At 41.5% G+C, this 60948-nt stretch overlaps 2 protein-coding genes across 3 annotated transcripts; one reads left to right on the top strand and one right to left on the bottom strand.

Annotated features, from left to right (window-relative positions):
• Nucleotides 1–8744: 8744 nt before the first annotated feature.
• uvssa (UV-stimulated scaffold protein A) lies at nucleotides 8745–43853 on the top strand. Of its 2 annotated transcripts, none has more exons than XM_086158232.1 (15): nucleotides 8745–8962; nucleotides 9354–9468; nucleotides 11103–11256; nucleotides 12096–12272; nucleotides 13657–13777; nucleotides 15180–15599; nucleotides 16424–16533; nucleotides 17682–17810; nucleotides 28425–28545; nucleotides 35510–35708; nucleotides 35836–35961; nucleotides 36060–36243; nucleotides 36402–36513; nucleotides 41058–41232; nucleotides 43434–43853. In XM_086158232.1, the coding sequence occupies exons 2-15, from the start codon at nucleotides 9359–9361 to the stop codon at nucleotides 43525–43527; spliced, it is 2232 nt and encodes a 743-aa protein (XP_086014358.1). In that variant the 5' UTR covers nucleotides 8745–8962; nucleotides 9354–9358; the 3' UTR covers nucleotides 43528–43853. The 2 variants fall into 2 exon arrangements, with proteins under 2 accessions (XP_086014358.1, XP_086014359.1); XM_086158233.1 differs by having other exon boundaries at nucleotides 8811–8936.
• Nucleotides 43854–45415: 1562 nt separating this feature from the next.
• nkx1-2b (NK1 homeobox 2b) lies at nucleotides 45416–50061 on the bottom strand. Its single transcript, XM_086158822.1, has 3 exons — nucleotides 49638–50061; nucleotides 48168–48459; nucleotides 45416–46528 (listed from the first exon to the last, which is right to left on the bottom strand). Exons 1-3 carry the CDS (start codon nucleotides 49950–49952, stop codon nucleotides 45774–45776), a joined length of 1362 nt encoding a protein of 453 aa, XP_086014948.1. The 5' UTR covers nucleotides 49953–50061; the 3' UTR covers nucleotides 45416–45773.
• Nucleotides 50062–60948: the final 10887 nt, after the last annotated feature.

Raw genomic sequence — 60948 nt, 5'->3', positions numbered from 1 at the left:
CGATTGAAAAGGGGAAACTAAAAAGTAAGATTAAATGTCAAAAAAAAGACTTTTTTTTTTTTTTTGTCCTCTGAGGTCATGTTTTCTTAGTGTGTCCATTTTCTATTCAGCCTTTGACATTTATTGAGCGTGTCTGGGAATTTCTAATCGATGGGGATTTTATAGATCTTGAGGGGGTTAAGAATTAAGAATTCATTTTTCAATTCAGGAACTGACTCACGGTACATGGTTTGTCAGTGGATCCCCCATAGAGAACACGCAGAGGAGCTTCTTGTCGTTGGAAAGACAACCCAGATGCTATTTTGGTGATCCAGAGTAGTTTCCAACACTTATAGGTCAGTAAAGCGAAGCCCGTCTGTGGCAAATATTCAAATGTTATCAGTGTAAGTGAGGTTAACCTCTTCTTCCAGCAAACATGAAGTTGCTGTCGAATAAAAAGGAAGGGATGTTAAAATGAGTAATATTGCACAGTTTGAGGACACCCACTTTGAGTCAGAAGATAAGATAATGGATGTTTTTCAATGTGTCCTCTAAAAGAATTACGTGTTGAACGCCGATGACGTCACTGAGTCACAACTTTTATTCTCAGAATCACGGTCACATTGTGGTCATATTTTCGATGTGACACAAGGATAATTCTATCTATCAAGAGAAATGTGGAGAATGTTAATGTTACACACATCTTTTTTTAAAATCGCACCGCATTTCATAAAACATAAACATGTCTGATTTAGAACGGCTCCTTTTGAGCATCTGATGTAAAAGAAAAAAACTCTCAAATTTAAACTGAGCCTTTATCCTTCAAGTCACTCCAGATGATTGAAAATGTGTTCATTTGCAAACACGATATTCACAAATGAATAAATTCCAGCACTAAACCGATACTTCATTTCAGTTCATTTTGAAATAGGAGCTTGAAACTGCAGATCCTGGTGGTTATTAATACTGTTAGGTGTCATTTCATCGTCAGAAGATGAATGAATAGTTAAAAACAGGTGTTTTATGACCAGCTAACCTTTCCTCAATAAGAAAGTGAGCGGTCGTCGGTGTCTGCACGGTGTGCACGTGGCCCTAAGATGGTATCCCGGCAACCCCGACCGCAGGGGAAGCCGTGCTTTAATAGATCGATGGGTCAATCGTCAGATACAAAATACACTTTGTGAAGTTGAGGGAATCGCGATAGTTTACTTAAGGTTTTAAATGGGATTGTTATGCAACAACACATTGTGCTGTATTTTGCTGAATCGGGGATATTTGTGATGTTCCCCGATTGAGTTTGTCTTCTGGGTCAGGCTCAGTCTCTTCCAGGAAGACCTGAAGCTTCTCAGGCCAGTTGGAAAAGATACTGCTCCAAAAAATAAGAGGACGCTTAAACAACACGATGTAACTCCAAGTCCATCACACTTGTGTGAAATCAAACTTAGGAAGCGACACTGATTCATTTGGACTTGTTTTAAGGACGTGACATCATCGTTGCATCGGCCCGGAGTGTGTTTTAAACTTTCATTTGGAGTCCGGACCTCCATGGGTTTTTACTTTTGTTGTATTTCATAAGAATATTTCATTCATTCAGATCCAGGATGTGTTATTTTAATGTTCCCTTGATTTTGCGGAGCAGTGTATGATTCTGCAATCGTATTGAACGATGAGCTTCCCTGCTTCTTGGATATCCTGGACACCCTCAGCGGGAGCAGTCCACCTTTAACTGGACAGCACAACAAGTAACTCCCTTCTTGGTGGAGGACAGCGGGTTTTACCCGGGTGGTTCCCGAAAACCTTCCAAACAGATGAAACAAAACACGGCCTGGAACTTGCTAAACCCTTCTCAGTAATCCCTGCGTTAAATCTCTACTTTCTGAGCTCCGGAGCCCTTCAACAGAGACCTCTTTCCCCAGCCGTGGTTTGTCCCCAGTCACCGACCAGATACAGTGATCCCTCGCTATAACGCGGTTTACTTTTCGCGGTTTCGCTACTTCACGGATTTGCAACGCGCATTGTGTTCTGCATTCTGATTGGCTAAAAAGTCACTCCGCTTCTTCTCTACCTGTGCGTCAATAACGTTGCAGTTTAATATGTACACGTACGTAAAACAGCTTGACGAATTTACGCGACGTACGTGCAAATTCTCTTGCGATTTCCGGTTTCTTTAAAACCCATAATGTTGACAAAACGCTCTGGAGCGACAAAAGCACCTTGCAGGGCCCAAAAGGCAGCGGAAGATGCTATCTATGGCAGATAAAGTTAAACTTCTGGACATGCTAAGGGAAGCTAAAAGCTATGCGGCTGTAGGTCGGCATGACGGAATGAATGAATCTTCCGTTGGTTCCATAAAGAAGGAAGAAAAAAACATAAGGACGACAGCAGCGATAAGGTGGCGGTGGGCGGAGCTAATCTCTGTAATTTGAAGCCTTCTGTTCACATTGATGATTAAAATTATTATTTGACAGTACAGTACAGAAGTTATTTGTTGAAAAAAACATTTCTAAAGTACAGTACTTTTGTGAAACAAATGATTGAGCCTGTAAAAGGGTTTGTTCTTTCTTTTCAATGTATAACAGAGTATTTAATTGTATAATAATTTAAAAAAAAAATACAGGTTTTTACTTCACGGATTTTGCCGATCACGGGTTCTTTTTGGAACGAAACCCCCGTGAAAAACAAGGTTAAACTGTACAGCAAAGTGACTGAACTCAGACGACCTTTCCTTTGCATAATGTGACGGTCGAGCTCCTCGGCTCACGGCCGCCACCCGTTACCGGCGGTCAGCGAGGACGTAAAAGCAACGGCCCTCACTCTCGCCGTCCCGTTGTGAGACGCTTTGTTAGCGACCGAACATAACACAAGACTACACACCGACAGGGACGGTTAGAAAAACAAGAAAACAGACACTTTACTGAGGTGAACGGCTCATTGTTGAATATCACCGCAGAGAGAGCGTTTGTTTTGGAGTGTAACGTCTATCCTGAGAGAACGCCGGCATCCCAAGGCGGAAATAGAAATAGATGTAGTCATGAAATAACAAAACTGAAAGATACTTTTGATCTCCAAAAAAAAAAAAAAATGCATGTAAACAAAAAAACAAGCCACTTTCTGTCCTTTGGTAGAGAGAAGTTTATTTGAAAAACTCTGAGATCAAGATTAACAATATGTTTGCCATCTTTCGCTGCTCCACTTCTTTTCTCTTCTCATCACCCAACTTTTCATTTTTATTCCAGGAATTCACTTGTCAAACTACCTTCGCTGTCAGGGAAATTGATCAGCTCCTCCACCACGTCCTCCTCTTCGTCTTCATCTTCTTGAGATGTTTGCGCCTCCCCATCCGCTCCCCGTTTCCCTCCCAGTTCCAAATATCCTTTTGCAGTTTGACCGACTGCGCCGCCACTCTTCACGCCTCCTCCTCCCCCTTCAGCTTCGCTTTTGACGGGCCGGACCATCAGGATGCCCTCCTCGAATAACGGGGTCCCGTCGGGTCCGGCGTCCCCTTCCCCCTCCCGGCTCGCGCTCAGAGTTCGTGCACTGGGATTCAGGGTGACCGTGGACCTGCTTGTGCAAAGACCCATATTCAACGATGCTCGCCCAACTATGGCTTTTTCAATGGGACTGTCAGATTCTGTGAACGCTGCGAGTTTGTTCGATCGATGGGTTCTTTCTTTGTAACTTCTAGGAAAAGAAAGACGCTCTCAACAAGCGACAGAACAAAAGTAAATCCCTTGCTCGATTCGCAAATCCGAGGCTGCGTTTGCGTCCAAATCCGAAGCGATCCTCGACCGACCGAAAAGCCTCGGCCGGACCTGCAGCTGCGCGGCTGCCAAAGGTTTGCTAGGAGACAAAAGAAATGAACATTTAATCCACAGACTGTGTCAATAGAAGTAACACTGCTGTTGATTTCATTGATTGCCGGCGTAACACAAAAGAAACAGAAAAAAACGTCTCCCATCCACAACGTCCAAGACAAGACGGGAATCTGGTGTGAAAGGATGAACTGAGCTGTCAGAACCTGCCCCTCCTGCCCCTCCTGCCCCTCCTGCTCCGTCCAGCCCTTCCTCCTGGAGTAGATCTCCTGCAACCTGCAACACGCAGCCAAAGACATTCAAAAATAAAGGTGTTGAAAAATAAAAGAACCAAAACTACCCTGAAAGACAGACTTGCAACTCCAAGATGTTACATTACATTACATTACATTACATTTGGCAGACGCTTTTATCCAAAGCGACTTACAATAGAGGACATAAGGACTGCAAATAACACTTGCAAATACAAGATGCACAGGAAATATACAGAACAGTAAGCTGGGGTTAGTGAGGGTTTTTTTTTGTTTTTTTTTTGGACAGAGACACACAAACGTACACACACACACACACACACTGCATAGCCTAACTTGCTGCCTAACCTGATCTGGGGCATCAGCGCAGTAAAAAGTCCTGAAAGAGAACAGTTTTTACCTGTTTCTTGAAGGTTGAGAGAGATGATGCTCGTCTTGTTGCTTCCGGAAGTTTGTTCCACCACTGAGGTAGTAGAACTGAGAACAGTTTAGCCTGAGATCGCTTAGAGCGAGCAGAAGGTGCTGCTAGTAGGTTTGTATCAGAGGAACGCAGCTCTCTGCCGGGAACATAAGGTCTTATCGTTTGGTTCAGATATGCTGGACCTGTTCCTGAGGTGGTTTTGAAGGCCAGGTCAGGACCTTGTGCTTGATCCTGGCAGCTACTGGATGAACAGAGGTGTAACATGAGCCCTTTTGGGTTGAGTGAAAACCAACCGTGCTGCAGCATTCTGTACCATCTGCAGAGGTTTTATTGCACGAGCAGGTCGTCCAGCGAGGAGGGCATTGCAGTCGTCCAGGCGGGAGATGAACATGGCCTGAACCAATAGCTGTATATCAAGCGATGATATATATATGTACATATATAAGCTACTGCGTAAATATTTCTCCCAGTCTTTGCGGGCTGGAGGTCCTCGCCACAGACGGTTTTAACAGCTCACATTGTTCTTTCCATCTCACCTTCTCCTCTGAGGGTCCTTGACTTCAACCCAGAAAAGCTCCTGGGAAAGAAGAATCAGAATCTGTTGGTGGCAGGCACACCAAAATTGGCAGAAATGAAATAATCATATAGATACTGTGTATACACATTATCAAACTGTAATCTTAAAACATTTTAAAAGGTTGCAATTGTGGAATAAGACCCCTGTTGTTGAAATAATACAAGCAAAACAAGTGAAATAAAAAAAGTGTCTGGAATGGTTACTATTCCCATCTGAACTGTCAATAGTCGTTTCTTTTTGACTCCATGGACAAACACTGATGATGCATTAAACGCAGTTTAAAAAAACTACATGCTTGACAAGCGTTTCCACGATCTCTCCATTCCTTCATCCTCCATCCAGATTTCACTGCAGAACTTCTGCACACCTGCTTTTTCAGTCGTTTGTGTAAAAGGGCTCTTCTACCGGTGAGGGACGTTCTGCCCTAATGCATTCAATGTTTAGAAATAGAAGTTGTGATAAGACACACTTTTGTGGCATCTTTTCCCTTCAGGGTCTCCACAGTGAATCCACCTTCTCCATCTAACCTTGTTCTCTGGATCCTCCTCTCTCACACCAACTACCTTCATATCCTCTCTCATGATGTCCATCCATCTTCTCTTTGATCTTCCTCTAGACCTCCAATTCCAGCATCCGTCCACCAATATATTCCCTCTCCCTCCTCTGTCCATGACCCAACCTTCTCTGATCTTCTCCAAAACATCTAACATGATGGACTCCTTCCTGATCCTCTCCATCCTGGTAGGTCCCAAAGAGAAGCTGAGCATCTTCATCTCTGTGATCTCCAGCTCTGCGTCCTGTCTTTTTGTCAATGTCAGTGTTTGTAGATCATCTCACCAGTGTTTCCTCCACCTTTCCTTTCCTTCTGGCTGATGTTCTTCTATCTCTTTGTACCCCCGTCTCTTCACCTCTTCTCCACACTCTCTGACAGTCAGCCCTTGACCTCGGGTTCAGATTTTCAACAGCCAAAATATACCAAAATATTCCCTCTCCCTCCTCTGTCCATGACCCAACCATCTCTGATCTTCTCTCCAAAACCTCTAACATGATGGACTCCTTCCTGATCCTCTCCATCCTGGTCACTCCCAAAGAGAAGCTCAGCATCTTCATCTCTGCAACCTCTAGTTCTGCCTGCTGTCTTTTGGTCATTTTAACAGTTTCTAGTCCATCCATCATCTCTGGTCTCACCAGTGTCTCCTCCACCTTTCCTTTCATTCTGGCTGATGTTCTTCCATCTCTTGGTACCCCTGACACTTTTCTCCACCCATTCCAACCTTCTTGAACCCGTCTCTTCACCTCTTCTCCACACTCTCCTACGCTCTGGACTGTTGACCCCAAGTATCTGAAATCCTCCAACTTCTTGCTCTTGCTCTCCACTCCCTGTAGCCTCAGCGTTCCACCTGGGTTTGACACCTACGACTTATAGCATGAAACTGGCATACTGGCTCTCCCATATAATTACTACATTGTGCTCTTTTGGTTTTCCGTATGACTCCTTGCTGCAAGTAGAACCATGTCGAACCATTCTACAGTATCTCTTCTCTTGTCTCACAAAAAGCAACTTCCTTCGAGCCGGATCCCAAAAATCTTTCGCTTCGATTGGAAGATGAAAAACAGTGGGACGGCTGTCGAATTAACACAAAGGGTAGTTGAGAATTCATTGTCCACTGCATGCACAATTATTAGGCAAGTTGTATTTTTGAGGATTCATTTTGTGATTATGCAACTACGCTGCTCTTGGTCAATCCGAAATGTTAAACCCTCAAACCTGAACATTTAAGCAGTAAAAGTGAAGTTTTGACTTTCTTAAGAGAATATCTATATGTACACTATTATTAGGCAGAATTATTAGTGTGCAGAATCATTATGCAACTAAATGAAAAAGATTTTTTCATCTTACTTGTTTATCTTTACCCGTCAAAGTAAGAATAAACAAACTCAAAATGCACAAATAAACATTTCTGAAATTAAAAATAAAACAAAAAACACCTCAGTGACCAATATGGCCACCCTTCTTTTCCATCACAGTTTCATGTCTTCCATCACGTCAGTTTCTTGATCTGGCAGCAGGTCTGAGAATTTGTTCGAAGTCCATTTTCAACCCAAAAAGGTCCAACGAGCTGATCTTTAACCCTCATATTATGTTAAGGGTCAATTTGACCCATTGGGTCAATGGGTGAAATGGGTCAAATTGACCCTTAACATAATAAAAGGGGTAATAACACCTGCATCCATCTGCTCCGTCAACTGTCACTCATCTCATCAGTCCACTTTGGTGCTTCATTTGCGTCTTTTTTTCTCGACACGTTTCTTGTGTTTCTTGACTTTTCAGAGTTTGTTAAATCTCTTGTTTGTCCCATTTTTCTGAGGAGAACCTGCGTAATAATCATGAACGCCTTGATATTGGGTGTTGATCTCTTTAGGTTACACAAATACATTTCACCTCATATGCATTAAATCCGATAAGCATTGAAGTTTATGCAGCTTGGAGTTGGAAATTATGGACAAAATGATGGTCTGGTGAAAATAATCACTTGCCTAATAATTGTGCACAGTGTAAATGGAGAATACACAACTAACAACAGAGTTTCTCCTCACCTTGGTGTCTCTTTTTCCTTAATTTTCTACTTTTTTATTCTATTTACTTCTTCTTTCTTTAATATCAATTTAGTTAATGAATTTGCCAAAACAAGCGATGTTGCTCCATTCGCTCTTTCTTGTTTTTGCGGTGTTTTGATCACTTTTTACAATATTTGTTCATATTCTTGTGCACTCCTTATTTTTCACTTGTTACTTAAGACAGTTACTTTTTTTGCATTTCTTATTCTCCCCCCCCCTTTTTTTTTTTAATGTTTATACAATTTTCAACTATTACGTATTGTTGTTATATTTTTCTGGTAACTCCTTCGGGTTAAATAAAGTTTTTCCTATTCTTATTCTTATTCTTATTCTTATTCTTATTCTTATTCTTATTCTTATTCTTATTCTTATTCTTATTCTTATTCTTATTCTTATTCTTATTCTTATTCTTATTCTTATTCTTATTCTTATTCTTATTCTTATTCTTATTCTTATTCTTATTCTTATTCTTATTCTTATTCTTATTCTTATTCTTAACTGATCCTGCTCAGTTCCAGGTATAAAAAAACAAAATTCATTACACCCTTAACCAATTCCCAGCAACCCCAAAATCATACAGAAAACAAGCATCAACACAAATCCCAACATTTATGACTCACTACAATATATATATATATATATACATATTATATTCTTATATATAAAAGTATAATATATAATAGCAAAAGACAGCAAAGTAGGAATTTCAGTGTACATGTTACAATAAACGCTTTGAATCTTGAATATAATATATTCATATTGAATTTAAAACAAGTATAAAATGCAATATATAATGATTCCTATAAAAGAAAATACATAATAGTATATATATGATGATAAATATAAAATAAAAGTTTATAATAATATAATATGGGGCCAACAGGAATGAAAACAGTTAGGGCATGACTTGATGTGAATGGGTGATGTAGTGAGGTTGGGTTGGGGTCAGGGTTATATTAGTATTTTATCTAATATTCTGTTCGTAATATATAAACTATATACAATATAAACGATATATATGATGTAAAGCTGACAATAAATAAAAGCTTTGAATGTTTGAATAGTAACCAGCAGAGGGCAGCCGCGGTTGTCACGTCTCGTATGCTAATAGCAGAAGAAGACAAGGCTCGCTGCTAGCTAACATACATGACACTACAACTGCTTTATTTCATATAAATCTACGTTTTATCGAGAATGGAAAATAAAGCCCCGACATAACAGAGAACTAGCAACGGCAACCATTTCTGGAGTCATATTTGCCAAGCGTCAACCTTTTGGTAAATCGCGGTTGTTTATGTTCCAGGTTAGCCACTTGCTATTATTTATGCTATGCTTTAAATTCGTTATCTGTCCCCGGGTTTAGTTTTGTATTTATTTATATAACGCTTTATTTATACACCACACCGATAAACTTGCTTTCGTTGTTATTTGGTGTTTTTCGAAAAAAAAACCTTGTCAGCCTTCTTATGCTCTCATCTCATGTGAGAAGATATTATTTTATGACATGTTTTATTTGATTTTTGAAGGTGGATTTCTGGTTATTGACCTTCAAGTGACCTTCTCATGAGACAAAATATGTTCATCTATTTTCACTCCTTTATTTTATGACATGTATTATTTGATTTGTGAAGGTGGAAGTTGGTTATTGACCTTCATCAGTAAAAAGTTCATTTGTCTTATCTGGATGGCGGCAGGTTTAATGGAGCTGCAGCAGAGGGACCGGCTGTCAGAGCTGGTAGAAGATCTGACAACATCAGGGGAGCTGCAGCTCAACCAAGACAAGATGAAGGAAGTCAAAAAGATCTGCAAGTAAGTCACACGTAACACAACACAGAGCAAGATAAGACCGTATAGCTACTGGTGCACAAAATGAACCGTGCATCAACATTACTGTGTTCAAAAGAACAAGATTTTCATACAAAAACAAAACCAATGAATACTTGCTGCAAATCAGCGTGACTTCTGCTGTTGCCTTCGAGAGATTGGTTCAGAAACCTTTGCAAGTGACACTTATGTCCAGCGTCCTGGAAAAGGATTGCTCGCAAATATGTGATATTAAGAAAGAAATCACACGACTGGCATCCCGACGGTCACAAGTTGACGACTGAGCTCGCCAAAATCCGAAAGCGACGTAGCGCGATGGCCAGCGATGGCCGAGCGACGGGTGTGTGAACGCAGGTTAAGAACCACTGTTTCGATCGCGCCGTTTAACTTATCGTTGATCAACTGTGAGCAGAAGGCAGCTCATGAGCAGCACCAGGGAGGCAGTTTGGGGTTTAGTAGCTCAGCAAGACGTCGACTGGCTCGGACAGGGGTCGCCGACCTTTTCCTCTCCGAGAGCCATTTGGAGCCATTTTCCAACACTGAAGAATAACCAGGAGCCTCACGACCCTTTGGAAAATTTTTGGAAACACGGCTCGGATCGTTTTCGCTTTTATGCTCTGTATCCAAATGCACTGTGGACAGCAAAGTAGGAATTTCTGTATCCATTCTAAGTGTTTCTTGAACACACTTAGAATGGATAAACAAAATGTGTTGCAATGAACGACTGCAGAGAAAACCAAATGACATTTCTGCATGCAACTAAGCATTTTGAACTCTGAGAAAAAGACGTTTGGTAGAAGGTTACCATAAAGAAAAAGACTCAACGTCTATTGGAGTCCTTTTTGTATTAAGGAAAAAAAAAAAAAGAAATTAAATGATCCACCGGCGGCAAACCAAAAATGGTGTCCTCTTTCTGTGCTGTCATCCTTTTACTGGTGCGTCCAGTCGTTTATTAAGAGCGACAAAAATATTTGAACACGTTTTGTTTAGATGTTGCAAGATCGCCATCATCTTTGAATTCAAAATTCCCTTTTTAAAAATGATCAAACTAAAATAAAATACATTTTCAATACATTTCAGAGAGATTTGTACTTTCAATTAGCGCAGACATAAAATTCCCCAAAAGTAGTTTATGACCTGCTATTGTTTTTGATTTAAAAGAATTCTTGTAAATAAAATGCCCATTGAGACACAACTGTAACCGTCAAAATGGAAGAGAATAGAATTACTGTAAAGTGCAATAACATTTGGTTTCAGCTCTGCAAAATACTCTGTAAAAAATGTAAAGATTAACAAATTAAAACTCCACCATAGGAGTCTGTATAACTTAGAGAAGTATGTCTCTGCTGTACAAAGTACAAATATGAACATAAATATTACTAATTGTTTAGAATAACTAGTGATATGAAATATAAATACAAGTGTGGATATCAAATAAATATTGACATTATGTAGTGTTGTGTATGACTGTTGTGTTTTGCAGACACCACATAAAGATGAGTTAAAACTATAATTTATGAAAATTTAAATACACCATTGGAACTCATGAAAATGGAGAAATTTTGAAAATGAAACCATGCTGATGATGAATAATATTTTCTTCTGTCCGCCATACCCAGAGAGTCCAACGACTGCATCGACCACGTGTACCACTTAGTGATGTCCCAACTCAACCAAGAACACGCCGAAATCCGCTTCTCAGCCTTCCAAATTGCAAGTGAGCTCTTCTCAAGATCCCACCATTTTCGAACCCTCCTGGTGGACAACCTCCAGGTACTTGCAGACAGACAGACAAGTTGATTGACTTATTTACATTTGGACCAGGAGACAAATTGTTACAAAGGCTCAGTTGAATGGGGTTAGAATTAAGTAGAACAGCAGAACCAGTCTACACATATTTACTCTAAAAATGTAGCATAAAAAAAGCGATTGGACGACAAATGGATCATCATGACAGTGTTTAACATTAATTAAAGATTCATCACAAAGCCGCTGTCAGGAAATTAGATAAATCCTCATTCATTCCCAGTCATTAATTACTGGGTTTTGTTTTATGGGAGCAAAAAGACAGCAAGAAGAGAATGCAGAAACATATATATGATATATATACACACACATACACATATGTGTGTGTGTGTGTGTGTGTGTGTGTGTGTGTGTGTGTGTGTGTGTGTATATATATATATGAATATAGATGTATGCGACAGAGATCTTGCCCTGTGTTTTTTGTGCGTTAATGTTTTTTAAACTGGAAGTCCTTTGGTGATACAAACGCCTTCCTGCAGATTATGCAATCTATTTCATGGAGGTCAATTGTCCCGTCTTGGCTTCTATTGTACTCAAACTTCTCATGGAGAGACAACATGTTGTTTAGAGTCAACCGTTTTGCTCGAGTTGGTTCTGCCATGTGATGGCGCTACGGCAACAATCCGAACCAATTAATGGAATTGCGGTATTTTGAGTCATTATGCTTATTTTTTCCATCTAATCAAGCATGCAAAGTAATTACTCTGGTTTAATGAGTTAATTTTGTTAAAATATGTGCCACTAGCCCTTAGTTTCGTACTTATAAGGCTGCATTTTTGTGCCAATATCTATCTTTTCTTCTGCAGGACTTCTTGGAGTTGACCGTAGAGACGGACTCTGAGCAGCCCCTCCCACCTCCCAAGCATGTAGCCAAAAAACTGAAGCTACAAGCCATCCAAACTGTCCAGGCATGGCAGGTGTCTTATGGCGCTGCATACAAGAAGCTGGGGTTGGGCTACCACTTTCTAAAACAGATTAAAAAGGTGAGAGGCGTCAAATCACATTTTGTTGCACATGTAATGAAAGTCAGTAACAGACTTGCTTGAAATTATAAATATTCCCTCAAGATTGAATAGCTTGCAAGCAACCATCAAATTTAAAGCGAGAAGTCATATATAGTTTTTATGAGGCTTTAATTTATAGTTCATATATTGGTAGAAGGATACTGAGGTGGGAACTGTGTGGCACCAGGCTTAGAGGAAGACCAGAGATAAGTAATTCTGGATGGAGTGTAAGAGAAGTGAGAGAAAACGATGCAGAGAAAAGGATTTGATGAAGATGATTTGTTGAGGTGAACCCTGAAGGAAGTAGCCAAAAGAATAAGAAGACGTCTCAGTATGTCTGAAAAAACATAATCTCAGACTCAAAATTTTTGTTGAACACATCAAACTGTGTGGCTATTTTAAAACAAAATCAAGAGCAATCGATCCATAATAAAAAAAAAACAACCCGAATATTTCATATTGTTGCTTTATACCTTTGGATCCTGCAGAACTAGTTGGATCTGGAAAAGATAAAGTTCTAGATTGATGTCGTTGTCTGATTTATTCTCATGAAATGCTGTTGATATCAAGTCGTGCTGAACTTTAACAAGGAGGAAACATTATTGATGTCTTGTTATCACGACAAGGACATGCTATGATATGGCGACAGCAAGTATAGCTACTTTTCTTTTCTAATAATTTCCATTATTATCCGTGTTGCTGCTGCTGCTGCTGTCTGTTTATTCATGGATGTCTTACTGTCTTCTCTCTCTCTATTTATATTTTATATTCATATCTATTTTACTTTTTTGACATTATAACTGTTACGCTGTTGCGTCAAAGGAATTTCCCCTATGGGGACCAACAAAGTTGATCTTATCTTATTAGTTGTCAAAATCTGTTTTCTGGATATTCTGTCTCTCATGAGCGCAGAGGCGCTGTGGTTTGTGCTTCCGGCCCACAGCAAGGAGGTTCCTGGTTCAATTCACAGGTTCTCCCCGTGTTTGTGTGGGTTTTCCTCCCGTAGTGTGAAAACATTGGGTCGACCGAGTAGCCCAGATGTGATTGATTGTTTGTCTCTATAAGGCCTTGTGGTTTTAATCTGTTTTTTTTATTTTTTTTTTTGCAGGGGGTGATTTTATGTTTTTGGAGGTATTTCTGGTTCGATATAATTTGATAGAAATTCTTAAGGAAATGATGAAACGGTACCTCACGATAATAACTAATTTAAAACATGGACACAGCCTAGCACAAATGTATTTACCTTGCAATTTTCAGTTGTCAGCGTTTAATTGTGATGGAGAATTTATTTGCTCAACATGTGGAATCAGCTCACAGAGTCAGCAATTTTCTGAACAGCTGATGGGAACAATGGTTTTTGCAGGTGGACTTTGACGATATTGAGGCTCGGACAATAGCAGAGAGGAGGAGGGAGGAGGAGAGACGGCAGAAGATGGAGAGAATCTACAAGGAGAGGTTGGAAGCAGCCACCAGGGAAATGGAAGGTAATGCTATCACTTTCTGTGTAAGCAATTAGCGGCTTTAATCCGCCAAAGCTTATCGGCTCATGCGACCGCCTCAAGTTGACACAACCTGTCAGTTATTTTTATGAATTTGGATCATAATTGCAAATTTGATTCAATCGTGAAAAACTAGAATATCAGTGGGCAAAAAGTCTGCGCACACATCAATCCTAATAATCCCTCAGGGGACGATCATGCCATAGACGTAGGGCAATATGACTAAAGTAAGGGCCTAGGATAACAAAATAATTGAAAAGGAATTGACCAAATAATGTTATTTCATCATTGAGAACAAGAACACACAGGAAAAGGTATCACTGTCACATGGAGATAAACCCCAGATTGTAATGTCTGCCAGGTGAGAGGGGCAGATATTCGAATGCTGATAACCCATCAATCTGATCAGAACCGATCTTTATTCACAGTCATTAGCATGGATTTGTCTGTGCTTATTGGCTTGAGAAAAAACCCATGATCAAATAAGTCATTATAAGTAGATTCAAGATTCAAAGTGTTTCTTATCACATGCACAGTGTAGAAACGTGAAATTCCTACCCGGCTGTCTGCAGTGCATTTGGATTTGTGCAGCTAGGAAGAGTGTAAACATTATTCTAAACATGATTACAGATATGAATATGGACGGTGCAATCCTACATTTGGTGTGCAACTCACAAAGCACAGGTGGAAGGATGAGTGCCGCTTAAGTGGGCATAATAATATGCACAATATATTTATTTTTTTCCAAAAATGAGACCCCCAAAATGTTTTTAAATATAGGATGTGTACAAGAAAGACAACAACAAAAACAAACCAAACAAATCAAAAGCCAAACGTAAAAAGTCCGATGACATCTGCTGAGACCACCATCTCAGAGTTTATTACAAATTATTATTACATTCATTATTACGTTACATTGCTCATAACGTCACTACCTCACCCATTCACTCACTCTGCTGTCTTTTTTCTTTTTTTTTCCCCAGCCCATCCTGCCCTTTTTTGTTTATTATTTTATTCTTGTCATTGTTATCGTCACTCTTTTTTTTTCTAATTTACTCTTTTCACCCTTACTGTCATTTTTTTCCTCCATTCTGCTCATTCTAATCTTTGATGTTGTTGCTGCTGTTGTTCTCTCTGCTGTCTATGCATTTGTGGATGTCTTTTGCTTTTTCTAATTGCCTTCTAATTGTCTGTCTATTTATATTCATATTTATTGTAACTGTTACGCTGGTGTGACAAAAGAGTTTCCCCTATGGGGATCAATGAAGTGTATCTCGTCTTATAAACTATAAAATGCACATTTAACTGAATTTGGCTGCTGTGTGTTTTTGATTTTGATCAGCCGCCTCTAACAAACGATCCTGCTTTGCTGTTGTGTCTTTGCCAGAGATGTACCAGGAAATCAAGGTTGCGCTGACAGAGATGGAGTCCTGCATGGCATTGCTTTTCCCCGGCTTTGAACGGGAAGACATCCAGCTAACCAACAAAAGCCCGCCAAACACGCCGCTGGACAGCAAACATGCACCGGGTGATGACAGGCCTTGCTGCAGCAAAGACCTGACCGGCGGAAGCAGAGAAGGGTCCCGAGACCACGGGCAGCACGGGAAGCAAAAGAAAGGACAGGTAGCCAGTGATGATGAGGGGAAAGAGGAAAAGAAGATGAGGGTGGCGAGCATGGAGGAGGAGAAAGAATCACCAGAGGATGCAACGGAGGAGGCGCCTGAAGAGGAGTCAGGTGAAGAGGATTTTATTCGAAACGCTGGGATCATTGCTCCTTCATACAGACTGGACTTGGACCTCAGTCCAGGTAAGCCCTAATGTAGTGAAAGAAGCTAATTTAGCCATATGTGTGTGTGTGTGTGTGTGTGTGTGTGTGTGTGCACGCATGTGTGTGTGTGGGGTTGTCAAATAGATTTACAACAATTGAAACACGCTTTCGAAACTAGAAACAATAAAAGTCATCCACTCAGCGGCCTATGAGTGCATAAAATAAATCTTAGTGTGAAAACAGTACCTTAGATAGATTAGTTAACCACATTTTTATCCTGCCTATAACACAAGGGGGCCACAGCTACAAAAGCAAAAGGACCACGCCAATCATAAACTCTTAAAAATAGGGGAATGTTTCAAAAACACTAATAAAATTGTGCAGCCGTTTGCATTTTAAGATGTTTATTGTGTTTTATTTATTTTTTTACACTGCCAGTGATACATATGCTAATGGGGGCAACTTACTGTATCTCTTTATCACATTATGAAGGACTTGAAAAACGCAACTGTATGTTTTTATCCTCAAGGTTGATAAAATTAAGCTTAAAACTTTCACCTTTATCCAAGATGCATTATCTAAATGAGGTCATTCGTTCCAACTTTAGATGTGTGGAACCACATTTAACAACATGTTAGCACTCCAGCAAAGAAAGATGTGCCATCTGGAAAATGTTATTGGTTAAGTGATTAAGTGATAAATTAACAGAGATGAGAAAAACAGACATAATACTGGTATACTGACACGGTCTCTTAAGATTAGTAATAGAGCTAGTAGTAATACAGCATTAATAGTAATACAGCATTATGATGGCGTTACACTATTATTATCTTTGTGTGCTTCCTCTTTCCTTTTCCACATAGTTTTTCACATCAGGGAGACTGACGACAATGAGGCTGTCATTTCAACCATACTGGACCTCCACAGGCTTCTCACCACTAAACATCTACCAGCAGTGCAGGCCTGGGTTCAGGTGGGTGTACATGGGATTAAACCATTTAATAAGATCGATGTATTTTGTTTCACATTGAACCGGAGCGTTCAGTCTGGTGCGGGGAATTCAGGCACGTGATTGAACAAGCATTCCACCCATAGATTTTTACAGATTTTTTTACACGCTCACTTTGCGTTTTTCATCCTCATACTGGTCCTGGAAGTATCTCTCACTTTTAACTTCTGCAGCTCTGAGGGTCTTTTCTAATGGTATGAACCACTAGTTACTCATACGGAATACTTGCTAAACCAGCAAATAAAAGAAACATTTACTTTGGCTTCTCTCTCATTGTGGACAGTTCATTAATGATTTTTTTCATTTTAGCCTGGTCAAATAAATTATTCTGTTAAATCAAATTCACCTTCCTGCCATTACAGTCCTGCTACACATTCCCCCAAAAAATGATGGGATAAGTCAAATTTAGAGCCTGCAATGGTAAAGTCATGAAATGACCTCGGCCCTTATTTACCAATATGCACTTCAAAATGTTCTTACATTGCACAGTATTTAGGTTCTATGGCAAAATCATTATTGGATTAAAACATGCCCACTAGCCCTTTTTTTTTACTTACCTCTTTGCATATATCAGCAAATCATAGTCATCAGTGGCATTAATTGAAGATATGGTCACAACGACCCAGGAAAGAAATTCAAAACCTTGTCAGGGAATGTATTCATTTTCATGTGCAGGTGTGGGTAGAAAAGAATCCCAAAAACTGGCTTCCAGGTTGGTGTCACATGAAAAGACGACACTTGCACTCATACCTGTCAAACCACACCTGACGAGAAAATCATAATAATAATGAAAAAAAAACGAAACAAACGCAAAAAACACTTCTAGTACGGCAGGCGAGAGTATGAAGTATGAAGGCTCAGTCAAATACCGCGCACAGGACAAAGGATTTAATCTCATTTTGATTCATCCGGAGTAGAGAATGTGTGATATTCTGGATATTATAACATTAAAGACTTGCTTGTTGGAGGAGGAGACAAAGCTTCCAGCACAATCTATGTCTCCTGTCTTAATTCTTATATTGTATGACCTCAATTTCAATGATTCAATTATAACAATATGAACATGTGAATTTTAAACAAATACTTGGTGTTTCTTATTTACCTTTATAAAGGTCTTCACCAAGTCGGGTGCCGAGCAACATCTTTTGAGACGAGCGTTGGACTTGAAGGTTTCTGTTGAAACCACCCTGCAGAAACACAAAGAGCTCTACATTAATTGCAAAACCAGGATCCGTAAAGTGGTGAGTTACCTCAACGTCCACTAATCTGTCTTACTTTACCTCTCACTCTGCTGACTTCTCCATAAAGTGAGGGAAATTTCTGCGTCAAACATTTCCCAGACCTGTTATTTCTGCATTTCTCTGAACGCCGTGCAGAACAGGCTAAATACCTGACCGTGGAGTCTGGAGATTGGCCAGTAGATGGCAACGTTCTTCAACCTATTAAGGTTGCCTGGCATTTTTACCCTGTGTTTGTCTCTCATCCGTATTCCTTTTTCCAAATAGTCACATAGTTTTTTTGTTCTGAAAAGTAGAATGAATTTCCCTCAAGGCTTGAATCAAATACAATATATTCAAAACTGCAACTTTATCAGAAAATAAAATGCATCTAGAAGTCAGTCTAAGATGTACAAATGACCAAAATGACTGTTACTTGCCAAGAGAAAATACCACCCAGATGGGGTGAGAACAACATTTATTTGTTTATTTGGAGTATAACCAAGAAGATATAAGTTCTCAAATCTCCATCCGGTATAGAAGGACTTAATCAACAACTCAGAATAGAGTCTATTTGGAGAACAAATGTTTTCCAAATGTTTTCCAATCAGCATCACTTGGTTTATGAGGTTACAAGATTCTGAAACCTGTTTGAAATCACACTGAAGTATTTCTGAGCAGAAACCCAAAAACGGCACTGCCACTGTATCAGCCAGAGACAACTGCACAAACAACGGGCTACTTTTTGCAAACCTCCTCCAAAAGTCTCATCCTTAAGGTGGAGAGTACACCTTCAAAGTTGTTTTTTAATATAAAAAGAGAGGTTAATTCACAAACTTATCTCTGGGGAAAAAGCATTTTGGTACAATCGGTCTTTATACGCCGTGTCGATGAGTCGCAATTGCACAAACTAGCATCTTTTTCAAGGTGAATGATACATTTAAAACGACATGAATGAATGGATAAAATAATTAAAGTCATTAACAAGGTATTATGCTCACATTTATAATTCTTATCTTGAAAATTGACCTCCTGTTTTACTCTTATTTTATTCTTTAGTTTGTTTTCTGTCATCGGTCAGAAAAAAACACTGATGATTATTATTGTTATTACTCAAATATTAATCGTACATTTTATATCAGGTGGGATGCTTCGAGAGTTGAATTTTTCCAGGTATTTCCAGGCATTTCGAAGGCCCATATTAAAAGTGGTGAAAGACAGACGAAAAAAACAAACGAAAAGAAGCGGCTCGTCGAGGTTTTAAAGGACCGGCGAATACAAACCGCTTGACTTGATGGAAAAAAAAAAAAAAGACATAAAAGTTGCAGAGTGTGAATCCATCTTTAGCTGAACGGAGCAGCAGAATGACAGTGACAGAATGCTGGGCTTCTTGCTCTGCCTGGTTATCACTGTCAGGGACCAGTCTGCTGCACCAGCAGGCTCAGCACTGTGATAACCACACAACTTACAGCCCCTTTATCATAATTAGCTTTTCCTTTTTAGCCTTAAAAGGCCGTCCATTACTGGGTCCTTCTCTATCGGTCCGCTGACACATCACACAATTGTTTTCTCACTCAATGGGGCTCTGTAGAGTTTCCCTGTCGAGGGGAAGCTGGGAGACGGAGACCATGGAAGAAAAAAAAAAACGGCGTCCATATAAAGCTCGAGACACGAGGGAAATGTGAAAGAAAAGTTGAACGGTATGTTTTACTTTTCATTATCGACTGCTTTTTTTTTTTTTGTTTGTTTGTTTTTTTCCCAAATGATGAAGTTGTCACATTTCAGCCTGCTAATTGGACAAGCCTGACCAAGCAATGCTATTTTACCCGTCTCTTTAAACCTTCCTGATTTCTTTGTGCCGTAAGGATCCACAAATATCTTACGTGGCCCACAGCGACACCAAAGTTTAAACTATTTTATTGTATACCCTCCAAATCAACTGGGAACGGGATTTTGCAAAAAAGTTGTACCCTTCGCTTTTTACAATTCTAATCTAATCATAAGGGCTTACTTCCCTTTCATAAAGTAAAATGAGATAAGATCCTTTATTTGTCTCAGAGGGGGAAATTCATCGGCTGAGGATAAAATTCAGCAGAGGTAAACTTTATCGACCGTCTGTTCAGTTCAAACAATCCCAAGACTGAAACTGACACATTCAAAAATCACAAGTCGGTACCATGTTTTGGTCTGGTCTTCAAGTTCTTCAAGACTGGGAGAAGTGTTCCTCAGTGACATTATTATTTACAAGTACGGCTGAAGTGATATGCATCCGTCTCCTCAGTAAGAAAAACAAGATTTAACAGTGCATATTAAGAATATCATTTATAGCAGCACTGTGCTTCTGGAGGTTCTCCGTCATCATGGTCTTGAAGATGTTTCTCCTCTCATCTGAGAGGCTTTCAGTTCTACTGGATGAGCGCGAACACCTCCTCAAGGGAATCAAATCATGTCCAGCGGCTATGAGAAGAAGATTTTGGCAAGAATTAACCATGAGCTGGATGACTGAGAACCTCCAAAGTCGGATTTAATGTAGCTCGAGTAAGTGAAGATTATTATGGAATTAATTTTAAATGAAATGTCCAGCTATGGTAATATGATAGATATTAGATATAGAACCCCTAAATGTCCCCAAGGGAAGGGACAAGCTGCTGGGGATTCAACAAAATAAGAATTAAAAAAAAACAACCAGGAGGTGGACGCTTTAGAATATCATATCAGAATTTAAAGATTTCTAAGCACTTAGCTTTTTAAGCTACTCCTACAAGCTCTGAAAAGCAAATATGCTTTTGGGTCATTAAGAAAAAGTCACCAAATACACCTGATTTTTGATTTCTGGCTCTCATTCAAAACTAGTTATTTGTCAATGTATAAAAGACAAATCAGGTACATTTATAATATAAAAGTGTATGCTAAGCATAGACATATTTTGACTTTTTTTTTTTAATTTCAGTGTTCACAGGAGAAAGTAGTTCTCCACTCATATGGAAGAGCATTTTGGTGACACTTTGCAGCTTTTGTGTCTGTGCACGTGCGGTGCTATTGAAAGTATTCAAACAAACAGCGGTGCATATTATCCTGCTTGTAGTGAGCTATAATTCATTCATAATTGCATTACTTAAATCAATCAGCTGAATCATAATCACCCCTACCTGAGAGTAATGGAGGGCTGAATTGTCAAATTTTTATAATTTCTCCGGTTTACAAAGTGCAAAAAAAGACATCAATAGTTATCTTAAATGGTCTCTACTAATTTGTTGAACATGTTGGTCTATAATACTCCAGCAGGGCTCCGTGACCCCAAGTGCAGAGAAGTGGAAGATAATGGATAGATGTTGGTCTAAGATTTAATTTTCTATGTAGTTTGCATGTTTACATGTCACTGCATGTTTTCATTTCCAGAGTTTTAATGCAAACATATTTGATAAAAAGTCAGTGTCAATGCCTACAGTCATCCAGAATTGGCTCTACAGCCCAGATGCTGATGTAAACAAATCTTGATAAATAGCAGATTTATCCATTTTAACCTGTCAAATGTCCCTTTTTAAAATGATACTGTGGTCGTGCTGCTGGCTATGATCGTTTTGTGAAGGTGTGAAACCCAAAGTGCAATGGCTGTTCCAACATTTCAATACAGCGCCATGATGGACGCTTCAGTGCCATGATGGGTTCGGAGACGTTAATCTGCAGGTTGATATTTATACATTGTCACTGACATGTGGGCACATACAGAGTGGAATATGACAGCAAGCTATATCAGAACGTTTCAAGGCATACTATACTTTATAAATTAGATAAAGTAAGAGGTTGAATGCGTGGAAGATTTTATGGACCTGATATTTTCTTGTTTTGCACTGTTTGTGGCTATTAAGCAACAGTACTAGTTTAATATAGTTTGTACTTGATGGTTTAATGTATATTTTACTGTTCTCGTGCACAGTGTACATCAGATCAGTGGGTCATACGTACTCATGACAGGGCGGTGGCTTTTCCTGCTGGGCCCGAGGCCTGTCGCGCCCCGACGACACCTGTGGTGGTCTGAGTAAGGCAGAAGTGTCCTCTTCCCTCGCAGGCCGAAACCTGACCGCGTACCGTGGGTTTGACTTTAGCTGAGGAACCACTGCGCCTTGACATTTCACCTCCTTAACCCAGAACATCTTCTGGTCGTGAGCTGTAAACAGCGAAGTCTTCCTGACACACCCTGCAGCAAAACCTAACGGGATGTTGCTCTGGTTGTTTCAGCCAGAGCCGGTGGCTCGCTTTCTTTACTTCCTTACGGTTCTTTGGTGGATCTGCTAAATGTGGCACCACGTAGGCCCAGATCTTTGAGCAGGCATGATGTTGACCTGCCCGTAAAATCCTCTGGCTCGCAGCTCCACTGGGTTCAGCCTCACGTCCCATCTACTTTCCATGCACTCTGCGACCAGATCTGCATACTTTGCCTTCTTCTGCTGCGCCGCTGTCCTCCCCCCGAGCTCCTCCTGCTCTATCTGCCACAGCAAGGTGGCAAATTCCTGCTCCTTCAGATTCCTCTCCTTCCTGCTCACCTTGGACCAGGATGGTTGGATTGCTCCAACCAAGGCCTGCCAGGATCAAACCCACCACCTTCTGCCCCTTCTTCTTGGCCATGCTTTTCATTCTGTGCTCAACCTTGGCGTTTGGTGAGGAGGAGTCCCTCACCTCCCTCACTAGCCTCGCCTTCTTTTGTAGACCAGAGTGAAGGATTTCAAGGGTCGCCGGAAGGAGTTCAATCCTTTCTTCAAGCGTTCGAGAAGCTCCTCGGTTGGCCCAGCCATTCGCGGACGAATCGAGAAGCTCCTCGGTTGGCCCAGCCATTCGCGGACGAATCGAGAAGCTCCTCGGTTGGCCCAGCCATTCGCGGACGAATCGAGAAGCTCCTCGGTTGGCCCAGCCATTCGCGGACGAATCGGTTGGCTTTCCCCTCCGTCTGTCCGACGGCTGACGAGGTGACTTCACGCAGCTTGAGAGCCCTCATCACCCTTGAGAACAGGGTGAAATGGCAACTGTTTTACCAGCCACTTTCAATTCCACCTACGGGCCTCTTGTTTGAAAGGGAATATGATATGCAGGCTTATTTGAACATAGAGTCCAAGGCCTTGTTTTATGTTGATAAACCATCTTATCACAGCACGATGAATGTAGCCACCTGCATCTTTCTGCAGATAAAGAAAGAAAGGCTATCTCTCTTTTCTTTTTATTTGTACATTATTTTGCTACAGTCTGTCTCTTTCTGACTTGCATAGTGGAAACGTGATTATGCCGCACTGTGTGCCTTGATTTCTCAGCCGATAGGAGCCGAGAGCAGCTTCAGCATCTAAAAGGAGCTACTTCTTCCACTTACAAAGACTTGCCAGCTCATAATGAATAAAAAGTAATATTGTAAAATTGGAAAGAATGAGCTTTTGCTAAGAAGTCCTCTTTCTGTATTGCAACAAATCGCTTTTTGTGTTGGAATTATAAAGAGCCAAACACAAGGTCTGAGCGTTTGCAGACATGCTATCATATACATTGTGAAATAATTGTCAGAATATAATGTAATTGGGATCAATACATAGTTCAAAACATTGCTTTACATAGTTAACTGAAATTTGCAGCAGTGTTTGATCTGTTTGTTGTTTGAGCGTGAGTGTTCTGTTCTGTTGTATCTTCTGATGCCATCGGAGATAGCAGGTCTTTTTATCAAATGAAGATTGCATCCTGTATTAATTAGAAAAAGCAGGGAGCACCTTTTGATTTTTAAACTCCTAATGTCCTGTTTTTGTCTTCTAAAGCTGGAAATTCAACTGCCATGAGACATGAATTTGTACTGTGCAGCAAAATATAATTTAATCCTGCATTATCTTGTTGATCAATGTGATGGACGATCTCTTGATCTGGACTACATTTATGAGTAATTAATCTTATCAGGTCATTGTCTTAACTTTTGAATGTGTTCATCATCTCGTGCCTGGAACACACAAGACGAAACTCTCCAGGGTAATGATGGTTTTTTTATTTTCTTTTAATCGCCTTTCAATTTTCAACATGCTTGCCAGAAGAAAAAAAATGCACACACTTTTTGCATGCTTGAAAATGTATGTGCTTATTTACATGGACGTGAACAAGCTGTGATGGTAGATGTTGAAACAACAAAATTGTCCACTTCACTGGATCAGCAAAGATTAATGCTAAGCCTGAGCTAAACTTAAATGATCGCAATGTTAATAAATAAAAATGAGAATAAAAATAAGAAGAAAATGGTCTATTTCTACTATTTGGATGCACTTGAGTCTTGCAATGAAATGATTTCCAAATTGAAGCGGATAGATCAGCCGGGAGGATCCTGGATGTTCAGACGATCTTTGAAATCTGTGTTGCAGCTTCATATCATCGATCTCCGAGACAAACCGGGCTCCACACAATCCCAGCGGCGTTTTGCGGGGTCTCATCATCCGATTTGAATTAGATATCTGTTTATTTAAATACTCGCTTCCAAGGTACTTCCCTCGTAAAATCACCAGTAATGTATAATTTGGTGATTGCAGAAAGCAGGAATGAATAATGACTCTTTTGATCACAGATTGAGACATCGTGGGTACGGAAAGTGAACTAGACAGTTGAGAATAAGCTCCTTGACTGAGAAAGGTTTAGTAATCCCTGGGCTGGCTAATAGACCTGCCAGGCTAGATTAGCGAAATAAAGATGTCACCTTTTACATCATATAAGCTGACTGCTCCCTGGAGACAGAGGGTGCATGTTTGGGACGGTTGGGGTGGAGGGGTGTAATAGGTGAAGCAGCGGAATAAAAGGAGCTGTGTGGGGTGAGAGAGGAAAGATAGTGAAGCGTTTTTTTTTTTTTTTCCTTCTCATTACCATGGTATCCCATGGGATCTTGTGGCAGTAGTAATGAATAGCAGAGCAAGATGGTGATAGATATCTTGGATGTTATGGGAAATCACACTTCACTGAAAGCTTTAACTCTAATTAGTTTGAAAATATGCTGTAATCAGCCCGTGATAGCTGACTCAAACCCTGCAGATGAGTGACTTTCGAAGGAAAATAACACAAAATAACGGGAACTATAAGCAAATGAAAGGGACCTTGATTAAGCTCGATGCACTCAAGGAAACACCTTATTAGTGTAGGAGTAAGTATGTCATCAAACACACTTTATATTATCTTTGTATATTGTGTTTATGAAGCAAACTATTTCATTTGGAAGGAAAAATAGGTGTTATAATAGAGGCATTAGGGACGCACTGCAGTCCAAAACAACCATTTCCATTTGACCCTTAAATGTAGAATGAAAAGTTGGTGTTTGTGTTTGTGTTTGTGTGTGTGTGTGTGTGTGTGTGTGTGTGTGTGTGTGTGTGTGTGTGTGTGTGTGTGTGTGTGTGTGTGTGTGTGTGTGTGTGTGTGTGTGTGTGTGTGTGTGTGTGTGTGTGTGCGTGCGTGCATGTACACGTGCATGCATGGGTGCGTGTGTGTGTGTTTAGCCGGGTGGACAGCTGTATTAACTTGTCAGGGGAGACAATAGAGACAACCACAAAGGGTGTTTTTTTTACCTTCCTCTTCTCCCCTCTCCTTTCTCTCCACTTTCACATCATCCTCCTCTTAGCGGTCTTCTCTTCTGATGTGCATGTGATGGTTAACCCACCCCTCCCCTCTCAGCCATACACCTGACTTATGGCTGTGCAGTAATAATTTGCCAGACCTTGGCGGTGCTGAGTGTACATTAGCATATAAATAGCAGATGCACTGAATGCCCATCACAGTCGACTACATTTAATTTTTGGTTTATAAGATTGAATGGTTTTTTAAAAGCAGCGCCATCAAACTTGCCAAGAGACAAATGAAGTCAGGGGAGCTGTTGTCCAAGGCGGTATCCTCACATCATTTTTCTAAAGTATAAGAGTCTTAAGGGAGAGGAGGGGCAAGAAGGCCTAATGCTACAGAAGCTGAATAGATGTGACACCTGTAGCAGCAACAGTGTACTTCATTTTTGATCTCGTTCTAAGGACATGCCTGTCACGCATCAGTGTGTATTAAATATTTACTTGAGACTGTAGAAAAGTGTGTTAAACCTCAAACCCACGGGGCCTGTTGTCCAGTAGGCTGAATAAACCATCGTCTGTCGGCATCAATTAGTCTTTTACTACACGGACTTATTATGAAGCTCTGTTTTTCTAAAGTAGTGTATTTTACCATACATAGTTCCTGTTCCATGCCTCCTCATGTTTCATCCATAGTTGCAGAAAACATATTTACTTGCTCTGTCAGGTTCAGCTTCAATTTCCTTTTCTTTTCTTGCCATGCTTCAGTTCATATTCGTTCCTAATGTGTGTTGGTCAATGTATTAACAACTCCTGCTGCCGCTGTTTGAAAGACAGCACCTGGTAACTAATGAAGATTGTAAAGAAATTTACCACTTTGAACTGAAAGCACCCGTCCGATTTTGAAAGTTGTCACCCAGACGCAAATACAACAGGAAAAGAGTGGGAGAATCCTGGCATAAATCAATAAAAAAATATAGGAAATACATAAATGAGGGATTAAACACACACACACGCACTGCTCCAAAAAATCAAGGGCACACTAAAATAACACATCCTAGATGTGAATGAATGAAATATTCTAATGAAATATTTTGTTCTTGACATAGTTGAATGTGCTGAGAACAAAATCACACAATGGAAATGAAACGTATGAACCCATGGAGGTCTGGACTCCAAATGAAAGTGTAAAAACACACTCCAGTTCGATCCAACGTTGATGTCACGTCCCTAAAACAAGACAAAATAAATCAGTGTCGCTTCCTCAGTTTGATTTCACACAAGCGTGATTGACTTGGAGTTACACTGTGTGTTCCCAAAGTGTTCCCTTTATTTTTTTAGCAATATATATATATGTGTGTGTGTGTGTGTATTTGTCCCCCTGCAATGGCAGTTTAAGTGAGTTTCACCAGTTTTAGTTAAATCAGCCATTTGTATCGCTCCCGCAGGAACTCCTCTCAGCTGTATAATATTCTACCCCTTGTAAGTCCCAAAGTATAAACCAAAACTCTGTTAAAATGCAAAGAAGCCCCTCATGAAGCTATCATTTGGAACAGAGGCAATCATTTCCCTTTTGCCGCCAGTCAGCAAAATGTTTCCAGAGGAAAGTCAATTCTATTGTGAGACTTACAGGACTGCTTTGCCATCTGACAGGACCCGATGCTATCAGGATTAAATTAAGGTGAATTAGAGACAAAGAGGGGGGAAAGGGATGGTGTTAGGGCACGATTTTCCACGAGCGGGGTGATCACTTCTTGGTCTTAGGTCATCGCTCAGAACGGAATAAACCTGCTGGCCTTAAAGCAGACAAGCGCAGCGCCTAAATGTGTAGGTGCGTGCACGTGCTTGCACGTCCGCTCAGTGTAAATCCATCATGCTCTGCAATTGAGTAAGAGCGGCGACGGAGTGGAGTAATGGAGAAAGTTTGGTTTAGTGCTTAAAATGTTACAGTTCTGTTAAACAGTGTTCTCTTAGCTTTAGCTAAGAAATAAATAAGATCAATCTTCAGTATCTTCCGCCTCAGCTTAGTTCTGTGCAACATCTTTTTTCAGATTAAAAGGGTTATTTGTAGTTCCAGCAGCACTGTTCTGTCTGAATTGGAAGAACGTCTCCCCGGAGTACCTTTTTTGTGTTGTCTGAGTAATTTTGACAACCGTAGTACTTCTTAAATACAAAACAATGCTTTTATGATTGTAATCGCATGACATTAATCAGAATCAGGATCAGAAAAACGGGATTTGTCCCCGAGGGGCAACTGGGGGGAAAATAATTAATCAGTCATCACAAAGTCTAACTTTCATTTCATAAACTGTCAGGGATTATTTTACAATCATTCAAATCTTGCAAATAATTACTGCCAGAACTGTCATTCGTGGTTGGAAGTCGCACTGGATATCACAGCTTCGATAGTAAAAACACGGCCTCTTTCCCCGGAGTCGTCGCCGTGGCAACATATCGAACATAGCGTCGTATGTGCGCGGCTGCCGATGGATGTCAGTGGCTGCATTCCACACACAAATGATGGCAGGAGCTTTGAAGGAGATTTGGACCGAACGTCGTTTATTTTTGTTTCGTTCAAAATTTCATGTCCGTCGACTGCGTTGGTCATTCCGGCGACCGACTGGAAATAGACCGGAGAAGGCTGCTGATGTTTAAACCTGAATAAATGTATCGTTTAAGCTTGAGCAAAAACAACAGGCGACCTCTGCTGTAGAACATCAATGTCATTTGATGGGGAATCGTCAAATGCAAAGAGGGAAAACATTTTTTTTTCCTCGTCGAAACCCCTGATTTGGACGCTCCCTCTCGAATGCAACACTTTGAAAATCAATCGCCTATGAGATCTCTTCCTCTCTCTGTCTCTCATTCTCTTTCTGGATATGTAGAAATGTCAAGAAAGATTTAGATTTTGAAAAAATGAAAAGGTATTTCATATTTCCGTATTACGTGAAGAGAAAAAAATGGACAACTTATCGGCGAGAATAGCAATGCACAATAATAGTCGGGTCGGGTTTAGACTGTACTTGTGTTTAGCAAAAGAACATGCATACATATGTTTTTATTTTTTGCTCTATTAAACCTCCAACAGATGAAATCTTCACCTGGAGGAGAAGATGTGGACGACGACGACGACGACAGTGATTTTGATGAGGTTCCAGAGAAAGAAGGATATGAGCCATGCATCCCAAAGCATCTGTGGGCCGAATATGGTTCGTAACTACCACACACACACACACACACACACACACAACCTTAACCCCATCACTCACCCAAACCTTAACCCAACTTTGACACTAATCATACACCCCTTTTTTGAAGGGGATGCAGTTCACAACTGCAAAACATCTTTTTGACATCACAAGTATAGTGGCTTCCTGGTCGTTTGGACCCCATTAACATGATAAAACAAGGATTGAAACACTCCCGTCCCTCAAAGCCTCGGACACGTGCACAAACAGTGAGGTTAAGCTACAAACGTAGACCTGCTGCCGCCCTAATCCTTTAAGATTCATGCAGACGTTGCACAAACACGAAACCATTCTTCAAAGAAGCAGCCCAATCTGGGTAAAAAAGCAGGTGCCTTTGACAAAGTGTATATTTGTAAACATTTCGAGCAGGGAATAGTACAGTGTTTGCAGCACACGGAGTTTGCTTTCACACAGACGCTTTATTCAATTGGAGATTTGAACCGTATAAATTCCTGTATGAATTTGTTGAGTAGTTGAACATTCAGATATTTTCTACTCACTGCAATTTCCACATATCACACGCACTAGTTTTAAGGTCTTGCATATTTACATGGTAAATAGTGTGAGGGTGTGCCATTCAGTCAAGAAGATAAGACTTTTTAAAGTCTGTGTTCATTTAATTTCATTTAGTTCAGTTAGGATTCGGGAGCGTCCACACATGTATGGATTTGTGTAAAGCTCAGTGTGTTTTAATATTTAATAATGAATACAACATATTATTGTATTAATATTTAATAATGAAGTTGTAACCCAGATTCACATCTAAATGATAAACATCCAAACACAGTTGGTCGTTGACGATGTTGCGACATTTTCATATTGCGTGTGTTAAGATGCACCGCAACGCGGTCGATCAGTTTGTAAACCATACACCGCAATCGCAGTTAACCCGGTCAGCTCACTGACCAGTTTGATGGCTCGGGATTTCCTTTTCCAATATCGCGGTCGAGAAGCCGCCCGGTCGTATTCGCCGGTCTTTCTCTGGCATCACACTGTAACAGAGACGGGGTATCAGATTTCTCAAGAGTTTTCTCTGAGTGCCGTTAATTGATTTTAACCTGTCAGGACGTCCGTTTCCCTTCATCCACAAATTTGCCGCCATGCACTATAATATATGTACGGTTATATCATTTCCCTCCCGATGTCCTGGGGTGTCCTGGTTGCGCCGTGCAGCTCCAGGCAGCTTTAGATTACGAGCTAAATGTTCAGGTCATTAAACAACTGCCTGCTCATTGTACCGCTGAGTCAGTGAAACGACACACCTAGAGCCGTGTACCTCGCAGATCAGCTGGACCACGTTACATCTGCCAGGGTGTGTGTGTGTGTGTCACTGTTGTAACCTAACTTTAGTTCTTACATATATGCTTGAGACATGTTAATCAAAACAAAGGTTTGTGTATGTGTGTGTTAACGCGTCCACCGAGATGCTATTTGAAACATGCACAAATAGGCGGTATCTGCTTGAGTACGAGGAGTCAATAATGCATGTAATACATTTCACTCATGTAATATATAAATATGTAAAATCATGTAAACGCAAAAATCATGTAAACGGTTCATATCCAAATGCACTCCGGACAGCAACGTAGGAATTTCACAGTCCAGGGAAACAGTTTCTACACTGTGCATGTGACATTAAATGCTTTCAATCTTGAATGTAAACAATATTTTTTGCTCATTAAGGACATAATATTGTGTATCATAAAAGTAATCACACATTGACATTATTGAATCTTTTGTGAAGGCAACCTTTTGAGACTTTAACACACAAAATAGTCATTGTGTATATATCTAAAACACTCCTGTTTTTACACTGTAATGTAAATGTGATATCCAACAAAGGCCACACGCTCTTCTGTCAAACGTAGTGTTAATTAAAAACTAAACAGCTGCAGCTTTTACAGTAATAGATTTCATGGTCAGTGGTCAGTGGTCTTTAGTTTTTTTTAAAAATCAGGGATGGACAGTTGATCAATCGGGTGAAGCCCAGAAGAAGCTCCAGCGTTGACTGATGAAGCCTGAGGCATGTTGTTTCGGAGGCTGTCCGTGCACCCAGTTCTATTTGACACTATCTCTGGAACACCTTGGGGCAAGTTCTTACAATATTTCAACCATTACAGAGGCATGAAGACAACTGCCTCTGGTAGTCGGAGGTCAAGATCACCGTGGCCTCATATCTATCCCAGTATTTAGATGGACCATGCTAGGAATACTCAGAGAGGGTTCACTGGTCTCAGGAAAACATGGCTTGGGCAAGAGATGTTTGTAATATTTGTTGGCATGGTCTCATTTTGCACCCAAAAGGAAAGGGACAATTCCCTTGAGCCCAAAGCCCTTTTCTGTATTTTTTTCTTTTTTAACCTCATAGCTCAGGAAGAAGGTATTTATTCACTTTTATTCAGGTCTTTCAGGTCCATTTTGATGTCTGCATGAATATAGATTACATTTTACTGACAGGAAGATTCATTCAACTATGACATGCTGTTTTTTTTTTTTTTTGTTTTTTTTCCAAGATCGGTTTTAAGTACTGCAACTATCATTATCAGAATGTGATGCTGAAGCTCCAGGCAACAGTAAATGCTGAACGGTGCTGCTCAGTCAGCCATATTTAGAGGAGCCATAATCACTCATATAGATTCATATGTGTTCTGGATGATTTTGTGTGTATCTAGGTTAATGACACCATAAGAGTACATGTTGGTTACAGTGCTATTATCGCTAGGTCAGCCTTGTTGTTCTGGCTCCACGGTGCCCTTTGACCTTCAGTGAAAACTCCCTGCCAGTCTTCTGAATTATTGCATTTGCACAAATCCTCTCCTGGATCTGCAAGCTCACCCCCCCCCCCCCCCATCCCTCCACCTTCCTCCATTACTAATCAATTAGACACTCAACTAATTAGATTTTATCAGTTGTGGCCAAATCAACTGTGTGGGGTGGCTGTGTGTGTTGTGTGTGTTGTGTGTCAGGGTGATTAGTGGTTGACGAGGTAATGACATAGACCATACCAAATTAACAATGCAACCCCTCTAATGAGCTCCTATTAGCTCTTCACCCACATTTTACCACACACACACACACACACACACACACAGACACACACAAACATGCACACAGTAATAAACAATCTCCAGAAATAACAATGCTGTAAGTCCATTCCTGAGTACTTTCTGGGCAGGTGGCTTCACATGTTAAAGGCTGAATGATAGAATTTCATCTCTAATGAGTTCAGGACTTTTTTGGGTCTTTCTGTCCCCACATTTCCTGCAGCTGCTTCTACTGATGAGAGCGTTACATATATGCACTGGTTTGAATGTGCTCGTGTAACTGCTTCTAATTTTGAAAGTCATCAGAATTGAAATTATGTTAAAATTTGATGAGGATTTTTTTTCTTATTTTTTTTTTTAGATATATATCCCGCAACTAATTTTTTATTTTACTTTTCTCAAGCACAGTCAACAATTATGACTTTCCAGCTGCCGATTAATTGCATTCATGAGTGTTTTTTTTTTTTTTTTTTTTTTTTAAATGCAATATCGCTGCTTATCGCCTCTCATTTTTCCAGGGATCATTTGTTTATAGGAATCTTTTCTGCTCCCTCTATTTCTACTCTCTATTTCTTTCCTCCCGTCTGTCTCGCTCTGTCACTCTGATTATCAGTCCTCTTATCCCTGCTCTGTCAGGACACTTATCTCCTCTTTCTCAAATTAACATTTTAATTACAGGCCCTGCTTAACCCTGGGAAATCAATACCTCTTTCCACCTTTCCTCTCTCTGTTTCTCTCTTTTTCTTTTTCCTCAATCCCCGTACTCCCCCAGCCCCCAACCCTGTGCTCAAACACACACTGCACACATTTTCTCCCATTGATCTGTGCGTCCTAACAACATCTAGACAAACCTCTGCCATTTGCCGGTTTAAAAGAGCAGATTGAGCCTGTATTTCACCATCTGACAGAAAGGGAGAAGGTGGCATGATAGAAAAACGGAGGAGGAAGAGTAAATTTCGGGTCAGGATAACAGGACTTTACTTCAATATTGACAGGGTTAGTTGTGTTTAGATAAAGCGCCTCACATTGGAAACCCATTTTTCAAATGCTATATTAGCATACAGTTATAGCTGTAACACAACACTGAGGTGGCAAGGAGGATAAGAAACAGGATCGGTAAAATAGAACAAAAGGGCATTCAGTTGGGCTCTTTCTGGACATAAGTAATCTTCAAAAGCTTGAAGTCGGATGTGTCTAATTCCTTTTGCTTATTGCTTTAATAGCCATTAGCATGGCTTTCCAAGCAGCTTTGTGCTAATTTCAAAATGAATCGGAGACTCGCTGCGCATCCGAGCAGCAGAGATATTGATAATTTACTTTCGTTAATACTGATTATTCTATCAGTAAGACATGCAAGGTTTAAATATCTTACATAGGACCAAATTTAAATCAGCCTTTCTACCTATCTCTGGAGAAATGCTATTCATTAAAGGAATCAAGGTAATACGTTCAGGCGGCTTTCGTTCAATCGAGCAGACTTATTGCCGATAATTGATATCCAATTTAAACACGTGCTGAAACTCTAGCTTTGAGACACTGAAATCAGCTGCTGTTATTTTTTGTTCCCACTGTTTTTTTTGTTTTTTTGGGGGGGAGATTAATCTTCTGTCATTTGTTGCCAATAGTTTTAACATATGTTTATTTACTTTGTTACTTTATTTTAGATAAGCATAGTTTAGTTTATAGAGGAGCAAGCTTTTCTTTAAGGTACATATCATGGCCAAGTAAATTTCCCTTTCACAATGCACACTCCTTTTTTACCAGACATCATTTGGATGGTTAAGTAATCCGATTACTTGGTTGTGCTCCTAAATGAACCCGAAAGAACCATTTCAGTGTGCATGGACAACCCTCTTGTGGTAGTAAAGGAACCTGCTAAAATTGTAACATATTTTCATGTCAAGGCATTAGTCACACAAAATGTTTGTAATGCTCATCATTTGAAAACTAAACATTTATTTAGACACCTTGACCCATCAAGTCAGAACCAAACTCTTTGCTCTTGTTAGCGATGTTTGTGACGAAGCTGCACTCAAATTGTACTTTTTTTGTTACAAGTATGTGATTGAGACCAAACATGACCATGCTGATGCGTTGCCAATATTTTTTATAATATAGCAAAATATATAGTGCAGTCAAAAGAGTCTCAGCTTTTGCAAGTCTCTCTCTCTCTCTCTCTCTCTGTATTATCAACAGTTTGTTTATAAATAAGAGTGACTTGTTATCTGTGGTTTTCCCTGTGGATATTTTAAGTCCATTTTAGCTTAAAGAAAGCGGTCAAGGAAAAATAGAGGTTGGGATTTTCCATATATTGTCTCATGATGTTGAATTAAAAGCAAAACAAAAACAAAACACTACATAATAAGGGTTCTTGGAAATTACGGTTAAATGCAGTGTTTTTTTTTGAATGAAGTACAAAAATACCTTAATAATGTGTGGGCTCAGCATGTTGGCAGCTCTGAGCTCACCAATGTCCTCTGACCTCCCTGGCAGTGTTTAAGGTCTGCTTGATCTCCAGATTGTTTGTTTGTGTTTGATTCTTTGTCATCATCTGTCAAAGTTGCCGCCTTGAATTTTGAAGCGCATGAAGTCACATTGGCCAGTCTTTGTCAGGCATGATAATACAGAGTCAAATCCACCGTGGTCAATTAAAACATTGTTGCACCAATAGGTTGTCATTTGTTCATCAAGTGACGTCAACTTATTAAGGCATGGGGGAATTTGAAGTGAATCCACACACCGTGGAGATGTGTATTTTGCCCGATTAAAGTATGTTTGTTTGTTTGTTTAGAAGTTTATAAGAACAGTGTACAATTACATTAAGCACAGAGGCAGAGATGTTTGTACCAGATTGTAGCTCAGAGCTAATTTCCATTAATGTATGGATTCCATTTTTGCAGTGGGCGTAGAAAAGCCAAGACGTTTTTGACCAGATATGTGACATCACTGGCTTCATGTTGTGATTAACCCCTTTGTTTTCTCATAAGGTGTTTTAAGCACATTGCCATGCCTGTGCTTTCATTGGCTTTTTGGCAAAAATTGCCTTTTGGAAATATTTTACCCGCACAATCATATATATAGGAATTGTTCGCGTTGCAGAGTGGCTGAGATATATAGATATAGATATTTGTATATTATATTTGTATAGATATTATTTGTATTTCTTATTCTCCCTCCTTCCTACTATTATATATTATTATTATGTTTTACTTGAAACTCTGGCACAACAATTTCCTTCGGGATAAATAAAGTTGTTTTATTCTTATTATTCTTATTCTTATAGATGAACACACACACACAGCACACACGACCAGAAATGTAATAATTAATTTGCCAGTTTAAAGGTCTGTGATGTCGGGTAAATAAATCGGAAATATTTTTGAAGTAAAAAGGTGAAGGTTTAGCAAAAATAGAAAAAAAGTTATCATCGATGATCATCGGTTCCTAGAACCCGTTACAATCATGGAAAGACAGGAAGCCGAGCTGGAGGTGGCAGAGATGAAGATGTTGAGGTTCTCTTTGGGAGCGACCAGGATGGAGAGGATCAGGAATGAGTCCATCATGTTAGATGTTTTGGAGAGAAGGTCAGATCCCTGAAGGGAAAAGCCCAAAGGAGAAGAATCATCCATTTGTAAATCCTTCCGTCCCTGAACGTGTTGACTCATTTTCATTGGTGACTTATAAGATTGCAATGAAACACATGTTTTTTTTTTAGACATAAAACCTCATTTACGTGCCAATTTTTTAAGGAAATTAACAAGAAGGCATTCCCTATGTTTTGAGTCTTGTAAGAACATTTATTCTTAGGATTCTCTCTGTTAGACAAGATACTATCAGTATGAATTACACCAAATCACACGGATGTCATTCGTTTTCGGCAGGCTTGGATTCCTCTCCTTCAACCTCAGCGGCCGATGCCACAAAAAAGCCTCCTGCTAATCCCTCTAAGCCTCTACCCCCTCCTCCATCTTCCAACGCCAGAAGACTTAAGCAACTCTTAGAAGAGGAGAAGGATCCAACCTGCGCTGCTGCTACGCTACACCTCCTCAGGAAGAACCTCCATCTACCCTCTGAGTCGAGGTGAGCTTCTCTGTTCAATTCTTCTGTCCTAGTTACATTTGAGAAGCCCCTTCATATCATCTCCCCCTTTCCCGAAATGCTGGTCATATGAAATTGTCCCAAACCGCCCATGTTTCCTCTGTTGCAGTGCCTCTGAGCCCAGCACATCTCAGTCCAGTTCACACCAGAAAGCTGCAGAGGCTCCTGTGGTTCCATTTGGTTTGGACTTGTATTACTGGGGCCAAGAGCAGCCTAATGCTGGCAAGATCATCAAGTAATGTTCTCACACACACACACACACACACACACACACAAGCAACGCTCACACACACTAGGTCTTCTGTCATTTGTAAATATGCCATCCTTCAACAGGTCGTCCTCTCAGCATCAGTTCTGGGTTCCGGCTGAGGTGGAGGAGGAGGTGGAGAACAAGGAGCTGCTGGAAGAGAGCAGAAGCAGATACATTTCCTTCCCTGGACCTTTCATTCCAGTCACCCATTACTGTAACGCACCACTGGGTAACGGAAAGTTGTGCAAGAGACAGGACAGACTCAAGGTAACACTGCAGGCTGCTGCTCATTCTCAATATGTCACTTTTGCCCATATATATCTGCAGATCATAAAATCGGTACTTTTTTTCATACTGACGAGCCAAACAATTGCGTTTTTGACTGGGTAGTTACAGAATGCAATCTGTAAACACGTGTCCCTCAGTGTCCTTTCCATGGCCAAATAATACCTCGAGATCCAGATGGACGACCCTGCGATCCAAAAGACCGTCGGAGAGAGGAGGAAGAGGAGAGGAAGAGGAAACAGATGCAGCCCGGTGAAAAAGAACGCACACAAATAAAAGTCTTTCACGTAATGAAATGTTGGAAAAAAGGAACAGAAAACCCTCAGTTCCTTAACATGGAAAAGGGGCGGCGGTGTGGCTCTGGTAGTACGAGTCTTGGAACCTTGGAACTGAACATCCTTGGTTCCTGTTGAAGAGTTGTCGAGCAAGACGTTGAACCTTCAACTGCTCCTTGGCAGATAAATGCAGATAACATTTTTCTGCAAGGGATTAATACATGTTTAAGAAAAAGGGGGAGGGAGATTCTGTCTTTGTGGATTGTAAACATTACGTGATCAGTTCCCATAACTCTCCAAAGTCACACCTCCAGGGTTATTTACAGATGGTTGTATTCCTACTATCTGTTTAGTAGAAAATCCAAAAAGGTATGATTTGAGCTGATGTACTCTTATCTTCTTGTGTGGAAAGTAGTAAAATAGAAAAGAAAGTAAAGAAAAATCATGAAAGATCCAAACAGTCAAGGAATGGAAAGGTGAAGCTATGGGCCAATGTTTCTATGCAAGGAATTTGGGGATTCCCCTCGCTTCAATCGCCTCATCAATACAATCAAAACAAGGGTCTGTGTGTGGTGTGGGTGTGTGTGCATGCATCTCTCTCTCTCTCTCTCACTCACACACACACACACACACACACACACACACACACACACACTCCCTGTTCCCACAGCATGCATTGTTGTGAAATAGCATCCTTTGATACAAACTGCTGTATTGATCCATGAGTCAATCACAAACACACTAGCCTGTGTGTGTGTGTGTGTGTCTGTCTGTCTGTCTGTCTGTCAGACAGACAGACAGACAGACAGACAGACAGACATCAAAAATATTGAGTAACGTAGCTGCAGATGCACGACCGAGTATAAACACGTATAAAAGTTAGCTACAAGCATTGAATTAAACACTACACCTGGACTTTGCATTTATACCATCATTCATTCAACTGTAACCCGTCATCTGTGAACAAATGGGGTTTTGATGCTGATGATGAAGTGGACAGAACAAGCATGTTGTGAACCACTGGAGCGTTGCCTCCACTTTCAAAAGTTCTGCCTCAGCATTCTGTCATGTTCTTGATGAATAATTTAGAAAAAGCATACAACAGGGTGCCGAGAGAGGAACCATTGTACCTTGCGAGTAAGCCTAGAGTGGCAGAGAAGTATGTTAGACTGGTGCAGGACATGTATGCGAGCTGTGTGACAGAAAAGTATAAGATGAAGGGAGTCAGGAGTCAGCTCTGAGGACCTTCTTGTTTGTAGTGGTGATGGACTGGGTTACAGATGAGGTTAGACAAGCATCTTCATGGACCATGATCACTGCAGGGGACATTGTAGTCTGTAGAGACAGCGGGGAAGTGGTGGATGAAAATCTAGAGGTGGAGGTATGCTCTGGAAAGGAGAGCAATGAAGGTTAGCAGCAGCAAGACAGAATGCATGTGTGTGAATGAGTGGGGCCCAAGTGGACTAGTAAGACTACCAGTTGACTAGGGTCAACTGCCCAGTGCAATGGAGATTGTAGAAAAGAGGTGAAGAAACACATTCAAGCAGGTGCTGTATAGTTTAGGGAACCCACCTCGAACCCGCTGGTGTTCCCCTGCGGTGAGGGATGGTGTCAAACTCAAGGAGTCCTATCATGCCTTTTTGGCCTCTGGGGCTGGTGGACTCTGGAGTGGGAACTCCCATTTCCGGGGGTGCTGTTGGTGAAGCAGTCAAAAAGCTCGTCAGTAGCGGGACCTCAAGGGTGGATGAGGTCCGCCCTGGGTTCCTCAAGGCTCTGGATGTTTAGGGATGTCCTGGCTGACACGCCTCTGCAGCATTGCGTGGACGTTGGGGACAGTGCCGCTGGACTGGCAGATCTGGGTGGTGGTTTTTAAAAAGAGGGATCGGAGGGTGTGCTCCAACTGCGGGGAGATCACACTCCTCAGCCTCCCTGGTAAGGTCTATTCAGTGGTGCTGGAGAGGAGGATCCATTGGATCGTTGAACCTCGGATCCAGGAGGAGCAGTGTGGTTTCTGTGGACCAGCTCTATAGCCTCAGCACGGTCCTCGAGGGGGGAATGGGAGTTTGAGCAACCAGTCTACATGTGTTTTGTGGATCTGGAGAAGGCATTCGACCGTGTCCCGTGGAGGCTGCTCCGGGAATATTGGGTACTGAACCCTGTTCGGTCCTTGTATGACCGATGTCGGAGCTTGGTCCATATTGCCGGATGTAAAACGGGACTGGTTTCCGGTGAGAGTTGAACTCGGCCAGGGCAGCCCTTTGTCACCGACTCTGTTCATAACTTTTATGGACAGGATTTCTAGGCGCTCCCAGGGCGTCGAGGGGATCCGGTTTGGTGGCCGCACGATCGAGTCTGCCTTTTGCAGATGATGTGGTTCTGTTGGCTTCATCAGTCCATGATCTCCAGCTCTCACTGGAACAGTTTGCAGCCGAATGCAAAGCAGCCGGGATGAAGATCGGCACTTCCAAATCCAAGGCCTTGTTTCTCAACCGGAAATGGGTGGAATGGCCACTCCGAGTCGGGCAAGAAGTCCAACCCAGATTCAGATGACGTGGCTCAGGCATCTAGTCAGGAGGCCTCCTCTCATGGGGAGGTAATCCGGGCACGTCCTTCTGGGAGGAGACCATGAGGAAGACCCAGGACATGCTGGAGGGACTCTGTCTCCAGGCTGGCCTGGGAACACCTCAGGATCCCTCCAGAAGAGCTGGACCACGTGGCCGGGGAGAGGGAAGTCTGGGCCTCACTGCTCCAGCTGCTGCCCCCTTGACCCAACTTTGGATAAGCAGCAGAAGACGGACGGAGAAGATATATAAATATATCTTTGGAACTTCCATATATATACAAAAGATGTTGCACCAGCGTTGTCACTGTGCTCTGCTTTGCAGAACTGGCTCTCTCCTCTGTGGATTGTAAATGTATCGTCAGTGGTTCATAAAGCAGAACTTAAGGGACATCTCTGCTGCTCCTCCACATCCACTCAGCTTCTCATCATCTCACCTCTGAGTCAGAGCTAATCGGGGCGTTACGGGGAAGAGCGGAAGCTGTCGGTGACAAAAAAGACTAATGAGCAGCATTCACCGCTTTTCTGCGCTAATTATGATCTTAAATATATTTGTTGTGGTCTGGATTGGTTTTGATTTTTTAAATCTACAGTCTGCAGTGTAAGAGTCAGGGACTCTTACTGTTCTGGATTAAGTTCTCCCTTTTTGAAAGGGTTCCCCTCCACCGTTGCTGTAGATCTTTAGTGACACAATTAATTTTAATACAAAGGGTAATAGAGTAATTACAGCTGATAACATGAATGAGCTAATAGCTTCGCAGAGTAGTAGTAGTAAACATACTACTCCGAATTCTATTCTGGCATTAATCAAAAGTTTGACGACATAACTCTGAGCGATAAAGAAAAAGCAGCTGTAATGCAGAGAAATGATAGTCTAAATGAAGAGACACTTTGAGTTAATGATGTAGTGCAGTGGAATTACAGATAAAGCTGCAGTAATGCAAGGTAATTACACTGTGATTGTGATGGGATTGTAGCTGGGCCCTCCACTCTGTCAAAACACTGACCCAGGCTCAATGTGTGTCTATTAATCAGCTGCTCTGACCCTGGGTCTGACTGGACCTTCAACTATTCTTCATTACACAAGATACACACACACACACACACACACACACACACACACAAATGAGTAGTAATTGAAAAGCAGCTGGTGTATTTAGGAGTCATTACTACACAAGGGAAGCAGCTGCATTTACATTGTGCTTGTGTGTGCACGCGCCCTTGTGGAAGGTGTGTGTTCCCGTAATACTTTGTTTTTGTTATCTTAGTAATAGGAAGAGACAAAGGGAGAACAAATACAAGAAAGCAAAGGATACAGGAGAGAAGAAAGAAATGAAAAGGGGTGAAAAAAAACGCAGGGGAATGCAGGGAAATCAAGAGATTGACGAGTGAGAAGGACAGTCGCCTAACTTTAATCAGTGTTACAGCAGGACTCTTTTTTTCTGTCAACACCCCTGAGTCGCCTCAGCCGGGGTTTTCTGCATATGTTGTCACGGGGGGGCAGACCACACACACACACTAACCCAGACATACCCACGGACGCTGCATGCACACACACTTCCTCGCTTTGTTCAAACGGCTTTCCGGGGGGATCCGCGGTACGCCGGTATCGTACCAGTTCCTCTACGTCTCAGCATACGAGTCCTCCAACATCCCTAAAGTTGTGTGCAGATGCTTGCTGAGATGAAACCAGCGACTGAGCAGCTAATGAAGGTGTCGTACTGCGACACCTTTGTCATTTCAAGTTGCTTAAGCTCCCCTTTTATGCAGCTCCTTCACAGACTCAACAAACATGTTTAGCGTTGATTACCTCCATCAAATCTAGCAGCGCACGACACGCAAATTCCCCCATTTTACCAAACCTATTTAAATTCTCAAAAGTAGAAAAAAAAGTTAAGCAATGCTTCCTGATTTGTAAACAGCCGTGCCCGTTGTCATCGTTTTTTTCTTCCCCGTTCCAGAGTGGCGCGACGCCGAGCTGATGCGAGACATTGAAGTAGCGACGGGAGAAAACCTGGGCTCGGACAGAGTGAGAAAAAAAGGAAAAGGCAAGAGGAAGAAATTGTCTAAGCTCAGTGATTTGAAGCAGAGCGCCAACACGTCCAGATCCAGGCTGGAAAAAAGAGTCTTCAACAAGTACGTTACTCTGCTGCTCTGACAAACTCTCACATGGAGAATTAAAACTGTTTCACATCAAATGCATGTGTAAAAAAGGGTTCAGTAGCGTGAAATGTTGGTTTGTTTTTTGTTTTTTAATCCTCGCAGGAATTTTGAGAGAAAATAGCTTGAAGAAAGACTATTTTGACTTGAAAATGTTTTTCCCCCGACACATCTTTAGCTTATAGCCTAACAGATAGCATGTTAGCTTTTGCACGTCATCACAGTGAAACCGAACCGCTTGGTACACAAATGCTGGACAGAACACTTTGAATCTGGCCGAGCCAAAGACCATCACTGTCCCTTCAGAACAGATCATTCTCTACTCAGAGGCAGTGGGAGGTTTGAGTCAAACGCTTGGGTTTTCATGAGAAAACGGGACCGAAATACCCCCAAATGTGAACTTCAGATATGCTCTATGTTATTGTCGGCCGTTGTGTCTCCGCTTCGTATAAATGCCAAGCGGATGTTTTTATTCTGCTAAGAAGATGGTTCTCTTTGTTTATCCTCCGCTCTGTGAGTTGGTTACCAAGACTTATTTATTAAGAGCTCACCATTTAATTTCCAATCTGACCTTTTCTGGCGTTTGCTTTCAGACATACGTCAATTTACACCGGCGACATCAATCAAGCGGTGTGGTTCTTATTTAGTTCTTTGGTTGGACACAGTTTGGTTGTGACTGTGTATTGTAGATCATAAAAAGCTTGAAGTCCAATACACTCACAATAGATTGAATGAAATAGCGACAAAAAGAAAATGCAAATCCCAGATTCTACAAAATAAATTACAGTGTTTTGTTTGTTTGTTTGTTTGTTTTTCCCCGTTCTGCAGACCTGGATAGTAAAGAATCATCTATTAACATCTATTTAAGAAAAGTGAAAGCCCTTCCGTGCCTACTTGTGTTGCCTGGGTTTTTAAGTTTTGGGACTTAAGATTGCGGTTGTTTCTTTGTGGAACCAGCATATTACTTGAGAGATCGGCTTAAACCAGGGAAGAGAAGGATCCAGAAGGCAGGGCTTCTGGAGGGATGACCAATGTACGCATAGATCACAGAGTCCCTAAAAAGGGCCTTTGTCTTTCCCCCCAGGGATGTGCAGGATACACCTTCACATTGACTCGGTCTCAAGGGGAAAGGCAGACATTTCGAAAACATTAAGAGTATTCTTGAAACCAAGCACGACGAGTGGCTTGTGTATGCCGTAGATTTTGTTTGCGTGTTTTCGTCGGGTCATCTCGGAACCGAACATTCCCGGGTCCATTTATCCCGTCATTTGTAAGAATGCTGGAAAATGCGGCTCAAATTTGTTGACGGATGAATAGGGAACTTTTCTTTCGCAAGTCGGCTTCGTGAAGTTGACGTGACCGAACACTGAAGCGGTTCCAGAAGGACTCCAGGCCAGAGAAGTCCGTGGTCAGACAGCAGTGGATGTTGCGCTCCAGCAGGCGGCTACATTTGAGCTGTTCCAGAGCAACTTTCCCGGTTTCGTACAATGAAACGGTGATTTAAGGCAGCAACGTCACTCGAAGATCTTCTTGCTCTCTGTCCGGGAACCTGGAAAACATACAAGCTGAGCACAGAAATGCTCCTCGTGGGAATCCAACCAGGTTCCTTCGGAAGCGCCGGCTCATGTTCGGCGATACCTTCGCTTTAACGCACCTTACGGACACACTTTTGAACGAACCCCTCATAAATTAAAACAAACGTCAGTCACCTGACAAGAGATGAGGTGGATGAGCGTTGGATCGTGATCGCAGAAACTTTAATTTATATTTGCTTTGTTTTCATTCGCCTTCACCTTTCATGAAGCGCTGCTCGCTTCAGTGGGCTTTCAATACGTATTTTATATGTATTTTCAATACATTTGATGTACTTTTTCCACAATATGCAGATACTCCTGATGTTTTAATGATGTCTTGTAGCCGTTTCAAGACTCAACTTGAAATGTTTCTTTTTTGTGCCGTAATACCGTGACACACAGGTTACTTTGGTGAAACCGGTGTGTAGAACTCGTTATCGTCCGTCGGGGGACGCCAATTAATCGTGTCCTCTATAATTGAATTATTGATTTCTTTTTTTTCCCACATACTGTATTTGTAGATGAGCTTATCAAGCATGTTGCACTTGCAGTTTCTTTATCTTTACACGTCATCCTCACACACTTCTTCCTTCATCCCGACAGGAGCGCCATGCGACGGGTGGCTCAGGTGTTGAGCAAGGATGACAGAAAAAAGCACGACAAGTTTTCCAACCAGTTCAACTATTCGCTCAACTGACCGACGATCAGTTCGGCAACAATGAAAGCTCTCGCTGTACTGTATTTTCTTGAGATATTTTTATAATGATAAGGTGCTGATCAAAAGATATGACTTGTCTTATGAATTGGAATTGCATTTGTGTTTTGTGTTCCTCTGTTTTTAATACATTTGATGACTTTCATCAACACGTGTCAAAGATTTATTTACTATTTATACCGATTGTGTGGCGTCGTCATGAAAGAGCTGTGGAAAACAGCTTTGTGTGTGTGTGTGTGTTGTATAATTCAGCTGTGAAAAAGTTTAAATATGCTACAAATGGAAATAAATGTTGATCAGTAAATGAATTCCATGTGTGAATATTTTTATTTTCCTTCATATCTTTTGAGTTCCAGTCAAGTCAGGAGATTGTGTGTATTTTGTGTGTTGTTGCTGTGACACTGTTACTAGAGTTTCTGCAAAAGCAGGGGTGGGCAATCATTTTGGCCGGCGGGCCACATTTCTTATTTCATTTTTATGCGCGGGCCAACGAGGTATCATGGAAATTGAACAAAAAGAAAATTGCAATTGAAATTTTTACATTTTTTGGCATTTTATTTCTATTTTAAAATCATGAATGATCACATAAATGAACCAACAATATTGTGTATGGAATCATCCATACAAAAGGAAAAAATAAGGAGTTCCTAAAATAAATATGGATTGAAATTACTTATTAAAATATTCAAGTATATTATGTATTCAAGCAAAACGGGCCGGATGTGGCCCGCAGGCCGTAAAACGTCCAGATCTGTGCAAAACTATTCTGGAATTGCAGAAAAAGACTTCTTCCGTTGCACAAAATTATCTTTCACCCGAACGTTATCATACTGTGTTTCATGTAGATACAGTATATCATGTTTCGACAACGCTTTAACCCTCAATGACCGTCTCAAACACTGTGGATGCAAATGGAATGAGGCAAAGTTTTCCTGCATATTGGCCTGTAGGATTTTCTCTTGTATGCTGACTGAAAGACAAGCAACGAGTTGAATAAATCAATAACTTAATGTCATAGTGGCAGAATTTAAATGTCTTTTGGGGAAAAACAAACACCATTGTAGGAAGTACGTATCGGCCAAATACCGGAAAATGATCGCGTGTTCATGAAATTGCAGAGTGAGAATGGGAATTTGGTTGAAACCAAAAATATCACAGATTCTGCAAATGTACATCTTTTTTGTTCACCAATCACACGCCCTCCATTTGCAGCCCAGGCATTTTCTCATGTTATTAATACATTAGTATTTAGTCAGAAACTGTAAAAGCCACAGGATGTTAATTATATCTAGTTTATATGACGGATGCCTGGTTTCTTCCTGTGAAAATGGTGGATACCTTTTACAAGCCCCCCCCCCCCGAAAAAAAAACCCAATCAAATAAAATAAAATGGATTTACAGATGCAACCAGAGCAGGAGTGCAAAACAAAACCGTACGGGTCGAGAGATTTCTTTTCTTCCAATGCGCTCTCCGTTTCTGCTCAGAAAAGTATCATAAATCAAAGGAAGTCGTCTCTCCACATGTGGTACCTAATATGCTGATTTTTATTTACAGAAGTGATGAATTTTAAATCTGATCTGAAAAGGAATCGGAATGAAACCAAAAATAGAAGATCGACCAGAAAAGTCACAACAAATACTGCTAAAAATGATTTTGAAATGTGTTTCAAATGTTTTGGAGCGTATCCAGCAAGCGGCCTGTTTTTCAGATGGTTTACATGAAAATAACCACTAGGCTCTTTATTTTTTTTGTCTCATAGTCATTCTTTTTAATACCAAAGACAAATACCATGGGAGCTGAGGATCCAATACATCCAAGGATTTCATGGAAACTGCCAACAAAGTCAACTAAGAAGAGAAACAGTTGAAAAGGATCATAGCTGGGGTTACACAGTACTTACAATAGATTAAGCCATTCCTTTAGTCATAAATAAACAATCATTATTTATGGAGACTTTTTCATATATATATCAAAAAGAAACCACCTATCTCGTCTATAATTGAGTTCAAAACAGCATTCAGAATATGGAGCTTGAACAAAGACATATGTACAGTTTCTGGTAGATAATGACATTCTATCAAAATAATTAGTTCAAATTATAGCTTTCATAGTTTAGTAGTAAAACTGAGTCTGCCTTCCGCAGCGCAGGTCATCCGTACACGGAAATATACACTCTCTGGGCTTAGAGTCTGTAGCTTGGTGTGTGTGTGTGTGTGTGTGTGTGTGTCTACAGATGAGTGCTGTAGAAGGCGGGGGCAGCGTAGCTCTGAGTCCCCAGCATGAACGGGGAGAGAACGTGGCTGGCGGTGAGGAAAGGCAGCTGGACCAGGCTGCCGGCGGGGGGATGATGGTGGCCGGCGTAGCTGGCGTGCATCGCCAGGTGGCCGCTGACCGGAGGGGACGGGCTGAGAGGACTGAGGCTCCCCAGACCTCCTCCGACTCCTCCCCCGGCGCCCCCCGCGCCTCCCGTTCCTCCGGCACCGGTGGGGGCCGACGTGTCCGCCCCGGGGTTCTGTTTCTTCCACTTGGTCCGGCGGTTCTGGAACCAGATCTTGACCTGGGTCTCGGTGAGCGAGAGGGACAGCGCCAGGTTGAGCCGCTCGCACACCGACAGGTACCGCGTGGACTTGAACTTGTTCTCCAGCGCCACCAGCTGCTCGTAGGTGAAGGCAGTCCGGGCTCGCCGAGGCTTCCCCGACTTTGAGTCCGAGCCGGAGCGTTTCCTCTTGGGTTTCCCCTGCGGCCCCTGGCCCTGCGCGCCGCCCTGGGCGCCGCCGATCGGCCCCGCGGGGCCTCCGCCCGGGCTCTTGGCGTCTCTGCCGGCGTCCTGGTGGTTGTGCTGGCCCACGTCTCGGTCTCCGTTGCCGTGCGGGGCCGAGCTGCTCTCCTCGCTGCTGTAGGGCCCGTCGGGGGACTCCGAGTCCGGGGTCCCGGCCCTGTGGTAGTCCTCCTCGTCGGGGCTTCTGTACACAAATCCCTCCTCTGGAAATAATAACAACGCAGATTTAACATCGCGTCCGAAAAACCCAATCCGCGTTAAACGATTCCGGTTTCGGTTCGAAATGATGGAGCGTTCAAAAAGACGCCCTTTTTAAGGCCGACGGTTCTAAATGGAAGTCATCACTCTGCGCCTCCGGGAATAAGTCGGCGAGCGATCGGCGGCGACGCTGTCGCTCAGCGGCGAGCGGCTGGACGGCTGAGGTCCACTAGAGGGCAGGATGGACGCCCAGCCTTCTGCAGGGAAATTGATTCGACTCAACCGACTCCTGCGGCTCGCGGGCGTTTTTGTTCCGCACTGATGAAAAATACAGATGTTGGAAGCGCAGCGGTAAATGACGTACTTTACAATCCAAAATGTGCGAGAAAAATGTGAAAAGGACTGAAATGAGAAAAATGAACATTCCATTTAAACTTCTGAACTGATGTATGACATCACAATAATCATTTAGAAGGAGACGGTGACGGCTGTAAATACTGGAGCAACAGTTTTGAAATAATTGAAAAATAAAATAAATTTGCTGATTGATTTTTTTTTTTTTTTTTTAAGACGATGTTTAACCCTCCAAATTGTGCAGCTGCTTTCAGACTAAAATACAGCATGTATTTTAGAAGCAGGGTGCATTTTTGTACCATCATAAAAATGAATGAGTTTCAACAATTCCAAAGAAAAAAAAAATGTAAAAAATCAAAGCTTGACAATATAGTTAAAAAGGAATAAAAACGAACGAAATATTTTGTCTGCTGGAATTAGCCCTTTAAAAAAAAACAACCTACAAACACATCAACTTTTATCTTTCCTCACATGCGTTTTCATTTTTAGCAGGATCTTTTTTTTAATCAATATCTTATTTTGTTTTTTTTAATGTTAAAATATATATATATATATATATATACATATTTCAATGTTCATTTCATAGTTTTTGAAATGTTAGACTGGGATTTCATAGAGAACCGACACAACGTTGAATTTCTTCCCGTCTGACGACGCGATGTTTCCTCGTCAATTAAATTCATATTAGTGCTCGATAAAAACGTGTCACATCATCTCTTGCTTGACTCATTTCAAATATCTTGACGTGATATTTTATGGAAAACGCACGCAAATGGTCTCAGCGCGCACGCTCGCATCGTTTTTAAATGTCACACAAAAAAAAAAAAAATTAAAAAAGGAAAAGAAAAAAAAATAGTAATCCTGCAAAAAGAAGTCCATCGCTCCGGGGTTGGAGGACGTGGACGTGGACGTGGACACGAAACCAAATGCGCGCCCACGCAACGATATTAGTTGGGCTGAACGTCAAGACGCTTATTTACAATAAAAGGAAGGAATCGCGTCTTATTCTTCGGTCGCAATGAAGGAGTTTTTCTTTTTTTTTACAACGATCTTTAACAATATTCCACAAATCCCTGCAGAATTTACACTCTAACTTTTCCCAAAGTTCTGTAGTGATGTAGCGTATGTTTATTTTATTTTTTTCTCCAAACGGCACCGATCATTCTCATCATCATCATAATACTCATCTTTTCACATGATAATAACCAGATAAAAAAAAATCTCGAAATAAATGGATGAAAATGAATGATTTAAGATGGAAGAGATGTGGAATAAATATTCAGGACTCACTGTTCTGATACTCGTCCGCTCCGTAGCAGCCCTTGCTGGACTCCAGGCTGGAGTCCCGCTCCGCCGCGCCGCCGCGCCGCTTCTCGCCGCCGAAGACGCTCAAATCGCGGTCCGCTCGGAGGTTTCCTGCCTGCAGCAACAACTGCTGCTGCTGCTGCTGCTGCTGCTGAGGATGAGGATGAGGATGAGGCTGCTGCTGAGGATGAGCCTGAAGACGCCGGTTGCTGGTGAACTTGTTGGGATCCAGAATGTCCAGGACGGAGAACGAAGTGGTTCGGTGGCCGGTGGGACCCTGGGTGAGAGGAACGACTCGTTACACTCCTTATTACAATACTGTTATTCCCCTACAAATGGGCCGAAAAGGACATTTAGTTTCATCCACTAAATCACTCGCTCCCAAATACTATGATCCAACACAATAATAATAACAATAATAACAATAACAGCAAAGAACAAAACAAAAACAACAATAATTATAATTTTATATTATATCAAATTATATTATATTATATTATATTATATTATATTCTATTATATTATATTATATTATGTAACATTATATTATAATAATGATTTAATAGTAACAATTATTATTAATGAATATATACTATACATGAGCAGATCCAATAAGTGAAGATTTGAAAGTGTTAAGAGACGATCTAATTTCTTCAACAAATGTTATTAGGAATGATTTAGAAGAAAAAAAAGACTGAATGAAAATAGGATGAAAATGTACGCGAGATAAATTGTTCGTTGCCTTCGAGATTTATGACAACCGACCAGAACGCAGCGCGCACCGGATTAAGGGTTTCCTCTGAACAAATAACTAGTAGGATCACCGAGAATTCATCTGGACGGAATAAAAGCAGCAAGATTGTCTGGGTTAAAAAGAAAAACTGTCTGTGAAAATCTCAGTTTTATTTCTCGATAAATGAACCCCGAATTTGTGGGCGGTTTTGATCGAACCGGTCGCTCTGGAAAAATCCCGAAAGGCCCGCTTTATTTTATTTTTACAATAAATCAACTTCGGCTCGAAACTATCTCGATTTTTATGATTCAAGAGAAGAAAAAATGATGATGATATTATTATTTCCTGAGGTTTACGCATGATTTACTTTACGGTTTTAATTTATTTCTCACACTTTCTCTGCTACATTTTTCCCCGTTGTTTTTTTTTTTTTGTTTTGTTTTTAAATTACTTTCACCTCTCGATCATCCGATTTGAAATTTAATCCCAATCTTTCAATGTGAGGTTTGACTGAATCGAAGTGAGCGGTTTCCAACAGCCGGCCTGCAGGCAGCCGCAGGCCTCCCACACCCACACACACACACACACACACACACACACACACACACACACACACACACACACACACACACACACACACACACACACACACACACACGCTCCATCTGACTCTTTCCGGTGCCAGTTAATTTGGGATTATTGTCTGGGATTATTCCTGGTACCTGCTGCGGCGGGACGAGGCCCGGGTTGGTCGGCGGGGGTTCCGACTGGTTCTCCGCGGCCTGAACGTCCCGAACTCCGGTTAAGGAGACGCCGAAGAGGCGCTTGTCGGCGGCGGCGGCCCCGTCCAGGATGTCCGCGCCGTCCGGGCCCACCGCGGTCTGCCCGCCGTCCCCTCCGGGAGCCGGGACCGGTCTCTCTCGGCTCATGACCGGCTGCACCGCCTCCCCTCCGGGGCCCGGGGCGGCTCTGTCCCGGCCGAGAACCGCGTGTCCCGCATCCGCTCCGGGCCCCGGTCCCGCTTTGTCCCGGTTCATCCCCTTACTCTCCCTTTTTTGCCATAAATTCTGGGAAGCGGAGAAGCGGCGGTTGGGTCAGCGGGCGGTCAGCGGGAGGATGAGCAGAGTCCGCCGGCATCTAGGTGAAGCTCCCGGACAAACTTTGTGCCTCCGCCTCCGTCCCGGGCGCGCCTCCGCCTCCGCCTCCGCCTCCGCCACTTCCGCGTCTCCGCTCGTCGACCGGGCGCGTCGCCGGCGGCACCGACGGGTCCCCCCTCCCCTCCCCTCCCCTCCCGCTCCCTCTCCCGCTCCCACTCCCACTCAGAGTCCACGCACGACGCGGAAAACAGCGCTCGACCCCCAGATCTCGCTGGCTGTGTGCGCTCACCGGCGCGCACACACAGCCAAAGCTGGCGGGATTCGGAGGCGGGACGATCTTCCACCGGTGCGCGTCGGCCGCGGCCCCCTCCTTCCCTCCTTCCCTCCTTCCCTCCTTCCCTCCGTCCTTCCCTCCTTCCTTCCCTCCTTCCTTCCTTCCTTCCTTCCTTCCTTCCCTCCTCTCTCTCTTCTCCTTCTCCTCCTTCTTCTCCTCCTCCAGGTGCTTCTGCTGCGGCGCGCTTTTCTGCGCGTTTTTAATTGGTTACAAACGCATTGGCACCAACAGCGTGGGTTGTCTTGCGTGGGGTCAGAGGTGATGTTGAAAACGTATATTACAAAAAAAAAGGAGGATACGTTAAAATACTAAAATACTAAGATGTTATTGCCCTTGACATTGACATCTTGGTTGAAGGGAAAGTGTTTTTCTTCCCTCACATTCAGACTTTTTCATTTTATTCATCCTTTTTTATGTGAACGTTGAGGATCGCGTTGCTTTTTAGAGACATGAACTTTCCACGGTAACATCGGTTTAAATGTCGTCGGGTCGACGATTGATTTTTATATTTTCTTTGATTCATTTACATCTATTATTATTATTATCACATGTCACATATACAGATAGAAATGCATGGGGGTGATTTGTTTATGGAAGTGTAACAATTTATTTTAAGCAACACCTGCCTTTTCCTTCTTTTTTTTCCTCTTTTGTTCAAAACATGACTGTTTGAACATGAATGAGGTAGAAATTCCAAACATTTACATTTATTCAAGTATTCTCTTTTTTGGAGTTTATTTCATCTAAACTTGCAGATAATACAAGCTTCTCTGAAATGGCGTCGAGCTCCTGTGCAGCATCGCTGCGTAAGCAAAGCAGAGGATGTGGTACGTTGTTGAAAATCTTTCAAGTGAGGTCGTTTCCAAAATGTATTTTGTTTTTAAACGTAATTCGGAGGAAACGCAGCGCAGAAAGTGGAGGAGAAGCGCTGAGTTGAGGCCAGGCGCCGCCGCCGCCGCCGCCTCGTGAACTCGCTTTCCAGCTCGATTTAAAGCTTATTTCCACAACGCCGTCGTGGAGGCGAACATTACGGACACTTGCGCTTTTCCAGGGTTCTGGAACGCCAGAATCACAATCCCGAAATGTTGGTTGGTGGCGACGGCCGGCACGCGGCTCGAACGTACCGACTAATGACCGACTATCACTTCCTTCCGGAAGCGGAGCAGAACCGCAGCTCCACTTCTGTGGCAAGTAAAATAAAGAAAAGTCAGCACAAAACGCTATGTTGTCATTCAAGCAGATTTCAGCCAATGACATTTTTCTCCTCCAGTGGAGTTTTTGGGTTTTTCTACACATGCGGAGCAAAAGCCCGAGCGTCCAGGGTGACACGTACGCCGGGAAATATCCGAATCGCACACCGACCAACTGGACGTCGTGGTTTCAGGATCCTGCACGTTTACGGCCGCGTGACCGGATCCCTGTTGGGTTCACGCAGTTTTACCGCCATAAACACATTCCCTACAGGAAATGACTTTGTGGTCGGAGAAATGACGGCCGGGGGAAAATTCACCGCACTTACCGGTCAAAAGTGGCTCAGAGAATTCATTTTTGATCTGTTATTAATGCCGCTGTCGGTGAAACCGGTACCTTTTGTCAACTTGCATTGATGAGTTTAACCGTCAAAAAACACATGCATCCTTTTCACCCTCTTGGGAGACTTTTTTATTTTTTCAAATAAAACCATTCCATGTATATCACTGAGAAAATGAATCAAATATCGTACAATTAATTCACATTATTTCTTTTTTTTATTTGAGCATCTGAAATTAAATGTTTAAGTAGCTTGGCCTATTATCACGGCCCGTATCGGCCAATCGGCAACAACGAGCAACATATTCGGACCCCCTTATTGTTTTATTCATTTATGTTGTCGTGTATCTCAAAGACTTTTAGCAAAACGTATACGGGTGAAGAAAATGAATAATTGCTGTTTAATATTCATTTTTCTAATCGTTAGACCAGGGGTGTCAAACTCAAATACACAGTGGGCTGAAATTCAAAAGTGGGACAAAGTCGAGGGTCAACATTGATATTGATCATTGATATCCAGATATAACAGTGACCTTTTTCCCCCAAACAAGTTGTGCTTAAAAACTATATATGGAACAAGCAAAGGTTAATACTAGGCAAATATAACAATAGAGAAGCTAAATGTACAATATTTCTTAATACTACTGTGCACTCCTTATCTTTCACTTGGTACTTTAGACCATAAGACACGTAATAGTTTTCACTTGTTACTTAAGACACTTTATAGTTTATATGTATTTCTTATTCTCCCTTTTTTTTTTTTTTTTTACTGTGTATTCAATTTTCTACTATTATTTATTATTGTTATATTTTTCTTGTAATGCTGGCTCAACATTTTCCTTCGAGATAAGTAAAGTTATTCATATTCTTATTCTTATTCTTATTCTTATTCTTACTCTTATTCTTATTCTTATTCTTATTCTTATTCTTATTCCTTATTCTTATATATAACTTCATATTAAAATTGAAATTAAAATTAAAAAACACATCAATGGCATTAATTATTTAAATAAAAATGACATAAAAATCGTGTGCTTATTTTATTTGCAACCTTCTGAGTTGAATTTTAATCTTTCACCACAGGCTGATAATAAATGTATAAATTAAAAATTAATAATAATAATTATAATAATGATAGTGCGTCAAGAAAACATGAATTATAGCTCAGTTTGCTACACACTGATCTACTCTGATCATCTGCCTTTCTTTTTGCTATTTTTCGTTACATTACCGGTATTAGCATAAGGTTGCTATGACAACTGTCAACAGAAGAGAAGAGGTTTTTTGGCCCTGTTGTGATTTTCATGCCAAAACACCAGCAGAGCATTCTGGGATTTGTGGTATTAGCAGTTCACGTAGGCTAGAATACATATCATTTAGTGTGGCTTTGCAGGACCAAAATAATTACACTGCCGGCCAAAAGTGGCCCGCGGGCCAGAGTTTGACACCCATGCATTAGGAATGAAATGTTGTGCAATAATAATAATAATAAAAATCTCCCTTTCCTGTTCCTCATGCCGGTTGGATCCGAGTCAGCAGAAGCTCAGTAACTATTTCCCCATCGTTCGGACCCGACGCACGGAAACAACGGCTTACGTTTCAGTTCTGCGCAGACTAGCGTAGCATGTGTGTCGGCCGATGAGTTTAATAGCAGAAACGGCGTCTGTGAGGCCCTGGAACAAACACGAGCAAAAACACAAACGCTCGTGGAGAGCTGGGATCCGACTGACGTGGCTTCCTCGCATTTGTTATTTTCAAAATCAATTTCAGAATCCGTAACCTTTGCGAGGTCCCGTCACCGCTGAGCTCTATGTGGGAGGAATCCCCGCCGAGCGCAGATGTTTACATGAAAAATAAACCGTTTGTCCCCGCAATTATATCGTTTTCAGCGGTTCCCCCCCTTTTTTCAAATTCTCATATTTTCGGATTCTTTATCTCCATCGTAACCGAGACTTTTATCCGTTTCCCCCGTCTCCTTTTTATTTATTTTGGGCGAGCGCCAGCCGCGTGTTTTGCGTCGAGCAGACGTGTGTGTGTGTGTGTGTGTGTGTGTGTGTACAGGTAGCTTAGCCGCGGCTGAGTTACAAGCCTGTGTTATGACAGCCAGAATTAGTGTTAACGAGTGTGTGGCGGCGAGTGTGTTGCAAGGTTAACTGCTGCATGCTGTAATTGATGTGTAGCTGATGTGTCGCATTGCTCTCACTTTATTTGTGCATCCACATGAAAAGAGCCCTTATCTTTAATGCAGATTCTAGGGCAGGGCCTCTCCTCAAAACTCAATTACGGCCTGAATAAAGCTGGTAATGTCCCTGCTGCAGTGAAATATTGATTCCTAATCCTTGGCAGTCATTACTATGCCAGAAAATAATAGACCACAGAATTGGATTTTGATTTAACACACGACGTGTTTATTCTAATGCCGGGGACTTAATATTCCGTTGACTCTCATTTTCAGCGGCAGAAAAGAGGGGAATAGCGATAGAGGCTCGGACGCCGCCGCCTTTATATTGTTGTGGAAGGAAAAAAAAAAAAGAAAAGAAAAGAAAAAAAAAGAAGAGGTGATGGGACATCTTTCCTGTCCCCCTCCCGGTCCTAATACACAAGGTCAGCTCCATGTAATTGCCTTGCTCAATGATCCTTGGGGAGAAGAAATTAAAAGTTGAGCAAAATAATGACTGAAACAATGAGATATGATTAGCCAATCAGAGAGCCGAACCCATTAAAGCGGCCTTTTGATGTACTTCCTGCTTCCGCTCGGAGGCTTCACGGCTTTATGACTTTATGGCTTTGCTTTAAAACAGTCAATATATTAACTATTCTAAACAGAGCGGTATCTTATTCATCTCTGAAAATATTGTCATTCCGCGATGGAATAAACGATAAAGTCATGCAAACACACGTCTGCCAAGTAACACCGAGGAAAGAAGAAAAATCATTTCGGTGAAAACGGGACGCAAAGTAAGTGAATCTAAACCGCAAATGTCCGCAGCTTCTCCTCGTCCAATGAAAAACTCCAAAGTGCTGAACGCTTAAAAGAAGGACGCTTTGTGATCACGTCACGTTTCACAAATCAAATACTTCTCTTGTAAATAACTCGAGGCAAAAATGACACGACGGCACGTTTGCATCGATCGGAGAACGGGATGAAATGAACGGAATATGGAATATATGGAAATATATATAAAAAAAAAACCCCAAACAAACACCTTTACTTATAAAAAAGGAGAACGGCGGTAAAAATGTGTAGGTGTTTCAATGTGTTTCGGGGGTAAAATGTGTCACTGGCTCATAATTAATAACTAATAACCAACTAATTACAGTAAGGACTACCACTATGCCCTTCCTTTGCAGGAATTTCATTTAAGCTTCATTGCTGCTGTAAGATCACATTGCATGCACACGCACACACACACACACAGGCATACGTGCACACACACACACACACACACACACACACAAACACACACACAATAATTATTGTCGATTATCATGTTGTTTCCTAGAAGACACTGCACCCTCACCAGACAGCATGTCTGTGTATGAGTGTGTAATGTGTGTGTGTGTGTGTGTGTGTGTGTTTTCATTTCAGGGAGAGAGACCATGTCCTGTGTCTATAATTATTCTAATGAAGGTTAATGAGCTCTGCTCACTCTCCTCTTTATTAAATTAATCTGAGCCAGTAAAGAATGATAATTACTATAATTAGCAGCTTGAGCTGGCTGATGTCACACTGCTGGCTGGTCACGGGGAGCTGATGATACACACTCTTTCATTACTCCTACAACCTTCATCTCTTCATTCCTCCGCCGTCCGGCCTTCCTCGCTCTTCGCCCGTCTCTACGCCTCTCTTTTTCTGTCTCGTTCATCGATGCCCGTCTCCACGCCGATCGTCGATCGGCGGTTATCGTTCACGTCACCGGCGATGCAAAAAAATGCTGAGACGTGCTAGGATGTGCTAGGATGTGCTAGGATGTGCTAGGACGTGCTAGGACGTGCTAGAATGTGCTAGGATGTGCTAGGATGTGCTAGGTTGTGCTAGGACGTGCTAGGATGTGCTTGGATGTGCCAGGATGTTCTAGGACGTGTTAGGATGTGCTAGGATGTGCTAGGATGTGCTAGGATGTGCTAGGACGTGCTAGGACGTGCTAGAATGTGCTAGGATGTGCTAGGATGTGCTAGGATGTGCTAGGATGTGCTAGGACGTGCTAGGACGTGCTAGAATGTGCTAGGATGTGCTAGGGTGTGCTAGGTTGTGCTAGGACGTGCTAGGATGTGCTTGGATGTGCCAGGATGTTCTAGGACGTGTTAGGATGTGCTAGGTTGTGCTAGGATGTGCTAGGTTGTGCTAGGATGTGCTAGGATGTGCTAGGATGTGCTAGGATGTGCTAGGATGTTCTAGGTTGTGCTAGGACGTGCTAGGATGTGCTAGGATGTGCTAGGATGTGCTAGGATGTGCTAGGACGTGCTAGGACGTGCTAGGATGTGCTAGGATGTGCTAGGATGTGCTAGGATGTTCTTGGATGTTCTAGGATTTGCTAGGGCGTGCTAAGATGTGCTAGGATGCTCTAAGATGTGCTAGGGCGTGCTAAGATGTGCTAGGATATGCTAGGACGTGCTATGACGTGCTGGGACGCTATTGAAGGCAAAGATTCATCGGTATTGGACGAATCCCACACACGACGCAACGGTATCGTTAGATTTGTCCGATCGCAGTCGAGATATTTTCCAATCGGGTCAAACCGCCTCGTCCTCTCCGTTCTTTGCTAAACGTTATGGATCTGTGATCGGGCCGCGCGTCGCTAAACCCTTGAATTTTCCTTCCAGTCACAGTATCACTCCGTCGTCACCCCTGTAGAATCCATGCACGAGGTGCACACAGTTATCGCTCCCACGGTAGGCCGGTGCTACATAGCAGTTCATTTCAAAAGCGTCTTGTAAACAAAGAGTTCACATTTTTAAGGGAGGCAACAGTATCTTTGGAAGACACAGACCCGTATTTACCTCCCGTCATTTTTACCCGATTATAACCTTGTGCAACTTTATATGCACTGCAAAACGGACATTATCATATGAATTAGTTGAAAAGCTTTTGCATTGACGGTTGACTAACAACGACTGTACGATAAACCATTTGGATGTACGTTTTGTTTTTTCCTGTCCAGAAGGTGGCGATGATGTTTGTGTTGACGTTCCTCGTATGATGCGTTTTTTTAGTTTGATAAAGTAACAAACTACATCAAGACATGCTTGAATTGGTTGGGACCAAATTCTGAAGTCTTGATGTTTTAGCTCAACACCTCACACAGCGAGGAAACACCGCAGATAAAACGAGTCTTGGTAAACAGGAATGTTTACATACAATCACAGCAGGGCGGGGAAGGACCGCCGGTTACCGAGAGTAACCTTTGACAAACTAGCTTTACGTTCCGAATGTCCGTTTACGGGCTGGAAAACGGACTAAATGTGTGTGGTAACGCTTGGAATGAACGTTTGGTGTTGACGTGAAAATATCCCGGACTCTGCGTCTTCTCCAAGGAGACAAATAATCATTGAAAGCCACATTCTTCCATTTTTAGTCTCTTTCTTCCTTTCCTTTTGCAGCGCCGGGATCATCTTTTATACATTTAGCCGCCGCGGTGTTGATTTTATGAGGTTACGTAACGAACGCTGAATTCCGATGACTTTTATGACATCCAAATGCGCAAAAACGCGGTGAAACAAAGGAAATACTTCTGCCGGCAGTCGCCCATGTCAATGTCACAACCTGATTTTGGTGTTAAAGGTTGCCTAAAAACAGAAGTACTGCAAATTGAATGCATATATTTGGTAAAAAAAAAAACAACAGATATCCACCCAAGTTCAGTTCTTGCTTTCTTGCTGTCAGAAACAGTTTTGAATAGTATTCAATTTATATATTTTCTCAGTTTTAGCGACTCTGTGTTCATTCTCCTCTTCTGTTCTTTCAAGGTGTTACGTTTTAGATTAGCCTTCTTCTTCTTCTGCCACATTAAACAAGAAGTTCCCCTTCCCCCCACGTGCACACGCGTGACCCACTTGAACCCGCCGACACATGCTTGCACACACAAACGCCTGCGCCCACACATAACGCACACACACACACACACACAAAGATATCCTGATAGCATCTGACCCAAAGAATTAATTAAATATGATAGCTGATTAAAAATAGCATAACTAATAGTGTAATATCTCAAGCTGTCGTCTTTAATAGCCAACATTGTATGTGTGTGTCTTATCTGCAGCAGACAGACGCTCTGACTATTGATTCTTGTTCATTTCAGTTGTCAGGCCGACCACTCAGCCCATCTGGAATCATTAAACTCTACTGTCTACCTGGTTTTTTTTCCTTTCTACGCCCGCCCATCGCTCCCGCTCTCTGCTCGCCTCCAGTTTTCAATTTTACTCGTCTGATTGAATATTGAGAAGTTAAACGTTCGTTTTAGTGAACCGCCTGGGTTTGCTAAGTGTTGCACGTGACAGACGGTAACTTTGAAAGATGAGATGGGAACAACTTTATTTATCCCGAAGGAAATTGTTGTGCCAGAGTTTCAAGCAAAAACAAAACAGTAATGGATAACAGTAGGAAGGAGGGAGAAGTAAGAAGAAGTAAATAGAACAATAGAAGTGGAGAATTTAGGAAAAAGAGACACGAAGGTGAGGAGAAACTCTGGCGGGCAGCTGCCCGAGTAGCGCCGCAAGTAGAAATAAGGAGTCGGACGCGTCCAGACGGTCCGGATGCGTGGCCACGGGTGCCAGCGAGTGGATGGACGGGATCCACTTGGAAAACACCGGTGAAGGTTCGCTGGGAGAAGAAAGAAAAGCCGGACGGACGACGGAACTGAAATCAAGATGTATTTTTGCTGTGATTTCTTGGCTTCGCTTATATTTTCTGCGGAGCCTCGACTTCTTCTGATTCTTGGTCTTCCAGGCGCTCGTTTCAGCTGCAACGTCTGACGTCGTCAACATTCCCGGCGTAAAAAGTCATACAGAAATGAATGAATGAATGAATGAATAAACAAATACGGCGTTTCTGGCTGAGGATGAGAAACCACATTAACCAGGTCATTGTTTGGAGCAAAAACCGAATAATAGTTAAGAATCGGCTCATAAGACCCACAATTATTTGACTCCAGAATGGTTTTGCGTTCTTTTAAAAGCCCGGTGTGTTTTGTTTCCAGTGTTTTCAGAGGTGAGTGTGTCTGGCAGAGGCTTCCAGGAGCAACGTTACACCCCTTTTTGTGCCATTTGATGTGAACATTTAGAAGAAAACTGCTCACTGGACAGAAAAGAAAATAAAAGATCCACGCATAGATATATACCATTTATTGAAATATAACTGGTAATCTCTACCGTTTATTGAAATATAACTGGTAATCTCTACCATTTATTGAAATATAACTGGTAATCTCTACTTTTTATTGAAATATAAATGGTAATCTCTACCATTTATTGAAATATAAATGGTAATCTCTACCATTTATTGAAATATAACTGGTAATATCTACTTTTTATTGAAATATAAATGGTAATCTCTACCATTTATTGAAATATAACTGGTAATCTCTACTTTTTATTGAAATATAACTGGTAATCTCTGGCATTTATTGAAATATAAATGTAATCTGTACCATTTATTGAAATATAACTGGTAATCTCTACTTTTTATTGAAATATAACTGGTAATCTCTACTTTTTATTGAAATATAACTGGTAATCTCTGGCATTTATTGAAATATATCTCGTAATCTCTACCATTTATTGAAATATAACTAGTAATCTCTACCGTTTATTGAAATATAACTAGTAATCTCTACCATTTATTGAAATATATCTAGTAATCTCTACCGTTTATTGAAATATAAATGGTAATCTCTACTTTTTATTGAAATATAACTGGTAATCTCTACCATTTATTGAAATATAACTGGTAATCTCCACCATTTATTGAAATATAATTGGTAATCTCTACTTTTTATTGAAATATAAATGGCAATCTCTACCATTTATTGAAATATAACTAGAAATCTCTACTTTTTATTGAAATATAACTGGTAATCTCTGGCATTTATTGAAATATAAATGGTAATCTCTACCATTTATTGAAATATAACTAGTAATCTCTACCATTTATTGAAATATAACTAGTAATCTCTGGCATTGTTTTAAAACCTTCGTTCATTTCGGTCTCTTTTATCGCGGTGAAATCGTCGCGGTTTTTATTTCACGCGTACAGAACGTCATTGTGGTTTGGAAAAGTGCTGAGCGGGCAGTGTGTTTTCATACACGCACACACACACACACACACACACACACACACACACACACACACACACACACACACACACGGATGACCTGCAGATCAATATTTATAAGCTATTATCCTCCTGACAGAGCGGGAAATGATGGCAGCCAATCAGCTCCATTTGAATGGGAGCGAATGATTTTTGATGACTGGGTTCGCCGTGTTTCAGGTTCTGGCTTCACACACACGGTTCGCGTGAGCTGATCTTCATGGTCACGTCTTTGGACCCGTGAGGTCGTCGGGTTAAAGTCCGGTCGAACCCGTCGTCGATGGATTTCCACTTTCACGCATCATAAGAAAATCTGAACCGTTTTACTGAAAAAAAAAACAATTTGAAATGCGAGGTTCTGACGTGACCTTTGCGTGGAGCAGGAGTCTCGCCACGGTGTCGTCCATTTTAAATTTTTAAATTTTTTTTTTTTTTAAATTAGCCCGATTTTAGCTTAAATAATCGAATCCCGGATCATCATATCTACTTAAATCAGGGGGATCAAACTCTTTTTGGTCCGGGAGCCACACACAACATAATTTGATGCCAAGGGGGCCGAACCAGTAGAATCATCACCTAAAAGTAACACAAGTCCAAATTTTTCCTTTGTTTTAGTGTAAAGGAAGTAAACAGGTAAATAATAAAAATCTTTATATGTCATGCACTAAAATGACATGACAAATTAATATTAAAAATGAACGTTAAAAAGGAATTGATGAAATTACAAAATGACACCCTAAAAATATTGTTGAGTTAAAAG

Source organism: Fistularia commersonii, chromosome 13 (assembly GCF_037954325.1).
Source record: "Fistularia commersonii isolate RoL2024-O1a breed Wild chromosome 13, RoL_Fcom_v1.0, whole genome shotgun sequence".
NCBI classification, from domain to species: Eukaryota; Metazoa; Chordata; class Actinopteri; order Syngnathiformes; family Fistulariidae; genus Fistularia; species Fistularia commersonii.
This window is presented reverse-complemented; position numbering and strand designations above follow the sequence as displayed.

What these genes read in the sequence shown, in the direction of transcription:
- uvssa (XM_086158232.1), top strand. Translation starts at nt 9,359, where the DNA reads ATGGAGCTGCAGCAGAGGGACCGGCTGTCAGAGCTGGTAGAAGATCTG. An exon ending in GAAGTCAAAAAGATCTGCAA is followed by an intron (nt 9,469 to 11,102) that starts GTAAGTCACACG and finishes CGCCATACCCAG; the next exon opens with AGAGTCCAACGACTGCATCG. An exon ending in GAGGAAACAGATGCAGCCCG is followed by an intron (nt 36,514 to 41,057) that starts GTGAAAAAGAAC and finishes TCCCCGTTCCAG; the next exon opens with AGTGGCGCGACGCCGAGCTG.
- nkx1-2b (XM_086158822.1), bottom strand. Translation starts at nt 49,952, where the DNA reads ATGAACCGGGACAAAGCGGGACCGGGGCCCGGAGCGGATGCGGGACAC. An exon ending in GCCTCGTCCCGCCGCAGCAG is followed by an intron (nt 48,460 to 49,637) that starts GTACCAGGAATA and finishes CCTCTCACCCAG; the next exon opens with GGTCCCACCGGCCACCGAAC. An exon ending in AGCGGACGAGTATCAGAACA is followed by an intron (nt 46,529 to 48,167) that starts GTGAGTCCTGAA and finishes TATTATTTCCAG; the next exon opens with AGGAGGGATTTGTGTACAGA.